Here is a 72,089-nt window from a genome sequence, read left to right as displayed (position 1 = left end):
TTCCCTGCTTCTTTTTGCATATGTTTATATTGTCGTTGTCGATCAATTGTCATGAGAATGTCGTAGGTTTTTCTTGATCAGGGCCATTTTTTAATCATCTTGTAATGCTCATGGCGGCTATGTACTTTAATAATTTTGTAGTACTAACGAGTAACCAAATTATCTAAATTAATTAGAAGTTTTGTTGTTCACTTGAACATTTAGATGATTAAAATACTATCTCCAAAGCTAAATTATTTTAATACTTCTTGTTTTGGTATAGATCAAAGAATTTCTAACCTCCGTATGTTTTAACGGAAAATATTTTTTTAGGTAAAATGATTCTCCATGGATAATAATTTTAAGGGAAAATACAATTATGGCAAAAGGTAACGAACGCAAACAATTAAACTCTATACCATGGGTAATTTGGTTTCCAATGAGCAGTGGTAAGAATACACTCACCCAAAAATAAATGGGTAATTGGCTTGAAATCTCAAAACTAGCTCTTCCAATGGTTAAATTGTATTTATGTTTTCTCTCAACCTCCCATTTTGTTGCGGAGTACCCACACAAGAGGTTTGAAATATAATCCCAGTAGCATAAAAAAATCACCCAAACAATTAAACTCTGTATCATTATCACTTTGCACTGCTCTAATGGTTTGAGAAAATTGTCGTTCGACCATAGCAACAAACATCAAGAAAGTACGAAAAACTTATGCTTTATCATTCAACAAATAAACCAAAACTGCTCTAGAAAAGTCATCAACAATTGTCAAAAATAACGAGCTCCGCACGACGCAACATATTGATACGGGCCCAACAAATCACAATGTAATTTCTCAAAAATTCTAGATGTTTTATTATCACTCAACGGAAAACTATTTCTAGGATGCTTAGCACGCATACATACTTCACATCCTCTATCTAAACAAGCTTTACTACTAACTGTGGGAAGAAATTTAACTACTTTCTCGGAAGGATGACCCATAAGATGATGCCACAACTCCAAATCTGAATTTCCAACAAGCGCAATCACATGATGCACCGAATCCGATTTGCTAAAGTAATATAATTTGTCCCTCCTAGCTCCCATTCCAATCAACTCCTTCTTTTGGTCATGTGTAACACATATAAGAGTTAAATTGGACAGTACAATTCAGATCATCATTGAGTTATGAAACAAAAACCAAGTTACAACTCAAATTAGGACAGTACTCCTGTGAGAGTAATCTGATCCAACAAACACATAACGCCAATAAGAGATGACGAAATTGTGTCTCCATTTGGTAACCCAACTCGGACACTCAAAGCTTTTTGTGTCAAAAGGCCAACCTTGTTCTCCAGTAACATAATGCTTAGCTCCTTTGTCAATAATCCAAGAGGTATCATCAAACTTAACACTTAATCAATTGTCGGAAATTGCAGCGTTACCCATCAATTTTGTTACCGCCTTCCACTGTTCACTTGAAAATAGCCGACCTGAAGCAAAAGTACTAGAGTTGTCCGAGCTTGAGCCACCACCTGTTACAACATTAGCCTTCACCGAACTACCACAACGATCACGTCCAGCAGAATATTGCGCCCCTGACTACTAGCAACACCTTCTGGCTAGCCGTAGCGATCATACCATCTGTTTTCCTTGTGACCTTTCTCTATAAAGTTTTTGCATATTTTTTCAGACTAGCACTTCACTGTTTCATGGCTCACCTTCATACACTTCTTAGACACCGGCAACAGCCGATTAGAACCACTACTACACCCCCTCCTTGTACCAGTCCAGACAGCGAAACCTAGGGTAGGAGAAGGGTATTCCTTCAGACTAGAAATACCTCTGACCTTCTCGTATTGTGAGACTTGCTGATACGCCCTATTCAAAGAGGGCAGAGGATCTTGGGAAAACAGGACAGACCAAAGATGAGCATAAAATTAAGAATATAACCCGAGAAAAAATTGCTAGAGGCGATCCTCATCACGTCGATCGGCGTGTTGACATCCATATTACACGAGCACTTTCCACATTTACAAGCAATTAAGGGTCTAAGTTTGTCAAGTTCATCCCACAAAACGTCTAATTTGCTACGATATACGACCATAGTCATATTTTTTGTTTGCTCACAATGATTAATGTCAGGCTTAATTTATTGAATTTAAGGTCCATTAACTAAGCAAAATCCTTCATGTAAATCATCCCATAATTTATTGGCATCATCATAATAAGAAAGCATAGAATATAATAAGATAGTGTTCATTAGCCAAGAAACGAGCATACAATGAATTGTAACCCAATCATCCTTCGTACATGGCGGTTCGAAGATTGTGATACTACCATCGAGAAAACCAAACTTCCTTAGATAAGACAACGCAATACGTACGGCATGAGGGACCAGTTATGAAAATTATCTATTTGAGATGTTCAGAGGTAATGTAATCCCTTGTCCGATCTTGAGGACCAAGGAAGAAAGGTGAGTTTGATTCGATTTTTGTGGGTGGCGGTGGGGGTGTTTCATCACCTTCGGCCATTGTTGATTACAGAGAAAAAAAATTAAGGCTTCGATACCATGTAAATTTAACATAACCTCACAGGTCACGGCTTGATTTCATTAATAACTCAAAAACAATATATATACAAGCTAACCCTAGTAGTACCTAACTTAGGAAACTAGGAATTAGGAAACAATATTAAAACATTACTACCAAATATTCCACAAAGTATAATATATCCTCAATATACACATAGAAATATAACTTGAAATAAATATTAATTTCAGTGTGATTTTGACACGCATCCTCAAATTAATAATATATTAGGAAATATTCCAAAAAGTTATCCAATACTCCGGAGCGTTTGTTAACAAGATCCTTATAAAAATAGTTAACTTTTGTTTATTTCCTTGTAAGAAAATTTATCGAAATTGGGGAGAATTAGGAGTGGAAGGCAAGAGTTGGATGACAAGAGAGGTAATGTATGTAAGGCGTAAGGAAGAAAATGTATCGTAATTTTTTTTTTTAAATAAAAACATTTACCACTTTTGGGATAACTATTTTCCACTTTTGAAATTTTTTTTTCCATTCTGTACTAACCAAGCAATGTAATTCAAACTTTAGTGTCCCACAATATAAGGATCTAACTCTCTAGAGAAAGAAAGTCGTGGTGTGAGAAAATTCTCCAAAGAAAAACTTTTCCCTGTTAGTTTACATGTTTACTACCAGGCAACCAAATACTTATGTTTACCCCCACCGGGTAGGTAAACTCTTCGAATAACTTCCTCCTCTAAAAGAGGAACTTGTGAATTGGGAATTCTAATTGAAAGAATTTGGGATATAAAAAAGTTTTCAGTTTCTCTTGTTCAAAGCCTTGTTTCTAGGTTTTGGCATCTTCGCTTCCCAGTGCGTGTATTCCTTTACGTTGACGATTTCTTATTCTGTTGTGGCTGTGAAGAAGATGCGGCAGAGCTTAACCTATGTGGCTTGGTTCATTTCAAAGGAAGTCTTACGATTTTACACTCGGTTCGAGACAATCTTATTCTCAATTTTGCAGAGATGTGGGTCACTATAGCAGGGTTCCCGTTTAGATACTCGACTCCGGCAGCGGCGTCTGCTGTGCTTGTTTACGTGGGCAACAACACCATGATGGATGAAGAAAATGGTCAGTTCCCTGTTCCGTACCCTAGAGTTGAAATTCTAGTTGATTTGTCTTTACTCTTAATTATTGGTTGTTATTTACCTACTTGCGAAAATTGAGTTACTTGGGTACGATTTAAGTATGAGGAAATTTTTAGATTTTGCAAAAAGTGTGGTTTTGTCGGACCCGTGTCCTTATTATCATGAATTTGTGTCGTTCCATTTGGAACGTCGCTTTCGAAAGCTATACGAAAGGGGCGCTCGTGTTTTATTTAGTCCTTCAAATTGCCCCCCTTTATTCTCATGTTACTCGTGGTATTACTCCTACTCCCTATATTTGGAATGCTCAATTATGCTTCGTTTTCCATGATGATGAAGACCCGTCAGAATTCTCCACGAGTCCGCACCCATCATACTATGGTGATGGGGGTCTGGATCCCGATTCTTTGTAGTACCATCAAGTTTCACCGTTGACATCCTCTTCGTCAACTCCTTTGGGTGTTGGTTCTTTACCTGGTCTTTTCCTTCTACCGCAACCTTGGCGTTTTTAATACCTTAATTTTTGCCTGCTCGCCAGTGCTGGAAAAAGGTAAGGGATCGGGTTCGTTCAATTTTCCCTAAGAAAAGGGGGGCTTTTGGTTTGGCTGAGGAAATGGGGCCGGGTTTAGAGGGTGAGGAGCAGGAGGCAGCATCAGCAGGGTGTTTTCCATGTCCACCTTTCAAGAACCGCAAGTGGTTAAGTGTTAGTTTCTCCGGTTTGGGATTTTAGTTCAGGTACTTTTGCTGAGAGTTCGGTGACCCCCCGGATTGGGTCACCCGATGCAAGATGAAGGTTACGACATGGAAAATGTAGGGGTTTGGATCAAGCGGACTCCCCTAAAGTTCCTTACATTGCTTCTTTAGTCCGCTCTAATTTTGTGGATAATGTGTTCTTCGCTGAAACTATGGTTTCTTTTCATTCTGTAGCAAATAAATTAGTTTCCTTGTCTTGTTCCGGTTATGTAGGTGTGGATTCAATGGGCCTTAGTGGAGGCCTTTTTGTGTTTTGATTTTCTCCTATTCTGGTCAAACCTCTTTAGGTTTCTCCACATGTAATATTGTGTAGAATAGTGGAGTATTAGGTAATAAAACATATCATGTTTGTGTATGGTGCGCCGCAAGTTGCGGATCGGTGAAGAGTTTGGAGAGACATTTATGATATTATTGCTTCGTATCCGAATGTCTTATTAATTGGAGATTTTAATCAGGTGGACTCTATATCGGATAAGGTGGGGGGTAACCCAAATATTTAGGGCCGTTATGATTTCATCTAATGGAAATTTGACATGGGTTTGATTGATATACCGTTTTCAGGACCTGCTTTCACTTGGACTAATGGGAGAACAATGACCGACCCTACTTTTGAAAGACTGGATATGGCATATGCTACATAACTTTGGTTACATGACGGACCTTCAACTTTGGTTCAACACCCACCTATTTTGTTTTATAACCATGTTGCAATTGTTCTTTGTGACTCTTTTCCTATTGGTAGAAGTAAAAGGCCTTACAAGATCAAGAATCGGTGTCTTAATGCTTCAAAGATGGCAGACATAGTCCAGTCTATTTTTCTGACATATATTCTAGGCTCTCATATGTTCCCTTTGTCTAAGAAACTATGTCTTCTGCGACATCGCTTACTGGCTTGGTGTGTTTCTCATAAGAAGTTATGGAGTATTGATTGGAAAGCGTAGGTGGTTGAGGTTTCTCAAGCGACGACTATTTTGGATTCTCGTTAAAGTCGGTGTCTTTTTAATTCCTTGAGGATGCAAAAAACTGTTGAGGCTCAGGCTGCTTTTCTCTTCTAGAAACAAAGAGCTAAGTCAAGTGGGAAGCGTTTGGAGATGAACATACCCGTTTACTATTTTCTGCTGTCCAAGCTAGAAAGCGACACAACATTATAGTTGGCCTTTAGGATAAAGTTGGAGCTTGGGTAACGGATATTAGGAATATTCGTACCTTAGCTTTGGATTTTTTCAAATCTCTTTATCAGGGGAGCTCAAGGGCTCCTTTCGAGATCCGATCCTTGATTTCTAAGTTTCCTTGGGAATCTCTTCACTTTCCTTCGTTATCTGATACTCAACGTCAGACGTTGCTGGCCCCTTTTCCCGATGAGGACATAAAACATGCTATGTTTAGTATTGGAGACGAGAAATCTCCAAGTCCAGATGGGTTTTTGTAGACACCCATTTGTGTATCCCAAAAACAAAACACGGTGATGAATACTTTTCACGTCGAATCATAATCGAATGAAGTGAAAGTGTGGAAAGTCTAGTGTTGCGGTTAGTTTTTATTAAAGTTCTCTCTTTCTGTTTTCGACGAAAACCTATTCTATTTTATGAAAATAGTCAATCCAGTTTAGTTTGGTCCATAACAAGGGTCCAATAATAGTGTAGTTGGATTGGGATTGAAAAGAGCTTTCCAACGATATATTATAAGCCCAATTCCAATGAATAATTAGGAAGTTATGACCAAATTACTAAATTGGGCCCGGTTTGGTCTTTGTATGCGGCCCAATGATCTAGAGGAGGGCCTATTATGAATCATCATTCTTAATACAATTAGGATTAATTATAGTCTTCTAGAATCTTCTAGAAGGTACTTTTGAATTCTAATGTGATTAGGATTGATAATTAAGTTTTATGAGTTTTATTTGGAATAAAAGAAGTGTTTTAAATGAAATTACGATTTTACCCCTCGTACGCTTGATTTTATTAAAAAAATAGAAAAACGTGTGGAAAATCGCCTGCAACGCCGAACGCCAGGCTGTCGCCTAGCGACAGACCCTGTCGCTCGACGACAAGGGCTGTTGCGGTGACATCGACGTGTTTTATTCCTTTGCAAACTCCGATTCTTTTTTATCAAATCCGGACTGTTTTCATTATATATAACGTCCTTAGACCTCCGTTTTTAATCACCAACTCTCATCAAGGAATTCTTGATACTCTCTCTCTCTCTTTTCTAAACCTTTTACAAACAAAATTCCGCATTCACAAGATCTAGACACACCTAGCATAATTCGATGTTGCCTTCGCCCCAGACGTGAAAGGTTTGATATTTCTGAGGGTTTAGTCCCTAATCTCTATTTCAATTATTTAATTTAATTGTTTTATTTTATATTTTCCTTGAAGTTACTAACGTGTGTATTTTGTTATTAGAAAGAGGTACGAGGCATCCAAGTAAGTGCTTTTAATTGTTTAATTGATATTATGATTTAGAAATCATATTTAGGTTGTTATTTTGATTCCTAGTATCATGTTAGGAGTTTTTCCTAGTATCATGTTAGGATGCTTTTCTTAGTATGATGTTAGAGTATAGAATAAGTTCCTTATATCAATTATGATTTCTATGATGCTTCCTACTTTCTTTCCTAATAGCATGTTAGGGCTAAAGCTTTGATTTTTATATACTTAGTGACATGCTAGGGTTTGTTATTAATCTTGTTAGTATCATGCCTAAGATCTTGCTATTATTATTACGCTTTCACATGATTATATTAATTATAATTTATGGTGATTATTAAGTTGCTTGATGTTTATTATTGTTATTGCTTGATCACGCCTTTTATGCATGTTTAAAGGGAGTTGGTACTTATAAGCACACTTAATAAGATAATTAATAATCTTGTTTAGGGTTAATTTGAATATAATTCAAGTGATCGCCAATAATATATTTATTTGTGCATTAATATTCAACCAACATAGATAAACAGGTTTAGGGTAAACCTAATGATTGTATGTTAGTCAGAAAGCGCACGTGAATACGAGAAGAATAAAGTAGAGGCCTATTATTAGGGCATATTCTTTCTCTTTTAGATTGAATTTGTACCTTCATCCCCGAACTTCCAGTCTTAAGGGGTGTAACCTTCACCATGTGAACGGTTTACAAGTTCCTAAAACTTGTTGGCGACTCTTTTGCTCTAGCTTCTTTCCCTTTGGACGCCACCATGCTTAAGTGTATGATCACAGTGGGGTTCAAGTTTGGGGTAATGCTTGAAATATTCCCTACAGTTTCCTTAGGCTTTTTTTAAAACTCATTGGGATAGGGTGGGTGATCGGGTCATAAAGGTTGTTCGATTTTTCTTTGCTCATGGGTATTTTCTTAAGGACTAGAACCGTAATTTTTTGGTTTTACTCCCGAAAATTGATCATCCTAAACTCATTTCTCAATTTCGCCTTATTGGTCTATGTAATGTTGTTTACAAATGTATTGCAAAGTGTTTTTCTCATCGGTAGAGAGGGGTGCTTTCGAGCTTAATTTCGGAGATCCAAAATGCTTTTGTTCCTAGTCGACTTATGTCTGATAATTGTTTGATGGTTCATGAGTTGATATTGTTCATGAATGCTTCCAAAGCCAGTAGACACTTTTATGCTGCTTTGAAATTGGATATGAACAAGGCTTACGACAGGGTGGCTTGGGAATTTTTAGCTCATGCTCTTTAGGTGTTTTTCGTATTGGATTCAATTGATTATGCACTGTGTCTCGAAAATCTCGTACCATGTCTTAGTTAATGGTGCTCCGACTGAGAGTTTCAGGCCTCGTTGTGGATTACGTTAGCGGGATCCTCTCTCGCCTTATCTATTTGTCCTTTGTATGGAAGTTCTTTCTGCTATGTTGCGTAAGGTAGAATCTGAGGGTCTTTTCAGGGAATTGAAGTTGCAAGAGGAGCTCTGGCCATCTCTCATTTATTTTTTTGCAAACAATTCCTTGCTGTTTTTTCAGGTGCAACCCTCTGCTTGTGATCAGGTGATGCATGTGCTTTCTGATTTATGCGATATTTCAGGTCAAATGCTTAATATGCAGAAAACGTTTGTTAAATTTAGTCCTAATACGCCGGAGGATTATCGTGATCATCTTTCTAACTATTTGAGATTGTGTTCTGAGTCCCAGCTTGGATCTTATTTGGGGGTCCCGGTTGATGTGTGGTGAAGTAAATTCTCATAATTTAATTTTCTTTTAGATAAAGTGGTTAAACAAATTAAGGGTTTTGCGTTTTTGTATCTCTCTTTTGCTGCAAAATTGGTTGTTAATAATTCTATGTAAGTAGCTTCGTTTAATCACATTTTATCAGTTTTTAGAGTTCTTGAGAATATTTGCTCCAAGATGGATAATTTGTTAGCTAGGTTTTGGTGGAAATCTTCTCAGTCAATTTGAGGAATGGCTATCAAATCTCATGGTCTGCTGCATCTCCCAGAGGGCTTAGGAGGTTTGGGAATTCGTAGTGTTGCTTTTTTCAACTCTTCTTTGCTAGCTAAGCAAAGTTGGCGCCTTATTCAGTCCCCTCAGTTGTTGTTTCTTGTCTGCTATTTGCAAAATATTCTTCTTTGAGGAATAGGGAGAATGCTTTGGTGTCTTGTCTGGTCTTGGGGTTGTAGGGGTCTGCTATCTGGTTTTTTAGTGATATCTAGAGGTTTAGTTTGGAAGGTCGATTTGGGTACTAGAGTTCGGATTAGGAGGATTCTTGGGTTCTATGTGGGCCAGTCCAATTTAAGGATCTTAAAGCTGAGGCGGCTAGGCCGTCTCTTGTTTCTTCTCTATTCAATCCGCATTCTTACGCGTGGGATGCTTTTGTTGTTCACAACCTTTTTGATTCTTATTCTGCAATGAGGATTATATCATTGGATCGTCCGCAAAGGCTAATGGATGATTTTGTTTGTTGGAAGTTCATTGGGGACGGTATTTTTTTAACAAAATCAGCTTATGCCCTTCAATGCCAGTCTGGCATTTCACAAGGTTCTGGTTGTCAGTTGTCTCCATCCTGGTGGCGGAATTTTTGGAGGTTGCCTATTCTGCCCTGTTGGAAATGTTTTGGTTGGAAGTTGTTGTAGGACACTCTTCCGTTGTGCGCCCTCATATCTTCCCGAGGTTGTCCTATTGATCCGTTTTGTGTTTTTTGCCATGCTGAGTTGGAGGTGGAGGCACACACTTTTAGGGACTATCCGTCTGTTCGGCTATTGTGGGAGTCGGGGGTTTTCTGGGTGTTTTCACAGTCTTCACCTTTTGGGGTTTGGTTGGCTGATAAGGTTATGGATGATAAGATGAGGTTTAGGCAAGCAGTCTGGTTGCCTGGTACAATTGTGAGTTTGACTAAGGAATGGTATTATCGGTGTGTTCAGGCTTATGAGCTGAAAAACTCTTAAGTTAGTTCTCGTTTGGCTGTTGGTTCGGGTTTGTCAGCTGTCCCGTGGCTTTTCTTGCAGGAATTACCTAATATTTTCCTAACAGCTTACTTGATTGTGGATGGGGCTTGGGAAAGTTCTACTTATAAAGCAGGTGCAGGTTAGGTTACTCGTCACCTTTGCTCGTCGGAGGTCCTGGGTGGTGGGAGTCGGGCTTTTATGGCGAGTTCTTCTTTACATTTTGAGTTACAACCCAATTTATGGGGGGTTCAGTTTGCAGTGCACAAGGGTTTCTTCAAGATACGGATTCATACGGATTGTGCTAATATCATTTCATTTATTTTACCTCGAGGGTCTTTAGACATTTCGGTTTGGTGGCTCATTCAAGACTTGCGAGACGCCGTTCGTTCCCAGTTGGTGCGTCAGATTCGGAAAATTCCTCAGGCTTGGGTTTCACCAGCTCACTGGTTGGCTGGGTGTGCTCGTCGTAGGCAATTGTTGTATTTTCAGTACTATATTAGTTTTTTTTTTTCATAGCTCTTTTGTAAAAAAAAAACAAAAAAAAAAAAAAAAAAAAAAAAAAAAAAAAAAAACTCTGGGTCAAACAAACGATGTCTTTGTGATAACAATTTCTTTGGTTTTTGACATACATTCTACTATACCTTACCTCTCCCAATTACCCTACTATAATACAGTACTTACATCTATCCACCACACATATTCTTTTACATTCATACCAACTTTTATTATACATTAACCTTACCTCTCTTAATTACCTTACAATAATACAATACTTGCATCTATCCACACGTATTCTCTTACATTCTTACAACCTTTTTTGGTACATTCACCCATTCTTATTACACTATACCTTACTTTTTTTTTTTAGGGACACTATATCTTACTCTAATCACCTTTTTCATGATAAATATATTGATAAAATTAAAAAGATATTCCCTTTGTCCAGTAATACAAAGAATTTTTTGGTTTTTACGTGAGAATTAAGAAAGTTGTAAATTTTTTAAAACTAACTATTAAAAGTACATATGTGCATGTGGGTTAGAGAGAGATAGAGAGAAAGAAAAAGTAGTTGAGAATAATTAAAGAGATAGAGAGAGAAAGTGTTGGAAATTGATGTTAAAAATAGAAAAATGTAAAGGAATAAAGATGACAACTCATCAAAAAAAGGGTAATTATGTCAAAAAATACAACCTTTAAATAGAATGAGGCATTGCATTTTGGTTTAGCCAAAAAAGAAATGAAGTTTTGTATTAAGAGACGGAGGAATAGTAGTTAATATTATTCACTCATCATCACATTAACACTTTGATCGACACGTAACTTAGATACTTTAATTGACTTTTACATAGGATAATGTAAGTGCTGTATGTAGTTGGTGTAAAAAAAATTATATGAAAATTAGCAAAGGTAATAGATTATAAAAAAATAAATAGACTTAGAGATCATAAACAACAAAAATTATAATGAGTAAATGTGGGAGACCTTGATAGTGAAATCTACTAGTTTGCAATTAAAGGAAATGTACACTAAGAATTATGGAATTGCTCAGCTGATGGTTAAAGCTTCTATTTCGGTTTCGGATTTCGAGACGACGATACCGATTCTTATCACTTTTCTATGACTCTCTAAACATAAATGAAAAAAAAAAAAGAAAAAAAAAATGTACATTTAAAAAAGGTCCAATTTATGCTTTAACACTTAAAAAAAATAGAGGGGATATTATATTATACTCCGTACGAATCTATTGGTGGGGTTAATTGAATCCAAACCATTCTTTCATAAACTAAAAATTCCGCATATTTTATTACCCTAATGTTCATCTAGCTTTTATTTTATGGGCCTCATTTACTATGATCATATGGGGTGCTCGTGTGCTTCGACACATGTATAAGAAAAATTAAATATCAGAGACATGATTATGGATAATTTCTTAAAATGTATTTTACTAGGCCATAAAAGATCCAGTGTGTGCCACCAGCCATGTCCTTTGACCAGGTTGAGCATATTTGTTGTTTTAAGCATGTAATTCCAATCTTCAGGTATTTATGTGGATTGGTTAATTTTGAAAAGTTGTAAATTATGAATTGTGACGGCAGAAATTTTAACTAAAGGACCGATTTTAAGAGACTTAATATTAACGCTATTTCTCTTCCTCTTGGGGCTTGCCCCTCGTTCTCACCAAAAAAAAAAAAAATATTAACGCTATTTCTTAATTGGCTTTTAGATTGTGTATCTGTGCATCGTGTACCTGTTTAAAAAAGACATCCGTCAAAACATAAACTTACGTCCTTTAATACCTCCAAAGAGCGAATTATACTAGATAGGCCCTATTTAAAGCACATAAAAGCTTAATAAAAAGAACACAAAACGGTAAGAAAACAAGGGATAAAAAAAACAATCTTTTATGGCTTAATAAAAAGAGCAGGAAACGATGAGAAAACAAGGGATAAAACAAACAATATGAATCCCAAAAAGACATCAAGTAAGGTTAAACCAAATGAATGAAGAACTTATCAATGCATATATCTGTTACTACTCATTGGAACAACAAAATTGACTCCGATCCAAAGTTGAGTTATAATTCCTGATTTTTCGTTTATTTCTAGAATTAAATTGTATTTTCTCTTCCTTTAATTTAAAAAATAAATGTTTTTTGGTACAATTGAAAATTTTGAATCTCATAGGAATAAAAAATTGACATTAAGATTAAGGTGCACAGTACAATTAGATGTCTTAAAACCTGACCTCATCAACCTAACTTAAAAAAAAATCTTAAATTAAAAATTGACTCACATTACCACAATAATTTACCATGATTATACTTTTAAATAGACCTGACCTAGCCTCATTGTACCCGGCCCGGTCATCAAATGGACATACTCTATACACTATAAGCATAAGGGTGTACTACCTAAATTGCATTTTTAGCTTTAAAGTTTGGAATCTTTCCTCGCTGTTACGAGTTGTATAAACCAAAATAACTTCTTGTATATGGTGTTAATTTTATGATGGAGTAAGCTTACTATATGTTGGAGGTTACTCATTATTTATTTCATACAAAGTATTATTTTATGTATTGATTTTATTATGGGACTTGTAAGTTGTAACATCCTTTTTTTCTTTTTTATTTATTTTTTTATTGTAACATTGCTTGTAATTTTTTTTTTATCTAATTATGCCATCTTTTAGCTGTCGATTATCCATACCATAAAAAAGGATGTTTCTTCGATCTCTTTGAATTACCCATCCATACAATGTCATGTACTTCTAATATTGAGCAAGAGCTCACAAGAGGATGAGGTGTGTAGGTATGATGCTAACTGTTAGGTAATGTGAAACTCCTTATATTAGAGTGTATTCCATTGATCAAATATATATAGCGTTACAAAGGTCAGCCCTAAGCACGTTAGGAAACCTCACAAGATAGTTACAAAATATTAACAAACTACATCATTCTATACAGAATAATATCTAGAATATTTATCATATTCTATCACACCCCTGCAGTCATAGCGGGAGGAGGACACGCTGAGACTGGAACTGAATTCCAAAAATAATTGTCGAGGTAGGCCTTTCGTGAAGATGTAAGCAAACTGATAACGTAATGGAATGTGCAAGACCCGTACATTCCCCAACGCCACCTTTTCACGAACTAAATCAAAGTCTATTTCTATGTGCTAGGTGCGTTGGTGTTGTACAGGATTAGGAGATAAATAAATTGCACCGACATTGTCACAATAAACAATAGTGGCCTTTCAGAGAGGACTCTGTAACTCTAGAAAAAGATTATAAAGCCAACATGCCTCGGCAGCGACATTTGCTATGTCACGATATTCTGCCTTTGCACTTGATTAAGAAAGAGTAGGCTGACGCTTGGAGGACCATGATATGAGATTGTCCCCTAGAAATCAACAATACCCCAAGGTCGACCGACGAGTGTCGGGATACTCGCCCTAATCTGCATCAGTATAACTCATCAATTGCGTAGATGATGAAAAAAATAAGTGTAACCCATGATCAATGGTACCCTGAATATATCGCAGAATTCGTTTTAATGCATCATAATGAACCTCTTTGTGATCATGCATGAATAAACAAACATGTTGACTGCATAAGCTATATCAGGGCGAGTAAAAGTGAGGTTATGTAATGCACCTGCAGATTGCGATAAAGTGTTAGATCATGAAACTTAAATCTAGAATCTGCACAGAGTTTGGATTGAGTATCCACTGAAGAGTCTATGCAGGTTTGCAACTGCTCATACCCACGCGCTCTAGAATTTCTAGAAAATATATTTGCCTCATATCTCTTTCCAATATCAAAATACACACGTTATTAACTTTAAGGAAAATATTAAATCAAACACTTTATTTAAATAATTGAAATAGGAATTTGGGACCAAACCCTCAGAAATTATCAACCTTTCACGTCTAGGGCGAAGAAAACTTTGAGCTTGGCTAGGTGTGTCTAAGTCTCGTGAATAAGGAATATTGTATTTTGTAAAAAGGTGTAGAAAGGCTTAGAAAAAGAGAGAAAGAATAAGCTTCTAGATTAAAGAGAAAAAAGAATAGAATTAGATGATTATTGGTGATTTGCATGAGTGACAAGTGTCTGTGACACCCTTTATTTGCATGAGTAACAAGTGTCTGTAACACCCTTCATTTGCATGAGTGACAAGTGTCTTTTAGCTCATTTTTTGAGGAAAACATTTTTCTTTATATAGCCACATTCTCAAGCATTTCTCATTCACATTTTCATTCTCAAAAGATTTATAGTGAGAGAAAGTAGTGAGAAAAATTAGTGAGACAAGGTAGTGAGAGAAAGTACTGAAGGAAGTCGTTTGTAACGCGATCTGGTAGAAGGAAGCTTGTTCACTCTTGTTCGGAGTTAGACGAGGCGGTATTCGTGGTTCAGCATTGGCAGGAGCTTCGTTTAGTTGAAATACGCTTTCTTTTAAGGTACACCCTTGTTCTTTTATGCTTTCTTTCTTTAATGACTTCATCGTCAAGTTCCTCTAGCATTAGACTGCCATGGTAGGTTGAGCAAGATGAGCGCCCGCCATGGAATGAAGTAGAAAAAGATTGTTGTACTACCTCCGGCATCCCTTATGCTGATGTGTTGCCGGATTTTCCTAGCGAGTCTCCATACTCGTCTTACGAGAAGGACTACGGTCTAGGTGAGGTGCATGTGGCTTTCTTAGAATGAGACGATTTATTTAATAGGCACCTTGTAAATGGTGTAGTAACAATAATGGAGGCTACGGAAGACCAAGGCAATGAAGAACGCAATTACCAGGGCGATGTACAACTACTTAGGGGAGGCCTGCGAGCTTATGGGTTGAGGGCAGTGTTTAAACACCGCCTAGAACAAATTTCACGGCCAATGGCTGAGAAATATGGTGTAACCGGCCAACATGTGGGGTACTCTCCCGACGACGAGGACACCCCCGCGACTCCACCTCTAGGGTGCACCGCCATGTATTGGGATTTACTGAAGCACGGGATGCGCTTTGCCCTTCACCCCTTTGTGAGGGCTCTGTTATGGGAGTACAACATAGCCATTTTCAATTTGACCCCAAACTCTTGGCTAAAAGTGTACTCCTTTTTGGTGGTGTGTTCCGTGATAGGTCGAACTCTGACTTTACGGCTTTGGAGAAACTTGTTCTAATTGATTCCCTCCAAGGATGATTTTGGTACTGGTTGGTGGGAATTTCACATCCGCAATGGTTTCAAAGTGGTGCAAGACCAAAGATCAAACGTCAAAAACTAGCGTAGTCAGTTTATGTTTGTTTACTTTTGTACTTGGGACATTCCATTGGTTCCGAATTTAGGGGAACCCAACTTGAGTTTGAATTACGACGTTCCTCTAATAACGAAGAAGGAGGCCGTAGTTTCCCTCTGTTTAGAAACTGAGGGTCTCGTAATCAAAGACGACCGTGTTCAGTTGCCCATAACCTGGCTACCTAACATAGGCCTTTCTAGAGGATGAGAAGAAGCTTGGTACAATAGGCCTAGGCTTTCTCTCACATAGTATGATGGAAGGGGGTCTTCAGCACGTATTATAATTATAGATGCCTTTGCATTGTTGTCCTAAATCTTTTCTAACTTTTGTGCAGCTCTTGGCATGGATACAGATGCATTGAAGAATCAGAAAATCCTAGCCCTACGGGCTGTCGCGGTGAGGAAGCTACTAAAAAACAGAACTAGGGAGATACCACCCCTATCTTTGGTAAGTTTTCTTAGTTGACTTTGAATGCATTTGGTGGTTTGAATCTCACTGATTTGTAATTTTTGTAGAGGACCCAAGGAAGAGTTACCTCAGTTGCGGTTGAGGTACTAAGGAAAAGCTCCACTACGACTCCTGAAGATCAACAATGTCAGCCTTTAATAATGCAAGAAGGCAATGACCATGTGGTACCATCCCCTCATCGTCCGCCAAGCCCCAAAAGGAAGTAGAGCGATGATGGTAGTAGTTCATCTAGTCGGGCCTCTTTTTGGAACTTCAACAATTCAGGTAAGGAGGCGTGTACCGAGTCAGCCTTAAGTCACCTTTATTCGAGTGTTGACGTGGACCATTTTAAAGACTTGGATCACCAAATTGAGTTTAAGATCATGCAGCAGTCATGGGCTGAGGTTTGTGATCCCCTTTTACTTAATGTTACTTTTTATTGTTGCGTTACGACTAACATTCCTTTACTACAGTATTCGGTAAGGGCGCATTTGCAAAGCATGGGCTTACTATGGTACGCCTAGCCTAGGAGAGGCAGGAGACCATTCAAGAAGTTACCTCGTTAAAGCAGCAAGTTGCCGACCTAGAGTCGCAGCTCCAAGAGATGACATGCCTTAATAAAGAGGCTCTAAGGAAGAAGGTCCAGCTCAGAAGAGAGCAAAATGAGGCTAGAGAAAAGTTAAAGACGACTTTAGCGGATAAGGAGTCCACAAAGGAAAAGTTGGCAAGTGTTGAGGGGCAGTTGAAGACGACTGACACTCTGGAAGAGATGGCGAAGGCTTGGTTCCTAACAACATACGGGTAGGCCCATATTGCAGACGCGTGTGTTGAAGACAATGAGTTAGGGTAAGAAACGAGTGTCCGTCGTCTTCAGGTTGCCTTTGAACTTGTTCACCCCACTCTCCAGTTTGGGCCTCTGTATGACAAGTACCAAGAACTCCTCCAAGGCCAGCTTGATGAGATGATGAATAATTTCTCGGTTTGCGATGAAGAGAAAGGTAGTCGAGCCCATGATCATCAACCGATTGGTGACCAGGCCAATACCTAGTGGGCAATCATCAATATCACGTGCTGAAAGAGGGTGGTTCTGAGGATGGTGCTTCCAGCTATCATTCACACCATGACTAGCTTCCTTATTTTATTACTTTTCCTTGTGTTGTTGTATCTCTTTATCTTCATGTAGACTTGTATTTGAAGCAACATCAATGAGAAAACAAATTATTATGGCTGACTTATGTAGACTTGTATTTATTATTATGTTTGACGCCCTTTAGGGCAGCCGAGCCCCTTCGGTGGGCGATATATGTTTGGTTCTCCCTAGAGCTAATGAACCCCTAGGACGGCAATGATACATTTGGTACCCCTTGGGGATAATGAGCCCCTAGGATGGGTGATGATTTATTTGGCACCCTGAGGGCTAATGAGCCCCTTGGATGGGCGATGATATGTGTGTGACGCCCCTTGGGATAGGAGATCATGTGTTTGACGCCCCTTAGGGCTTATGAGCCCTTTGGATATGCGATCATGGAAAACTTTTACGCATGCCGACACATTGAGTACTTGTAGCTTAGTTATTTAGAATGATGAAATGGAAATTTGAAATGGAAAATGTGAAATTTGCTATTAATGGAAATTGATTACTACCATGGCAACAAATGCACTTATTTTCTAAGAAAATGTTTTACAATGATGAAATGTTCACATAGTTTCTATATAAATCCCATACCCCCATTACATCATGTAAGAGTTAGAAATAAACTAAATTGAATAAAGAAAAATATGGATTAAACCTAAAACCTTCTAAGGTTCTCCACGTTCCATGGCCTTTCTAAGGCTTTGCTTTTGGGATATCCTAAGCGAAAGGTCCCTTTTGTAACTTGCTCTGTGACCTTGTAGGGTCCCTCCCAGTTGGGCGATAACTTTGCTAGCTCGGGCTTGCGACTTGTGTCCTTTATATTGCGTAGCACCTAATCTCCTACTCCTATTTGCTTCTCCTTGACCCTCCTGTTGAAGTTACAGGTCATTTTCTGCTTTTGTGTGATTGATCTGAGTAGGGCGTTGCCCCTTGTTTTAGGCAATAGATCTAAATCCACGCTTTTGCTCGCTTCATTTACTTCATAATCGTAGAATGTGACCCTAGGTGATGGAATCCCTACTTCGACTGGTAGCACAGCCTCGCTGCCATAAATAAGGGTGAACGGGGTATGGCTCGTTGCATCTTTCGGAGTTTTTCGAGCTAAACACAGAACACCTGGTAGGTCATCAACCCACGACCCCTTGGCCCCCTCCAACATAGTTTGTAGGCCATGGAGTAAGATTTGTTCGCGGCCTCAGCGAAGCCATTTGCTTGAGGATGAGATACATCACTAAAGTTTGTGTGTATTCCAAACCTCTCGCAATACTCAACATTCGGTTGACTATAGAATTGCATCCCTTTGTCTGATACAAGACTCCAAGGCACCCAGAAACTTGTGATGATGTTGCGCCATATGAAATTCTGAATTTGCTTATCAGTGATTGATGCTAGGGGTTCGGCCTTGATCTACTTAGTGAAGTAGTCTAAAGCGACCATGAGGAATCTTCTTTGCCCCGAAGCTGCTGGGAATGGTCTAAGCAAATTCATGCCCTACTTATTAAATGGTAGGGTGGCGATGATTGCTTGCAACAGGCTCGAGGGGAGCCTTTGCACATTGGCAAACTTCTGACACTTGTCGCACTTTTGCACTAACTTGGTTTCACCTTTCCTTAGGGTAGGCCAGTAAAACCCTGCCCTTAGTGCTTTGCTTTTTATGAATCGAGCCCCCTGATGACTCCTACAAGCTCCTTGATAAATCTCTCGCAGCACATAATCTCCATCTTCTTGGGTGACGCACTTAAGTAGGGGATGAGTGTACGACTTCTTGTATAGGTTTTGTCGTATCAAACATACCATTCTGCTCGTTTCTTGATTGTTTTGGCCTCCTTAGGATCGTTTGGAAGTTTGTTGTCTCACAGTGACTGCACTATTGGATCCATCTAAGTATTGAACCGATCCAAGTAGTTAACTACTGGTGCATTGATGCTTGGCTACTTCAGAACTTCGCATATTATAGAGCGAGGGTCGACCCATGGGCGGAACATGCCATCTGTGCAAGGGCGTCATCCTGTTGATTATCTGCCCTTGAAAGATGCTTGATCTGAAATTCGAACAAGGATGAAGCAGTTTCTTTGACCTTGTTGAGATACATGCGCATGCTATCTTCCTTAGCTTCAAATTCCCCTTGGACCTGGCTGACGATCAATTAGGAGTGAGAAAAGGCATGAACTACCATGGCTTCAGCCACCTGGCACAACTCTAGCCCCAAGATGAGGGCTTCATATTTTGCCTCATTGTTTGAGGCGTTGAAGTCAAACTAAACCGCGTACTCAAACTTTTCGCTGCCTGGTGACATGATCAAAATTTTGACCCCGTTCCCTCCCTTGGAGGAGGAGCCATCTTCATACAATTGCCATGGTTTGGATCTATCATCATCAGGTCAATGAGTGAATCAGCGTGAAGTCTTCTAGAGCTTGTGCATTAATTGCCCTTCTACGCTCATATTCAAGACCAAAATTAATAAGTTGGTATGCCCAATTGCACTACTAAAAATCGATCTAATTGCGACCGTTTTTTAACGACCGTCCTAAAAACAGTCGCGAAATATAAAATCTGCGACTGATTATTACACAGTCACAATTTTGCGACTGTTTTTAAAGCGGTCGCAAATTTGCGACCATTTTAGGCTATAAAACGGTCGTAAAGGTGTTTAAACATTTTTTAAATGAAATAAGTATAAAAATAATTCAAAATTATATTAATTGCGACTGTTTTTAAAACAATCGCAATTTGCGATCGCAAAAGTGTTATTATTGTTAATAAAAAAAAGGTTTACAGGATGTGCACCCTAACCCTAATTTCAGTGAAGAGCCGCTCTTTCTCACTCTTTTATTTATCTCTCTTCTTTCCTTTCTCTCTCCTCTATTTTATTTCTCTGTATTCTCACGCTTTTCCTCTCTTTTTCTACTCTCTTTCTCTCTCTTCTCACGCTTCTCATTTTTCTCCTCTATTCTCCTTCTCTTTCTTCAGTGTTGGAAAGTCTGGGATCTTTTCCCTTCTCTTTCCTTTTCTCCTTTCTCTTGCTTGGTTCGATGCGTAGGCTGTGTAACAAGTTAATGGTTTTTAAGGTCGAATCCGATTAAGAAAAGAGTTTTCATGGTCGAATTTGGCCTTATTAAACCAAATTCGAGATGATTTCGAAGTCAATTCGGGATTTGAGATACTGTAGACATCCATTTGTATCTCCCCAAAACCAAAACCAATGATGAATACCTTTCACATCGAATCATAATCGAATCAAGTGAAAGTGTGGAAAGTTTAATGTTGCGAAAAGTTTTAATTTCTTTTCTCTTCTCTCTGTTTTTGAAAACCTATTTTGAGAAAACAGCCAATCCAGTTTTTTTGGTCCATGATATGGGTCCAATAGTAGTGTAGTTGGATGGGGCTTGAAAAGACCTTTCCAACGATACATTATAAGCCCAATTCCGATGAATATTGAGGAAATTATGGCCAAATTACTGAAGTGGGCCCGGTTTGAGCCTTATATGCGGCCCAATGATCTAGAGGAGGGCCTAATATTTTATCATTCCTAATGCAATTACGAATGGTTTTAGTCTTCTAGATTCTTCTAGAAGGTTCTTTTCATTCCTAATTCAATTAGCATTGATAAATTGACTTTTGTTGACTTTTCAGAGTTTTAATTAAAAATCAAAGAGCATTTTTGAGGAAAAATACGATTTTATCCTCCTGTACGACAATTTCTATCTGATTTTATGAAAACGCGTCAAATTCCTAGTCAGCGCCAAACGCCAGCTGCAGCGCCTGACGCTAGCCTTGGCGTCTTGCGCCAAGGTCAGCGTTTGGCGCCAAAACCTGTTTTACGCGTCAGAACTCTGTTTTTGATATTTTATCTTTTTGGCTGATTTCTTTATAAATAACGTCGTAAAAATTTCGTTTTCATTCACCTAGAATCATCTACAATCATCTACAATCTACCAATTCTCACCAACTCTCATCAAGATTTTCTTTATTACTCTCTCTCTCTCTTTTCTAAACTAGATTTCTCACAAATATAAAAATTCCGCATTCATTAGATTTAGAAACACCTAGCCATATTCGAAGTTGCCTTCGCCTTAGACGTGAAAGGTTTAATTTCTGAGGGTTTGGTCCCAAATCTCTATTTCAATTATTATTTAATTTAATTGTTTGTTTATTATTTTCCTTGATGTTACTAACGCGTGTATTTTGTTATTAGAAAGAGGTACGAGGCATCAAAGTAAGTGCTTTAATGGTTTTATTGATGTTATGATGTAGAAATCATGTTTAGGTTGTTATTATGATATACCTAGTATCATGTCTAGGGTAACTTTAATATTAAATATGATTGTTTTGATGTCTTTTATGTTCTTCCTAATATTTATGATTGTTAGTATCATGCTAGGGTTAAAGCTTTGATCTTTATTGTTTAGTGACATGCTAGGGTTTGTTATTAATCTTGTTAGTATCATGCCTAGGATCTTGATATTATTATGCTTTAACATTATTATGATTATTTTTATGATTTATGATTATGATTGTTATAATTATTGTTATGATAATTATTTTTAATTATGATTGTTATGATTATAATATTACGATTATTTTTATAATTGTTATTATGATTATTATGTTGCTTGATTATATTTATTGTTATTGCTTGATCACATCTTTTATGCATGCTTAAAGGGAATTTCGTATTTGTAATCACGCTTAATAAGATAATTAATAATCTTGTTTAGGGTTAATATGGTTATAATTCAAGTGATCTCCAATAATAGTTTTATTTGTGCATTATATTCAATCAACATAGATAAACAGGTTTAGGGTTAATCCTATTGATTGCATGTTAGTCAGAAAGCGCACATGAATACAATCAGAATAAAGTATAGGCCTATTATTAGGGCAGGTTCAATCTCTTTTAGGTTGGATTTGTACCTTCATCCTCGAACCCTATTTGGTTTAAGACTTTATTGGAGTTGACGATCTCCTGGATCGTTAAGGGGTGTAACTTTCACCTCGTGAACGGTTCACAAGTTCCTAAAAAACTTGTTGGCGAATCTTTTTCTCTATCTTCTTTCCCTTTGGACGCCACCGTACTTTAGTGTATGATCACAGTGGGGTTCAAGCTAGGGGATTAACGCTTGAAATATTCCCTACAGATACGTTTTCATGTTTATAAGTTATTTTGTTCGAATTTGATTTGATTTTTTATTCAACTTTTGTTTGGGATGTTGTTCAAATTACCTTGTTCGAAACATGATTTTTTGATGTTTGGTTTTTGTTCAATTTGGGTTTGATTTTCGTTTTAATTTTTGTTGATTTTTTTTTCAGGGTTTTTTTTTTTATTTTTTGTTCATTTTCTGGATTTGTTTGTTTTTTGTTTTAATTTTTTGTTGTTTCTTTTTTATTTTTTCTTGATTATTTTTATGTGTTCGTTTTAATTTTTTGTTGATTTATTTTTCCTGGGTTTTTTTTATTTTTGTTTTCATTTAATTTGGGTTTGATTTTCGTTTTAATTTGAGGTGCGTTTGTTGATTTTTTGTTAATTCTTTTTCTGGTTTGATTTTTTATTATTTTTTTCCTGTCTTTTTTATTTTGATTTATGTTAATTTTTTTCCTTTGAATTATTTTTTATTTTTGATTTTTTGTTATATTTTTTTCTAGGTTTATGTTTTGTTAATTTTTGTTTTGGTTTTTTTTCTTTTTTGTTAATTTTTTTTTCTTTTCTTTTTTTTTTATTTGTGCTTTTTAATTGGTTTAATACTTGGTTGAGATACTGTTTGGTTTTTGTTGTTTGATTTTATGCGTTTTTGTTTTCGATTTTTGTGCAATGTGGGTTTTGTTTGATTTTTGTTGGTTTTGTTTTTTATGTTAGATTTTGTGGGTTTTTTAGGGTGGTGGTGGGCAGAGGTTTTAAGGGTGGAAGGTTGATTGAGGTGGAACTTTATCTTGGGTAGTACGGTGCATTTAGTGTATTATTTTTTGTAATTTTAGCGACCGCCCTAGGTAGTTGCAAATTTAAAAGTTGCGACCGATCAGAAAATCGGTCGCAATGAATAAAAATTGTGACCGTTTTGCAACCGGTTATTGAGAATAATGAAAACGGTCGCTAAAAAATCTGCGACCGTTAACTTGTCGTAATTTTTTTTTGCGACCACGTAACTAACGACCACCATGTTGCGACCGTCGACGGTCGCAAAAAACGTTCATTTTAGTAGTGTTTGTCATTCTGCTCGAGTGGTTTCTCCCTTAGATTGGTTTTTTGATAGGATGGCTAGTCAAAACTTTAATGGGGTGAGATTGAAAGTATGGTTTCAACTTCCGGCTTGCCATGACTAAGGCGAACACCAACTTCTTAATTTGGGAATGCTTTGATTCTGCCCCTTTATAGGCATGGCTGACGAAATATACCGCGTCTTGCATCCTATCCCTCTCAGCGACCACCACGGTGCTAGAAGAGTATTTTGATATAGTCAAATATAAGAATGTCTCCCCTGGCAAAGGAGAAACCAACTTGGGAAGAGTAGCCAAGTTTTGTTTTAACTGTTGGAAGGCAATCTCAATTGGTGCATCCCATTGGAATACTTTTCTATTGAGGGTGTTGAAAAAGATAAGCTCTTGTCCGCCGACTTTGAAAGAAATCTGCCTAATGTGGCTATGCACCCGGTTAGCCTCTGCCCCTTCTTTACACTTCTCGGGGACTGCATGTTTAGGATGGCTCTAATTTTGTTGGGGTTAGCTTCAATGCCCTTTTCATCTACAAAGAAAGCCAAGGCATTTGCTTCCCTTGACTCCAAACTCACACTTCTTGGTATTCAGCTTCATCCCATATTTTCTCAATGTCGCAAGCGTTTTGACCAAGTCTGTGACATGGTCATTCTCTTGGAGACTATTTACCATCATGTCATCAACGTAAGCTTCGACGATTCTCCCTAACTTCCCTTTGAAGAGTTTGTTGACGAATCTCTAGTATGCGGCTCCTGCATTTTTGAGGTCGAAGGCATGGCTTTGTAACAGTATACTCCTTGGTTAGTTATGAACGCGGTGTGTGGTTGGTCCTCTTCTGCCATGGGGATTTGATGATATCCCGCGTTTGCATCCATGAAGCTGAATAGAGCATGTCTAGCCGTTGATCCATAAGCTTATCAATCTTAAGGAAAGGATGTTAATATTTGGGGCACACCTTGTTTAAGTCAATGAAGTCGACGAACATCCTCTATGCCCCAGAGGGTTTCTTGACCAACATAACATTTGCAAGCTAGTCCGTATACTGACATTCTTTAATGAACCCTACTTTAAGTAGCTTCTTTACCTTCGTTGCAGCCGCTGCGGTATGCTTGGGGCCTTGATGCCTCAACTTTTGCTTAATAGGCTTGTAGCTTGGCTTGATGTTCAAGAAATAATTCATAATGTCCAGGTCTATGTCGGGCATCTCGTCTATTGTGTAGGCAAAGACGTCCCAATGTGCCTTAAGCACATTGATTATTTAAGTGCGTAATGCCGTGTTGATGTTTATTCCGACCCGCACCGTTTCTTCAGTGGTGTCAATGGCTTCTCCCTTATCTTCTTCTATGGGATGGGGTTTGTCTACCCCCCTCGATTCTTCAATGAATAGGATAAAATGGTCGATTGTTTTCTCTTCTTCGATAGTTCAGCGGGCGCTTCTGATGCTCGCTTCAAGCTACTGACGTAGAATTCTCTAGAGGATCCTTGGTCTCCATATACTTTCCCAACTTTTCCATCTTCATGTTCGAATTTCATGAGCAGCTGATAGACTGATATGGCTGCCTTTACCTTGTTTAATAGCGGGCGCCGTAGTATGACATTGTAGGGAAAGGGTGTGTCCACCACCAAAATATGGGCGACAACCGATCTTCCCTTCCCTTTGGGACCAAGTCAAAATGGTAAACGGGTTGTCCCTTTGGGAAAGACGGACTGTCCCCCGAAGCCAATTAAGGGTTTGTCCACGGGTGCTAAATCTTCTTCGTTGTACTTCAAACACTTCAAGCAATCAAGGGTGATGAGATCTGCTGATTACCCGCTATCAACGAGCACTTGACTTACCCCAAAGTTGGCAATTTTCATATTAATGATCAAGGGGTCGTCGTGAGGGACTAGTAGTGGGCGTTCTGACTTTCCTTCAAGCGTCATGATAGGCGAAAAGGGCGTTGAAGTTGGTTTGACCTTGAGCACTTGATGTTGTAAGGTAAGTAGGCTATCTTTTCCTTTGTTTATCGATCCTCCAAGCGCTAAGCCACCGACAATGACAGCGACATGTCCTTCGGTATCGTCGTTGTGAGCCTCTCTTGCCTTTTCTTTGTCCTTGTTTCAGCGGTCAGACCCCGTGAGGTATTTATTAAGTTTTCCTTTGTTAGCAAGTTGATCTTTTCCTCAGGGGTACGAACTACAAGGTGCCTTGGAAAAATGTTTTTCTCCTTGATATCCAAGTAGATCTCGCGACGATTACGATTGTATCGAGGTTCGTTACCATGATCTGTGATTGGGTTGAATCGTTCGAATGGTTGGCTCTTTGAAGGTTCATCCTCATGTTTCCTTTTTTTTCTCTAGTTGATTATTCTCACGGCTTGTGCCACAAACTTCCGAGGCTTGTATTTTCTTGTGTGCCCGCTCCATAGCTTGAGTGAGGGTTGAAACCCCATACTCGATCATCTTATTCAAATCTGTGGAACTCAGCCCGGCCAAAAAGACTGTTAGTGTTGTCTCATCTGGTAAGTTTTGGATTTTTAAAGATTCTTGATTGATTTTTTGTATGTAGTTTTGCAAGATCTCCATTTTCCCTTGCGTCACAACCATCAGATTAAAACTTGTTTTTTTTTTCTGCCTTGCTACATGCTTGAATCGGCTAATAAACACACGTTCCAAGTTAGTTTTGGTAGCTGTGGATACTACCCTTAGGCACACACTTCTAATACCACAGCAAGGCTTGTCCTTTTAGCGTGGTAGGGAAATACTTGCACCAGGTGGCCTCGCAACTCATTTGTACACTCATTTGCGCAGCAGATGCGGCTAAGTGCTTATCTGGATCGGTAGTTCCAGCGAAAGGCTTTATGGTTGGCATCTTAACCTTTTCTGCTTTTGGGGTATTCATCAACTTCTGACTCAATGGAGTTAGTGGCATAGAAAAATGTGATGGCAATCGTTGTGGCTGCTCATCTTGGTCTCGATTTCTTCCTTCATCCCGAGTTTTGTGGCTTATATGGCGTGATACAGGATCTTGCTCAGACCCGTCCTGCCTTAGTGGATCTTCCGAGTCCCGTACATCTTTCCTACAGAAAGTGATCAACGATAAGGCGACCTAGGGCTTCGGCTTTGCCTACGACTTTGCGCCCCATTTTGTTCGTTTTCACGGGCCTAACATTTCTCTATTACCCTACGCTTGTTAATGAACTCTCGGGTATCCATCTCTCGTCGGTGTAGGCGTATCTCGTCAATGAGTTGCCTAGCATCCAAGTCTCTAACATAATTAGCTGGTTCACCGTCCCTCCGGCGTCGACTTTGCTGTAGAGTGTTGACTAGCCTCTATGCGGACAGGTTATCTGACGGGCCAATTTTTGGGTGATCGACGACGATTTCCAGACCTACTATGGAAAGATCTAGCCGCGACAATAGGCTGTGCCCTACGGCTATGTCCTCCACTTCGTCGGGGAACATCGTGGGGCTGTTCCCTTTAATTGTTCCACGACGCTTGTCATCCCTAGTCTTGTCGCGGCCGATGAGAGGGACCTGCCTTGTTTTTCATATCTTCAGTCAATTGTTTGAGGGTGCCTTGGAGAGTTGTGTTAAACTGTTCTGTCAGCTTTTCCAGATCTTGTCTGGTCACAAACTACTGACCTTCCTGATCAATGGGTTGTTCAACCTCCATGTTGTCACCTTGATCTTCATGATTGGACAGTTGGTTATTCCGCGGCTGGTGAGGTGGGAGCGATTGCCCTTGGGTTTGATTTTTTTCACCAGCGTTATGAGAAGGATCGGTTCGGCGGGTGGTAACCATGACTTTTTGTTTAACGAGTCCCCATAAACGGCGCCAATTGTTTCTCCAAAAAATTATGGGATTTGAGTTGTGTGGGAGCCTACTCGCCTGGTCAAACCGAGTCCTACAAAACAACGAAAGTCAATTGCCTCGGGGGGTGTTCCCGAGAAATCCCCTCCGACGGTCAAGTCAGTCAACAGTGAAAGTTTGTAGAGAGAGAGAGAGAGTCGAAAAAATTAATGACGAAGATTAATATTTACAGGAGAGGATTAACTAACTTGATTAGCGTTAGGATTAGGGATCCTGGCCAATCTGGTCCGTACTAGGCCCTGTTGGGTTATGTTAGGGTTTCTCGAGAAGTGTGATGTGTATGATTGTGAAATGATGTCGTTTTGGGTTTTATAAGGGCATTTTGGTAATTTCTGTATTTAATGAACGTGGGCCCACAGGAAATCCAAACATTAGCCCACAACAAATTCGTAAAGCGCACTTCACGGTTTGGGAGTTTATCGGAAAAGATCGATTGATTGAAATCAACCGGCTTGGAAACGTAGATTATGCCCAAATTATACAAGGTAATTTTTTAATTTTTTTTAGCCTGACCTTAGTGCTGCCTGGGCGATCAGGTGCCTGGGCATGGTCACTTCATACCATAAACAGGCCTAATCTCATTTTCAATGTTGTAGTTCTTCCACAATATATCACTTACTTAATACTCCAAATATATATATCTAAAGGGTTTTTGTGATTTCTCCTCCTATTTTATTCATTACTATATTTTGTATGTAGCTTTGTTATAACTCTTAATTTCCAACGAAATGATCCTATGACCACGTCCAAACCTGATTATGTAAATCACTAGCTACAACATGATTTAGGATACATTTCAAATAAGAGCTCGAATTGCATCATCATGTTGATGTAATCATTAATGTTGAGCATTATATGCTACTATCAGTTAAGGTCATCATCCTTTAAAACTTGCATTTTTTATGGGTTGTCCCAATTCTAGAGACTAGGAAAAGACAAACCCTACACTAATTTGTCATAAGACTCCTAACCATGTGATCAACAACAGTATATAATTACAATGGTTGAAATTTAAACTAGGAATTGGAAATGTTGCCACCTTTAGTCATGACAACAGTGATTATTGTCAAGTGAATAGGCTTGTCTCCGGTAACTTGAGGGCCTTGTGCTAATCATAAAATTAGTTCTTAATTCTATAAAATTTTAATGTTAATTATAATTGTGAAGGGTAAAATGCATAGTATCAAATTATCATTGTTTTGTACAAAAGACAAGATATACACCGTTATATACAAAAAAAATTCTATTAAGAATTTATTTATAGTAGACAATATATACCCAATGGAGCAATCAAATATATAGCATTATAAATCAAACGTACATTTGTGAAGAATTTGTGTGCTTTCAATAATCCTTACCTTATAGATTAACAATTTAATGAAATCAAAATTTTGTAGACAGTGATTTTATTTTTATTTTATTTATTTATTTTTTTATTATTATATTTTTTTATTTATATTTTTTTTAGGGTAAAGAATATAGAAGAAATTTGCAACTGTGTCCTGAGTACTATCCCTCAAGGTTTTAACCATTTAAGCCAAATTAATTGATCATTTAGAGAGAGTGAGATAATATGGATATTGAATATCATTACTTTAGGTGGTTACTTGAGAAATTAAGTAATTGGTTCAAATGAAAGTGTTTCCACTCTTATTCAAAATAAGGTACTCCATATAACCAAAGAGTTAATTCAATTTATTCATTGGAGGAATTGAATTTTGATATATTGTCGCTGAGTTGTCATAAATCAAAATTATACTACATTTGTGCGGAATTAATATTATCATAACAAGTTTTTTGTTCTATCACGCTTGGATATTCTTTTTATAGAGTCCCTATTTTTAATAGGAAATGAACATTTCATTTTATACATTAATAATTGAAGATTCAAGGGAACATAAAAGATTTTCTACTCTTAATATATAAGTTCAAAAAAATTTAGTTGGATAATTTTCTATTTGCAACACTAAATTTCATTTGAATTAATTATGAAATTTAAAGAGTAAAAAATCACTAATTTACTGTGACGTTATTTTAATATTTTCTTATTTATTTATAAATGAAAGAAATTTTTTTTAATTAAAGTTGTTGTATTCTAATTTTTAGAGGTTTTTAGGCTTCAGATTCTTTTGTTAAAAATGAATTATATCTTATTACAATTTTAGGAGAAAAAAAAAATTGGCGGATAAATTTAATTGTGGATGCGACACGTGTACTTATGGAATACTTCTGATGATTACATAAGTATATAGTATTGATATTGTTATAATTTAAACTGGTAATAAAGCAATACTTGATCAGATGATGAAACCGATTCAATTTATTACAACCCACAAAAGCCAAGTTAAAGACCCTTAACAATTAGTTAGACACTTAGACATGATGTGCCAAGGGTTGGAAAGATGCTTTTGGACAAATTTATAAACGCACATGATCCAAACCATGTGGCTTAGTCATCCATGTATATGCATTAGGATCTTGTCATTTAACATTAATCATCCATTTATCTAAAATATATATATCCCTTTTGACAGAAATGTTCGAGGACACATTCTTGTTTATAAACTAAACAAAGGAATGATTCATATGACACAAGAATGTGTATAATTCGCTGAAAACAACACAAACTATAATTTTTTTATAGAGCAAAGAAAAGCTTTGCACCACCATTTGTCGGAATATTGTCGTTTACAAGATTGCGGCCATCATGTATGCTCATGAGTCATGAGAGTGTATGAGATGCTTAAAATGGTAAGGCATCATATAATTTTTATATAATAATATAATATAGTTTTTAATGGCCAAATATATAATGTGCTAGACTAGAATAGATTCTACCAGCAAATTTGTAGGGTTATAGGGTAGGTATTCAAGGGGCTCCACATTCTACTAGTTTACCGTTGACATGATTAAAGTGAGGAAAGCCAAAGTATTGTAATTAGGAGATGATTAAATAATTAAATCACATTATTAAGTCTTTTAGGTTAACAATAATTTCAAGTGAACACATGGAAAGTTATACTTCATAATATGTGTTGTATAGTATTAATATAGTGGATGCTAATTATTTTGATTAGTTGGTTAAGCTGGGGTTGATACGCAATGTCGATCAGATTGAATTTTATCTATAATATTGTCCATTATAACTCTCCAAAGCCACACGACAAGTAGATTACATTATTGAAATAAAAGTACTAAATAGTTATTTGATACGCAATATCGATCGGATCGATTTTTATCTACAATATTGTCCATTATAATTCTCCAAATCTACGTTACAAGATTTATTATTGCAAACAAAATAGAACAGAAACAATTTGTTTTTATTAACAACGAGTAATACCTATTAAAATTTAGATATATTTAAGTTGGGCAAGGTTTTATGATTCACCGAAAATCTTGTCATTAAAATCCTTATAATATGACGGGCTTTTTTGCCCGTAAAGAACTAACTGTCGTAATTGGGTCTATGTCAGATAGTGTTGGACACTTGACTAGACTTATCATCGTAAAATTTGTATGATAATGAGTTGACCATGGTACATCATATATTTCATTATTGTCCACCCCTTCCTAATACACAAAAAAAGATATAAATTAGGGCGAGTACAGTGTTCGAAAATCTTAACAAAAAGAAACACATGTGCCCAACAATTTCCAACCTTTACTCAACCTGTGAATATATTAGAATCCGACACTTTTTGATGTATTAGTTTTTCTTTAGATACTTTCTTAGAGTTTATTTTATGTTCTCTAAACCCGATGTCTCTCTATAGTGTTACTATCAGTTCAGTGTTCACTAGGGATTCTCCTTATAATTAAATTAAAGCTCTTTAGAGGGTGATGAATGATTAATGAAATTTTAAGCCTTCTACCAAGTGTTGCCCTCCTGTAGACACCCAATTGTGTCTCCCCAAAACCAAACCCATTGATGAATACCTTTCACGTCATTTGATTATCGAACAAAGTAAAAGTGTGAAAAGTCTAGTGATGCGGTTGTTTTTATTAAAATATCTATCTTTCTATTTTTTAAAATATTTCTTTTTATACTCAATTTTATGACAGTAGCCAATCCAATTTAGTTTGGTCCATGATAAGGGTCCAATAATAGTTTGATTGAATCGGGCTCGAAAAGACCTTTCCAATGATCTATTATAAGCCCAATCCGATGAATAATAAGGAAGTTATGGCCAAAATAATAAATTAGGCCCGAAATGAATTTTATATGCGGCCCAATGATCTAGAGGATTATTATTAATTATTATTATTCCTAAAGCTATTAGGATTGACTTTAATCTTCTAGAATATCTAGAAGGTTATTTTAAATTCTAATGGAATTAGGATTGATAATTATATTTTAAAGAGTTTTATTTGGAATAAAATAAGTGTTTTATGATAAACTTGGTTTTAATTGATAAACACGGAATTTGTTGCTTAATCATATTAAGAAGAGGAATCCGCGTACAAAGCGTGTTTTATTTCTGACTAAACGCAAGGTGACAAGCTTGTCGCCTGGCGCTAGTGCCTGCCGTATAGCGCTGGCTCTTGTCGTTCGCGACAAGAGGTTTTTATTCCGAATGGAACTCGATTTCTTTTCGGCCGATTTTCGGACTATTTTTTCTATAAATAGGGTCCTAGACCTCCGTTTTCAGAGAACCTAGAATCTCTATTCTCTCTCTCTGAAAGCTAGAAACTTATTCTCACTCTATTCTTTTTCTAAACCCTCTCTCTTACAAAATTCCGCATACATTAGTTCCAGAGACACTCAGCCAAGTTTGAAGTTGCATTCGCGTTAGACGTGAAAGGTTAATAATTTCTGAGGGTTAAGTCCTAAATCTCTATTTCAGTTATTTAATTTAATTGTTTGATTTAATATTTTCCTTGAAGTTACTAACGCGTGTATTTTGTTATTAGAAAGAGATACGAGGCATCCAAGGAAGTAATTTAATTATTTTGATATAGAAATCATGTTTTGATTATTTTAATTCCTAGTATCATGTTTAGGGTAATAACTAAATTTTCTAATATCATGTATGTTCTATGATGCTTCATATTCTTTTCTTCTATCATGTTAGTATCATGTTAGGGCTGAAGCTTTGATCTTTAATGTTTAGTGACATGCTAGGGTTTGTTATTAATCTTGTTAGTATCATGCCTAGGATCTTGCTAATATTATTACGTTTTATCGAGAATATTATTATTATTATTATTATTATTATTATTATTATTATTATTATTATTATTATATCTCAAAAACAAAAGTCATACAACTTACAATAAATTAGTGGGAAGCCGAGATACAATCTGGGCCCCCACTCCTCTAGCTATAGCAAATCCTACCCTAGTGAAGATATGAGCTGCAGCACGAGCCCCATTGTCTTGCGTTGTCGAGAACCTCTGAATCCGCTTCAGTAACGCAACAACCTCCTTCTCTAATTCCCCAAGCGAAGAAAAGGAGAAGGGAATGAAACCATATCCAATCGCCTGACATATTATTATTATTATTATTATTATTATTATTACTATTATTATTATTACTATTATTATTATTATTATCATGATGATGATGATTTTTTATTATTATGTTGCTTGATATATTATTATTGTTATTGCTCACGCCTTTTATGAATGTTTAAAAGGAATTTGTACTTGTAATCGCACTTAATAAAATATTAATAATCTTGTTTAGGCTAATATGATTATAATTCAAGTGATCGCCAATAATAGATTGTTTTGTGCATTAATATACAACCAACATAGATTTAACAGGTTTAGTGTTATTATATTGATTTCATGTTAGTCAGAAAGCGCACATGAATATGAGAAGAATAAAGTAGACACCTATTTTTAAGGCAAGTTCAATCTCTTTTAGATTGGATTTGTACCTTTATCCTCGAATATCCAGTCATGGTTCCAGACCACTATGGAGTTATCGATCTCATGGATCGTGAAGGGGTGTAACCTTCACCCTGTGAACGATTAAAAGTTTATAAAACTTGTTGGCGACTCTTTTACTCTAGCTTCCTTCCCTTTGGACGCCACCATGCTTAAATGTATGACCACAGTGGGGCTCAAGTGTGGGATGCTTGAAATATTCCCTACACCTACTTCTATACTTGTTTGTTGTTAGACCTTTATAGATATTGTGTCTTACTTGCATAATAGCTCCCCTCTAAACCAATTTGATGCTCTAAGGACTCGTGGATCGAACCTGCTTGTGTCCGCCTTGAACTATCGACCGTCACAAGCCCCGACTACCTACACTCCGTTGCCCAAATACATGTGAGTGCTCCTATGATTTATTTGCCTGCTTGTGTTACTTTGTGCTCACAAGCCCTTCTTTCGCTCAAGGCTAACATTATTGCCGCCAAAAGGCACGACCGCGTAGCACATTTGGGGGCCCAAACTCCCGGACCGTGAAACAATGACATGCAACTATGGGAGTATGGTAGAGATACAACCTTTTGGAACCATGGCCTTATGATTTTATTTTCACAAAATGAGAAACACAAGAGTGTTGGAGCTTTGGTGCTACAGTTATGGCACTTCATGCAGAGTACGTTATATGCGCTTTGAAAGCTACCTACAATCTTAACTAGTTTAATCTCAACTAGTTTTAAAAGTATAACAAAGATGCAAACTATAATCTCTCTCTAATTCCATCCCTATCTTCCACCGCCTCCACCGTCCCCCCCTTTTTCTCAGCCCCTGCTCACCGGCGACTAGGGCGCTCCCCCTAGCCTACCTATTTTCTTTTTTTGCTTTTAGTTTTTGTTTTTTGGTTAGTTGGTGTAAAGTTCAGAGGTTCCTCTTCGGTCTTGGTTTTGTTTAATTTTGGACCATCATCTAGTGTTTGCGACTTGATTCAACGAATCATAAACCAAAGGCTAGTCCTAACGTTGTCGTCGAAAGGAATTTCGTTAATTAATTCCCGACAGTAAAGGTGAACTTAAGGTTAGGGTTTCCTGGTGTATCCAAGGTTAGGTTTGGTAAGGGGTTATTTACGTGGTCGTTGATGATTTTTCTTGGTGGAGGGTTGGGTTGCTTGGTTGTGGCTTGATTTTTTGCCATTGAGGTTGTCGTTCCTCTGTAGGTAGTTTGCTTGCTTTTTTTAATGGTTGTTTTTGTTTTTCCTTTAGTTTAATTATGTTGTGTTGGTTTAAGTTGTATGCTTTTTTATTTAGGTTGTTGTTTTAAAATTATTCTCTTTCTTTGCTTGGTCATGAGTTAGAGTTTCAGATACTAATTTTAGTATTGGAAGTTATTGAAGTGTTGTCGTGGTTTTTGGAGCCTTGTTGGGTTTTGTAGGTTGTAAGATTAAGCAATTCCTTTTTTGTTGTATGGGTATGGTGGTCCTACTAGTATCCTTGTCGGGGTATAGATGTGTTCCTCTGATAGTTAAAACAGTTTTCTAGGGGGGAATGTTATTTGCGCAGGTGGATGGTGTTCCTTGTATGTGAAATTTGCAGGAGGAGTGTGGTTTTGGAGGAAGAGTGTGGTTTATGGGTCTCGTTGCTAGGTTGTGGGATGATAAGGGCATTCAAACAATTTCCATCATCCCATTGTTAGTTGTGGTGATGACAAGGTCAGTTATCGTTGTTAATCAATATGTAGAAAGAGGCTACCCATCTTTAATGTTTGGGCTAAAGGAAATGATTCTATAGGTTTTATTCCCAAACTCCTATCTAGGATGTAGTTATACTTTTCGACCCCTAAGAGTGGAATGGTGTTATAGGTCTGTTCTTCAACAACAAGAGGCATATTTCGGGTTCTTCCGTCTACTAAAAATTTCCATCACGAGTTCCATCGCTTTCAATTCCAACTTGGGTTCTCTTCAAGGTTTGTGGTCTGCGCTCTTGGTCCATCTCGAATGTTTCAGTTCATTCGGCTTCTTTTGGTCCGTAGTTTGGATGAAGTTTGGTTTTTTGGGTTGTCCGCGCTCCGCAACTACTGCTTTGTTGTAAGACCTTTTTCATATTTTGTTATCTTCGATCTTCTATAGTGGTATTTAGTGTGTGTAGGTTTATGTGTTCTTGTTTTAGTTTGTTTAGGTTGTAATTTTGATTTTATTTAATAGTATCTTTTGTCCAAAAAAAAAAAACAAAAAAACCCTATAACTTATTTTAATCCAATTCAAGAGTTGATTTTTCGATCTAGTTTGCTCATTCACGATTACAATAAATGCTAAATCCTTCCATTACATGATTTTCTGTTCACTATTTATGATCATCAACTGTTTTCTTCTACTTATATTATACTTCATCCGTTGCAAGTTAGATGACTCAATTTGACTTTGTACATACATTATAACTTCCTTAGATTTTGTATTATTATTTTGTATTGTGTTGATAAAAATATATTCAAGTGGGGTTAAGTTAGATTCATTTCAACATCTATTTATCAAACAACATTTTTTTTTTTTTTACATTTTTTACTAAAATAAAATTAAGGGTATTTGCATTAGAAATTATGCATTGACAAATGTGCTAAATGAAATGTGCCATCTAATATGAAACAGAGGAATCATGCACTTTTCAAGTTCCAATGAAATGTGTCATTGCATTTGTTTAGTTATAGCTAATTAAACATCTTCAATTGTCTATTAGCTAGTAAAAATTATAAAAATTAGATACTACCTCTATTACATATTTTGTGCAACAATTAGACAATTTCCTCTCTAATTTATGTCAAATCGTTGTAAATAATATGTAATGGAGGTAGTATTTATAAAATAAACATTGAAACTAAACAAAAAAGATCTTCACTGATGTATTATGTGATAGTAATAAAGATAAAGGGAACTGCAAACTTTACTTGTATGAGAAATAATGGTATGAGAAGATTTTAAGTAAGTATCAAAAGCAATTCTTTGCACGATTAGTTCAAAATAAGTCAAGCTTTTGATTAGTTAAGAGTGAGAAGGCATAGGATAATTATGACACGAGTCATAGTATCTATCATTAGTTCATAAAAATAAGCCAAACTTTTGATTAATTAAGAATTTGGCATAGGATAATTATGACACGAGTTATAATATCTATCATTGATTCTTTTAACACCAAAACCTACATAAATACCCTCTCATCCATCTCGAAACTCCATCCTATAAATTCCATAAAGGCAAAACGACCCTCCCACAACCCACCTACCCACCTCGAACATCCACCTTAAACACCAAAATTTCACTATATATATATTCCAAAACTCAACCCTAACCACCAAAGCCCACCCCACCACCCCAAAACAATCCTATACCGGCCCACTTGATTAAAAAAAGCCCGCCATCTAATAAAGAGAGAGAAGGAGGGGGGGGGGGGGAGGAAGTTGATGGTTGCAGTGGCTGACAGAGGGGCTAGCTTGCGATGGGGAGGGGTAATTTTATTTCTATATATATTATTATTTCTAATAATTAATTTTTATGTTAATATTATAATAGATTCAATCATATTATGACACATATAACAATTAATCTATACATTTGGTTATACCCAATACAAATAGGCCATAACTCATTTTTGAATAAATTTTGTAGAAGGTCTACTCATTCTAAATTAATCAAAATATTTAATTACTTAGTCCTAATATGGACAAACATTTGCTTATTTTGTACATTTTTCAAGGAATAATAGACATTAAACTTATTATAGATTATGCAATTATTTCATCAAATCCAATTACCTAAGAGTAGGATGTCTGCTATTTGTCATGGGCAATGCTATCAAAGGAGAATGGCCAGGGCTTGAAACAAGAAAGTGCGACCTAGACACTTAAAGGAAGGGGATTTCGAGCCGACTATTCGATAGAGAGGTTGAATAGGACCCATATGGTGGGTAAGCGCGGGGGAGGAGAACCTATTAGGAAGGAAGAAAGAAGCTCGACAAAGTTAGCGTTTTCTCGGGATTTTTCGTTGCAATAGTAAATCCTTTCCATAACGAAGATGGTTACTACCCCTAAAACCGATTAATCTAGTAACTACTACCTTTTTCCATAATAAGTCTACTTAAGATTTTGAACTAATGATATAATTATTTGATGAAATCGTAATTAGTAGCTTTAAAACCTTAATTAATCATATAAACCCTAGTACCACTTCCACACCACCTCCAACAACTCCCCTTTAATACCTCCGACAACTCTCCCACCCCGAAATTTATCCCCCTCTTGGTCATCCACCACGAAACCTACCATTTTGCGTTCTTCCACTACAAACACACCACAATTATAGCCCCTCCTTTTGTCCCTACCCTTTAAAATCATCCCCTCCCTTTTCCCAAATCCCGATTACCACCTCTCCCCTTCGCCCAAGCCTTGGAAATAGCTCAGCCATCAACTTAATGGGCTTCATTTCGTTGTGGGGGAACGGAAGGGGCTGGGGATGGGTTTCATGGCAGGGTGGGAATCGTGGTGGGAAGCGGGAGGGAGGTGGTAATAATGGCGAGAGAATGAGTGGGGATTAGATTGGATTTCGTGGTATGGGAACGGGAGGGATGGTTTTCGTGGTAGGAGATCGAAAGGGGAACAAGATTCACGGCGGGGGAGCTGTCGGAGGTGGTGTGGTGGTGGTGCAAGGGTTTATCTAATTAATAATGGTTTAAAATTAGAGCTATTAATTATAATTTAAATAGATAATGATGTCATTAAATGATTACGTAGGCTGATTAGGGAAGAAGGTAGTAGTTACTAGAATTAATTGATTTTAGGGGTAGTAATTAACAACTTTTTTTAGGGTATTAATTCTCAAAAGCCCTCTTTTTAAGGTACTTAACTGGTAATGAATATTGGCAAAGAGACGCAAAGAACACGTACTCCATGTCTGCGTATATTGGTTTTTTCACCTTACGCCTCTGAGTTTTTTGTTTATTCACTATATACCAGTGAAAATTTTCAAATTCACCATGTACCCTTGAGTTGTTGCACAAATTCAACATATACCCCTAATACCAAAAAGATAAGTGAATGTTTGTTAATTATGCATCGAAACGACCTTATCTCTCCCCTCATCCTCGAAATAACTACTCTCCTTTCTCTAACCCCCAAAACCACTCCAAATCTCCATAACCATATCCGTATGATTGATTTTGATTATGAGAAAAGGAAATTTGGGGTGGTTTTGGGGGTGGAACACAGGAATGTGGGTGGTTCGGGGGATAGGGGGAGTGTATTTAGGGTGATTTTGGGTCCTAATGACTGACAAAGTTAACAATCATTAGTCATCAAGGGTAAATGATGTATTTTTGTGAAAACTCGGGGGTAAATGATGAATTTAAAAAAATTCAAGGTATACGATGAACAAACAAAAAATTCAGGGTATATGGTAAAAATTCGGTATTGTTTATATAATGCATGGGATAAACTTTCCTTACAAAATACTTAGATTACTTACAATACTACATTTATTTACTCCTCAGTTTCATATTATTTGCGACGATTAGATATTTTTTTCTCTCTAATTTATGTTAAATCGTTACAAATAATATAAACGGAGGTATTATTTATTTTATATATTTATTAGTTTCTTAAAAAGAAGGATTACTTACGGTACATATTTGTTTCGATAATAACCATTTATAACTACCTACTAAATAGGCAACAACGGTCAATGGATCAAGCACAATAATAAATGACATTATTGTACTATGGTTTTGCTGAAGGAATAAAATGGTGTTGAGGATCAGGACCATCCGGAGCACCTCGTTCTGTTACTACTTCATCGACCGCCATTTCGTGTAAGTTGTGCTTGACCTCCTGATGATGAGCAACAACCCCTAACTTACATAATAATGTTTTACTGTCAATCGTCTTGTCACCATACATAGGTAAAAGACGCGAATCTAAAACAGCAAGTGAGCTGAGGATAATAAGGAACAACACTAGAAACGGTTTTCGTACTACAACCATGCTTAGCTTGAATATGTAAATGTAATGAATAGAACAGTTGATAAGTATGAAGTATTGTAATTATACTCATCTAAACTCATGTATATATATATATAGGTAGTGGCAGCCAAAGTTGGTGGCTAGATAACATTAAGGAACATTAATGCAAAACGAGTAATACTCTCTTTAGCAGAATCATTACCATAAGTATGACATACATCAGACGTCAGTAGTATTTAACAAAAGTCGTCCACCTTGTATGCATCTGCAAATTAAGACAACTATAGACGACTAGAGTCTTAATCACAGGGTGTTGACAATATTCGTCAATGGGATTCTCCTATTTTACCCCCGGGCCCCCTTCCATAGAGTTTTGCCTTTTAATCTAGACTAAATCAACATATAACAAGTTTCAACTTTCAATTAGATAGGACACTTTCGATCTATTAAATTCACCACAATTTTTTTGAGGGGTGTATGTAATTAAACCTTTCTCAATTCACCAAACTTAGTTAACTGTGTTTAGCTAATTGTAGGAGGGGGTACCCCCTACAGCATCAACCACCGTAGCTATGGTGAGTTGCTTTTGTAAGTTGGCCTTGGCCATTAACTTTATTTACTAATCTAGTTCTGTTTCCTACAAAAAAAAAAAAAAAAAAAAAAAAAAAAAAAAAAAAAAAAAAAAAAACTTTCTCAATTCACTTATTGAAATTTAAACTACTAGACTCGACAATACTAATTACTAAATCATAATCGTTAGTTTATATCATAAAATAATTTTTTCAAACTCAAGCTCAAGCATTGATTCATATATAAAGAATCCAATTTAAACTTGTATTAAAAATCAAGATGAATAACTTTATTAGTACTAGGACCTTATAAAATTAATGGGCACTAGAAACAAGTATGACCAAAACTAAATCACTAATTACATGAATATGACTAATCCAAACAAATAAGCTCTTCGTTTATTTTATCTAAACAACCAATTTCCATGACTTATTTCCTTAATTAGTGTATAAATAATTAGTGGATACATTTTGATTGTATTAAAAATGAAGTTGCAAATGAAATTATCCAAAAGAACACATGGCCGACATCCCATAATGTAATGTAATGCAAGTGATGGTGGATGTATACATCAAAAGTAAGAACCCTTTGAATAACAAAATCCAAAACGGCTGATAATTATCCTTTATTAATTTGGTTAATCACCCCTTCTCACTTTTTTAGTCATCGTCAGCGCCAACGCATCCATTTATTTGGATTGGCTTTTTATGTTGTTGAATTGGATCATCTCTTGCCCGGCCCCCCTACGGATCGCCGCACACTTCAATAAAATTTAGTTGCTTTACATGTGTTAAAACGTCCCAAAATTAAAAATAATAGATAGAATAATCTTTAGTAATTGACTTTATTAGTAATCTTTATTCTAGAATGATCTGCGCATACACTTATTATTCAACAACCTTATTCTTCTTATAAATTATAATGTTAATCATACACTGCACAAATACAACAGAATTAGAGGTGGCAATTAAAAGATGCTAACCATAAATAATTATGTTTGAAAAATTCCCCAATTTGATTTCAGTAATCTTAATTACACATGATTTTCCCCTTCATTTTGAATTGTCAATTCGGTGAGGTCTTAATTATAGAATTTGAAACCCTACCTTACAAAATAAGACAATTGAACTAAAATGCGGAAGAAGAAGATATAGAAAGAGGGAAGTGTAGACACCTACTTTTGGCCTCTTGCTCCGAAAGGAAGTGCGATGATGTTACAAAAACCCGTTTTTCATGCTAGATCAAAGTTGAAGCGTTTATGGACTATGAAAAGAATTATGAAGTAATTTGAAACCCATATTTGAGACCAATTTATCTTAGAACCTTGTTTGATTAATAATTAGGCCTAAACCATGTTCATACATGTTTTAACTTGATTAATAACGGACCCAAATGCGTCAAATGCAAGATTGGATCCAATGGAACCTACATTGTTGAAAAACCAAGCCAAACAGATAAACCAACCATCAAATTCCCATGCAAAGCCTATAAAAATGGATAGCCCTTTCAAAGAGCTTTCCAAAGGTATATTATATGCCCAAAATCCCGAGCCAAAACAAAGAAGTTATGATTAAAACACTAAACCGGGCCCTAAAACCGATACCCTTGCACTCCAACGGCCATAAATTTTGATCCATAACATATTTTAACCTAATTCAAACGGCATTGGAAAGTAGACATTCAGAGGTTTCCATTGATATCTCACATGCCTTAATCTAAATCCGCAATCAAAAGTTATGGAATTTTTAAAAACGTGCTTTCGTATAAGGCAAACCGCAAACCAGCGCAACTCAATCAGTTGCGCGCGCCTGGCACGCGCGACTCATTGATATGTGCGCGGCACCCAGCGCGACTCAAAGAGTTACGCGCGCCACCTGACGGCGTGACTCTAAAACCCTAAACCTAGATCCCTATGATTATAAATAGGGGTCTTCGTTCAGCTCTTAACGGACCAAAAAATCAGAATTAAAACCCTAGTATTCTCAAAACCCTAATCTCTCAACTTCTCTTACTATCATACTACTTTTTATTTTCTCTTCACAAATACTTTCCAAGCCTAATTGAATCCATTGAAACCCTTGGAGGTACGAAGAAGAAAGAAAGTCCATAAACACATTAAACGGAGATTTAACACAAAAGAAGAACGTTTAGTTTCCTGAGCACTTAGATAAATCACTTTTCCTTTATTGTTTAAGTAACTTTAATTGAATAAATAGTGTTGTTTGATCACATAGTAATTTGTTTTAAATAAGATTAGAATTGAAAAATTAATTGATTGATTGATCACCTAAGCCAAGGCAAATCTTGTTTACTTTTGCTCCTTTCACGAATTTGAATTAAATAAAGAATAACGATTTTGCAATGTAATTCCTACATGATTAATGCGTGTAAATAAAATCAACTAACTTAGTTTTAGGTATTGCGTTGCATATATTGTTTGGTGATGAAATTGTGAAAAAGGAAGAGCTAGCAGAGGCCGCACTAGGGCTAGAATAGCGATTCCTCCCTAAAAGGAACGTTATTTTAGTACCCTCGCTCCCGAAATCATTTCTAGTTTATGTAGACCAATTTGGGCATGGGTAAACTTACGATTTGTGCTAATTATCCCATGAACTCCATATGGTAGAAAGGCATGAACGAGGTTTATTAGTTTTCCTAAAACTCATTGGCGACTCCCTACTTGTTTCTTATAAAAAAGCGTGATGACAAGATCTATTCTAATTCAAGGTCCCCCAAACAGTCAGAAATTCAAATCCTAATACACCCTAACAAGTGTAAAATCCTAGGCTTTTAAATGGCCATGGGCATCAAGGAAGGGCCCCCTACGATGGGATCACCCTCCTTACAGTGGCGACTCCACTGGGGACTTAGAGGTTACAAGATTAGTTCGTAGTTATGGTTCAAGGTTTCCAACACTAGGTTGCCTATGGATTGTAACGAGAACTAACTTGGGTAATCTCTAGTTAGAGAACGAGACTCGAACGCATAATATCTTTCTTTTACACAAAAGTAAAAATCAAACAAGCAACATTGCATCATGCATAATCATAACACAGTTAAACCATTGGGGATTGACTCATTGACTAGGGGTTGCCAACACTAGGCTCCTATCCCAAAATCAATAACAATCATCCCACCCATATCGCCAACAAAATGTTGGGAGGGTTATGCCATGGGTCAACATGTTGAGTGATTGATTCGTGTATCGTCCCTTAAGATATGGTACCTTGGGACACCCAACCCTTTACCTTAGAATGACATTGTATATGCTTTGACGGTTCCTTTTATGTGCTTTTGTGACTACATGAATATGTGCTTTGTGTCTAATCTAACTAATTCCAACTTGTTACCTAGAGATATAATAATAAAAAAATTCGCAAAAAATTATGGTTAAAAAAAAATGTCGAATCTACCAGGTGGCACGTGCAACTGTCAAAGTTGCGCATGCCCTCCTAGCGCAAGTTTAGAAGTTGCGCGCGGCACCTCCGCGCAACATTGTGTCTTGCGCGCGCCCACTGTTCAACTTTGACTTTGACTCTTTACGAGCATTATCATACGGAGAAAACGATACTACCGCTTTAAGGTTAATCGTTAAGTAGGTGCTAAAATATCTCTTTGGCTAACAATGTTGTCTAACTTTTACTATGACCGTCTTTTTTCGGTTTTTTTTCAAAAAATCCAAAATCATGTTTTTTATATCGTTCTTTTTGAATTTTCACAAAAAAACAAAAAATAAATGTTTTTTTATCGTTCTTTTTGCGTTTTGGCAAAAAAAAAAAAAACGCATGTGGCAGATGCTACTCTTGAATTTGCACTTTCCACACTAGTGGAAAAATTGTCATTTGTAACACCCTATTTGTAACAGACATGATAAAATCCGTTACAAAAAGAGTAATTGTAACGGGCAAAATTTTTGATCGTTACGGAAAAAACTTATTTGTAACGGGCAAAAAAATGTCCGTTACGAATAATTAATAATCGTAACGGGCAAATTAACGCCCGTTACGAATAGTTATTAATTGTAACAGACACATATAAATCCCGTTACAACTAAATAACTCTCTAGGGTTAAAGATCGGTTCCTACATACTTCCCCAGCCGTATTTCTTCCTCACTCCTCTTCTCTTTCTCTCTCCTCAAATCACTCTCTCTTTCTGCATTTCTCTTCTTCCTCACTCATCTTCTCTTTCTCTCTCCTCAAATCACTGTCAACACTGCTCATTTCTCTTCCCGCATTTCTTTTCTTCCTCACTCGTCTTCTCTCTCTTCCTGTTCTTCAAGCTCAACAACAATGGCGGCGACTCCATTGTCAGTCGAGAAGACCACCTCTGGTAGACTCGAAATCGAGCTTGCTGAAGTCGAAATCCTGGACTTATGTCTTGTCGTATTGAATTTGGTCCTTCTCAACCTTTTAAAGGTGCTAAGATGACTGGATCTCTTCATATGACTATTCAAACTGTTGTTCTTATTGAGACTCATACTACTCTTGTTGCTGAAGTTCGTTGGTGTTCTTGCTACATCTTCTCTACCCAGGTATAATTTTATTTATCTCGTCATTTTTCGATTTAATCCCCTTTTTTTTATCTGTGATTTGCCCTTGATTTTGGAAATTTCCAGATCTTAAATGGGGTTTTATTGTTTTTGTGGATTGGATCTTGTTGGGTTTGATTCATGTTGTGATGATTTTAATGAAATGAGTAAATGATTGATTTGTAGAATTTTTGATTTGAAATGGACTGTTTTTTCTAGGGTTCAAGATCTCAGATCTTGTGAATTTTTATTTTAAGAATTGTGGTTTAATTGATTAATGATAAAATTAGTGGTATATACTTAAATTATTTAATCAATTTTAGTGGGATTTGGTATATAATTAGAGTTTAAAATGAATAAGTGTTTAATTTGTGCAATAAATAATTCGAAATGTGTTGTTCATTTCTGGATTCTTAAGATCTCAGAACTTATAGAATTATGGGGGAATTAATTAATATTAAAATTGAAATGGATGATTAAATGGTGGTATTACTGGTATATACTTAATTTGACTCCATGAATAGTTGCGATTTTTAGATAAAGTATGTAGTTGGCCGCTTAGATTTGAGAAGAAATTCAATGACTTGTTAAGATTGTATTAATGCATAACCTGCCTATTTGTTATCATAGAGAAGATGAACATTCAAGTTGTTTATATCAAAGAATTACAATTGATACTGATATATGAGTAAAAGCATCATCTGTATACGTTGTCTAATTATAGAAAGTTAGCGTCTGCATTAACTGCCTGCTATTCAAAGGTACTGGTGAGATGATGTTTATGGTGGTTTAACTTGGTAGAATTAGAGGAATGTTATGATTTTGGGAACGAATGTAGTTCGAGTTGTGTAGTTTGGCAGTTGTTCGTCTTTGTTTTCTGGTTTGTTCTACAAAATTTGTAGGATAACTTGACATATGACTAAGATTTGTTTTGATTCTTGTTTATCTGTTTCGTTCTCAAGTGTCCTTGAAATGAGGAAATTGATACCATTGACATTCCTTATGATCTTACTTTCTGGTGATTTCTCATCAAAGATGTCGTGTGGTTTAAGTTGCCACTTAAAGAGATACCTGCTACTGTCATTTTCATGTTTATTGCAAGATTTATGAACATAGATACTAAGTAGACTCTTAGAAAGGTCCCATATTCTAAACGCCCTACCAAATTGTTTCTTATCAAGTTTATTATATGATTTGTTGTTGGATTTGTTGTCTACCGTTTAAATTCTCTTATGGGATTTATCCGTATATATTTCACTGGTTACTCGTTTATAGACACTTATTTTAATGGCAACTTTTGGAGTGGTTGTATTTCTTTTTTGATTGGATTGGAGCTCATTCAGTCATTCCACTCCCCAACAGATGCCCTGTGCTTTTATTAATAATTCTACAACTATTGATTATAAGTTATGACAGCTTGTTTTAATTATGAACATCTACCCTAATGTTTTATAGTTTTTGTTTTACAGATGTGTGCAACAAAAATTAGGGGGACCTACTGTTGCTGAATATGAGAAACTTCAGCTGAGATGTCAGACCTGCAGGAGAAATACAAAGAGCTTCTGGCCACCCATCAAGAGACTATTAAGCAGGTATTTTCCTTTCCTTTTATTGTATTCATTGTATGATTTCCATAGGCAGTATATATGTAAGCCTTACAAGCACTGGAACTGTCATAGTTTACTCTGGTTTCCTTTCGATCTTTTCCGGCTCTCAGCCTGATAAATGTGTAGTGTGTGTGTGTGTCGTTGTATAATTTCCATAGGCAGTATATATGTAAGGCTTACAAGCACTGCCCTCAGCTTGATGTGTGTGTGTATTTTTAACTATGTAGATTAATATTTAATAGTTCTTTTTTTGCAGGTTCTTCTTGATTAGGAGAGATACATGACAAGTAGTGATGGCTCTAGCATTCCCGGTTCACTTGCTGTGCCTATGGGAGCTGAAAATCAGGTTTGTAAAATTGTAAAGCTAAAATTGTATATAATATTTTTTTAACTTTAATAAATAATATAGGCATCTTGTGTTTGATTCTTCACTAGTGTAGTTTGCATTTTTTTGCTTCAGATCTATCAATTTTTTTTTATTTTTTTATTTTTTTTTTTTTTCTGATTTTGGATCATTCTTTGCTAGTTTGGGTATGGTGATAAGTAAACCGAGAGTACGGCAAGATATGCTACTCAGATCTTCTCCGGGGGCTTCAACAGTTCAACAATCAACATGGTTGGTAGTGCTTCCTCCAGTTCCTCCTCCACTGCCCCCCTTTGCTGAAATCACGCCAAAATTAAACAACAATAGGAACAACCCGAGAAAGAACAACAATCTGCTGTTGTTGCTGAAAGTTTCGAATTATGAGCAAAAGAGAGAGCAACGTATTAAATTTGAATCTCATCTTAGTTATAGCAATTAGCAAGTGCATTACTTGTTTTTAATTTCTTTAATTGATAAAATCATTTGAATGTTGTATAGCTTTTGCTAATTGAATAACTGTATATTTGTATAAATTATTATTTAAAATTATTTATTTTTTGTAATTGATAATTTATAATAGTAATTAAAATTTGGCAGCATACTAGCAGGTATCACCTGCTAGATTTTTTTTTTTTTTAATTTGGGTTCAATTGTATTCGTAACGGGCAATCTGACTGCCCGTTACGAATAACATATCCTATCCGTAACGGCAGCATATGTAACGCCCGTTGCCCGTTACGGGTAGGCTGTTTTGCCCATTACGGATAGCTATTTTTCCACTAGTGCTACCTTAGCGCAGGACGGAAAATTGCGCGCGATACTGTTTTTTATTATGATGATTCGTTTACGTACTTTATAATCGAGCTAATGACATTACTTTATATGAAGTTCGTCATTAGAAGTTCGCATCTCTTAATAGGACGTCATCAATATGTTTATTATTAAACGTGCCTATTTTCATGTTCATCTTTTTTTAGTTGTTATTGGTCAACCTTGATTTAAGAGTATAATTTATTTACCTCTTCTATGGTTTAAAAATAAAATTTCGAGAACTTTACTTGGGATGATTGCCTCACAAAAAAAAAGAGAGAAATATGACAAAAAAAATGTCGTACTTAAAAAAAAAAATAATAATAATAAAAAAAAGAGTATGATACAAAAAAAAATATTATTCTAAAAAAAAAGTGAGAAGATAATGAAGATAAAACCGAGAAAATGTTTTAATTATTTCTTGGATTTTACATTCGGAGGCTATCATTCTTTTTAAGAAAATAGTAAAATATTATCCATTAAAGATGAGCAATATGAGAATCATAATCGAAAAAAATGAAATAGATCTCTATTGCAATCTAAGTGATCAACAAATACCATAGTATGTTTGATCATTTTAAGGAGTATGTTCGGGTTGATTAATATTCCTAAAATCTGATGAGCATTTTCAATCCAACTTTCTTGTCTTTCTCTTCTACCTTTTTCGAAAACAATTCATTAAAGTAAAATCCTTAGATGATTACCCTGTTGAAATCAACACAAATCATGACACTCCATTAATGATTGTTCGTGAATTTTTTGACATTTTTCATCAACAAACTTGCTTAAAGTGAATTCGTATTACAAGGATTAAAAAAAGGAAATACAACAATCACTTTGACTTTGATTCATTGTTTGAATGCTTGGCAGAAAAGGTTTAAGTGAACGCGCTCAATTTCTCGTGATACACATTACTATATCATCTTCCACATTGGCATACTAGTTCAATCATGGGTGACAAAGCAGCATTGGAGAAACTTAGAGAGGAACTCAAAAACCTAAAGGCCCTATGAGAAGAATAAGCCCAAATGAAGGCTCATAAAAAGCAGAAAAGGCTAAAATAAAAGCAGAAAAATAAAACGAAAACATTTTGCAAGAAAAAGCAAGAGCCGAAAGAGTAGATGCCTTGGAGAAACTTGTCCTTTGAGCTAACTCAAGGAATAATTACTTCAATTATGTGCTTGCACCATAACCTAGAGACAACACTCTCCCAAGAAAGTTCTTGACTACGGATTTGCCAACCTTTAAGGTCACAAACAATCCTAGGACTCACTTAATGAGCTTTATTGGAAATATGGCATTGAAAGGGGTTGAGCCAAGCCTATATGCATGTACTTTTCCTCTTTCATTGGACCCAACTGCTAGATCATGGTTTTATAACCTTGATGCAAAACAAAATTCCATCACTTGGAGTACGTGACGTTGTAAAAGCGTTTTTAACCCAATATGAAGATAACATCGAGCTCACAACTACCTTGCGCAATCTCGAATTGCTTAATAAAGGGAAAGAAGAAGGCTTCATTGACTTCTTTTCCAGGTGGCGATCAAAGGTTGCTCTTATTCCACAAAGACCTCCGGATCATGAACTTGTCCCAAAGTTCATAGACAATATGTCTCCACCATACAAGTGCCATTTACAATACCTTGGTTTAGACACATTTCAAAAAGTCTATACTATGGGAATATTAATTGAAAGGGACTTGATAAATGAAACCATGAATCATATAGATGGACTTGATTTTTAGAGAGGATTTCTCCTACGTTGGAATCGGACAAAGCTTGAAGACGCAATCTCAAGAAGTTGTCAACAATTCAAGATGTAGCACCCTAGGTCTTGTTTTGTTTCTTTCCTTTGTTTTTTTTATTTTTATTTATTTTTTATTTTTTTATGATAGACTAAGAGATTCATGCTATCGAATTTACTTATTTTGTATTCTAATTAATTAATGAATAAAAAATAAATTTTCAAGTATGTGTATCCTGTTCTCTTTTCAATCTCTATATTGTTATTGACTTGAATTAAATAAAATGTGTACATACAAACAGGCAATATCAAAAGGCATACATACTCAACACTTTAAGAATCTTGATGAGCTTAGGCTTACAAGATGTATTGAATGAAAAGAGGCCCATCTTAGACCCACAAAGAAAGGATATGATGATTTCACCAACACAGGAGGCAACTTGTTAGTTTAGACGATCAGTACAAGAGGGGGGTGAATTGTATGTGAGCTCCTAGTGACTACTTTTGCGGAATAATAAAACAAAGCTTATAGGAACTTGCAAAGACACAAATTTTACGAGGAAACTTTCCACGACCCAACTGGAAGTAAAACCTCGACCCTATCTTAGGGATTTCAACCACAAACAACTTCACTATAATAGGGAAACACCAAGTTACAACCTACTAAAATCAGACCTTTACTCACAAGTTCCAGAACGAACTTGCTACACAATAGGACCCTATCCAACCCAATCTAAGTACCTCACTTAGATTCACTCGTACTCCCAAAGTACAAAAAACTCTCAGCTTCACAATATAAGCTTACACAAACTGTATGTAAATATTAAACACACAATCACCCAAATAACCCAACCAATACAAGTAATGAAACCTAGTATATGATAGGCAAGCTATGCTCAAAATCCAAAACTAATATGACAAGGTTAGAAGCTTGGCAAACTTACATTGTTAAAGCTCTGTGATTTCTCCATGCATAAACTCACAAAAACCTAAAACAATTCGATCTCTACTATTTATACAAGTACAACTTGTATAGCAAGTAGGTTTTCTAAAAGATAAAGAAGTTAACTTGCCTTATCTTAAAAACATGGTTTAAGTAAATCTTCTTTGGAGAAAATCTTTTTCGGAAAAATAAGATAAAAAGAGAAATATTAAAAAGAATAGAATCTTTTTAAAAACCGATTTTAAGAAATAAATTTTAAATAAAATCTTTTCATAAAATCTATCTTTTTATCTTTTCCAAGTTTATCTTTATTTACCAAGCAACTTGTCACGCTTTTAATAAATTTCGTGGATAACCTACTTAACATATTTAACAATAAATCCAGAAGATACAATTTTAACTAAATAATATTGTTGTGCCATATTCTGCATAAGTAGGTTACTTGGGCTTAACGCAGACTAAGTTCCTAAAGGAACTTACTGTCTTCACTCGCAGTCCAAGCTAACACCTCAACATGTTGTCTTCAAGTTCCTGTTAGGGAACTTAGTTCTTGTTAGAGAACTATTCTTCTTCTTGGTTTAACTTTCTCTTTAAAGGCTTCTTTATGTCTTCTTAGCTCAAGTTACTTCTTCCATCACCAAGATCAATTTCACCTAAACTGATCAAACACTTAAAAACCTTATTAGTTGAGTTTGCTTTAGTTTAAGTTCATCATCATCAAAACCTTTAAGCTTCAACAATTTCCCCCTTTTTGATGATGACAAACTTAAGCAAACTCTTGAGAAAAGTTAAAACAAATAGAAGGACGTATTTTTGTATTTTTGATTTATAGACAAAAAGTAAGCGTACAACTGAAATTAAAAATACGAAAGCAAGAAAAGCATAAATAAACAAAACATAACATAAATTAAACTAAGAGATTAAACTAATATACTTGGCATCATATCAGAAGAAATTTTTGATACTTTCTTAACTGGAACCCAAAACAACTTCAGCTTCCAAGTTTGCTTCTTCTTTTCCCCCTTATGGCATTATCAAAAAGTCCTGTTTTTTCAAGTTTAATCAAGCATCTAGCCACAGCCCCATAAGCAATTCATTGAATGTGGGAACTGAAGGCAGCGCTGCTAACTTCCCTTAAGCAAGTTCCACTTCCCTGCATAAGTGTTCAAAACATACACATACACACAAGTATAAGCAAAGTTCCAACAATACATACAACCAAAAGACTTAACATCCTGCTTAACAATTTTTAAAATATTACAACCAAAAGTAATTGTTCCAAAAACTAAAACAGAAATTGAAATGGTTCATGGCTTCAAAGTGAAATAGGGCTAGGTTAATAATAAGGCTGGTAAATAAGATTGTTGAGTTAATTCTTCAGGAACTCCATAATTTGTCTGCTGTCTTCCTTCTATTTAGCAGCAAAGGTGTCAAATCTATCCTCAACACTCTTAATCTGCTACTGAAACTCCAGCCTTTGATCCTTCAGGAGCTTGTCTTGCTGCTGCATAGTCTTCTCTAACTTCTGAATCTTCCCAGAAGATTCTTTCACTTCCTTTTCAGCCAACACCAACCTAATAGTTAACTTTGCAACCTGTCCATCCAGATCCTTGTCATCAGTATCCAGCTCAACCGGCTTCTTCATACTGGTTTGAGGGGCAGAGCTTGTTGATTGTCTCCTACTTTTCCTCACAGGCTGCCCAACCTCTTTCTTTTCTTTTCTCTTTTCTATTCCTTTCTTTTCCTCACCCTTTTCCAGTTCCTGAATCATCCCATTCACCACCTCCAAGCTAATTCCCAGCAGAGTTTCTTCATTAATCACATTTTCTGGTTTCTCCTCTAAACCTCCATATTTACCCTTTAGAACCACTCCAAAACTCTCAAAGACTGTGGACAGGATAGCTCCATATCCTACCTTAGTTTTACTTGGAACACAATGTGCCAAGTGCTGAAACATGAGTGAGGGAAAATTTATCTTTATTTTCTTAGACAGACAAAAGATCAAAGCCATGTCCATTAGACATGCTTCCCCTGTATTTGATGTTCGAGGCAGAATGGTTTTCTTAACTAAATTGCATAACAACTTGCTCAATGGGCATAAATCATTGTGACTCATGATGTTCTTCCCCCTTTTTCCTCCAAAGCTTCAACTATTTCACCACTCAAATACTTTTCGAATTTTACACTAGCCTTCCCTTTAATGTAGGTCTCATATCCAATAATAGGAGTTTTCAAAATTTTACCTAGGGTTTCATCATTGAACTCAATTTTTACCCCATCATTTTCACTAGATATAACTCCCAATTTTACTTCAAAATTTTGACAAAACTTAGTCATAGCAATAGGGTACATGTAGTTATCAGATGCTTTAGACAACAAGTATTCCCATCCTTGGAACTTATTTAAATCAAGAAATTCTAGGAACCTAGCCTTTCTACACCAAGTTAAGTTAATGCGATGACCTACAACATACCTTCCTGCTTGCGATTCAAGCTCTACTTGATCAACGATCTCTTCATCTTCCTCCTTCTCAGAATTCTCTCTCTCTGAGTCCTCCAATTTTGCAGTAAAATCCTCAACTTCCTTAATACGTTCTTCAACTGTCTTTCTCTTTTCTTTCATCTCTTTCCACTCTTTCAACTTTTGAAGAATTGATTCAGAGGTGAATTCCTCTGTTTCAGCAGGTTTAGGGTTTTGTGATGGAGAGGATAAATCGGGTTTGGCTTGAGGTTCTTTGTAAGACACTAAGGGGAGAGAGGAAAATTCTTCTTGTTCCAGGTTTTGGGAGTTTTGAGAGCTTTCGGAGGAGCTAATTGAAGTGATGATAACCATGGTTATGTCTTGAAGGTGTAGAAGGTTGTAGAAAATTTTCACAGTGGGTAATTTGATTTGACAGTGATGATGTAAGGTGGGTGAAGATTCCTTTTATAATAAATGAACCGGTGTGAAGGAAATAAAGAGTTTTTCACTTTTCAGTCATTAATTGAACATATTCAATTAGTTTTCTAAATTCAATTAAGCAGGATATATTTTTGCCAAATTCTTTTTCTTTCCAAATTCATTTAATTTCCAAAAACAACTTTCTGAAAATAAAACACGCAATTGGAACACGCTTTCTACACATGTGCAATGTATATAATTACTAACTTATAAAGTTAAGTGTTTTAATGAACTTACCTTCAGTAATTAACAATGGTGACACTTCAGCTATGTTTAGCACACCAAGATTGTGCTAAATGCTCTTTTTTTCTCTATTTACATTATTTTTTACTTTGCCATATCTTGGAACTTCAGAAGCAATTATTCAGCTTAATCATCCCAAGTTCCAATCTCAATTTCTCAAATCTTTCTTTGCTTAAGGGCTTGGTTAGAATATCTGCGATTTGATTTTCAATATGGAAAAATTCTAACTTAATATTCCCTTGCTCCACATTATCTTTTAGAATGTGATGCCTAATGTGGATGTGTGTTTACCTTTGAGTGTTGAACTAGATCCTTAGAAATACATATAGCACTAGTATTATCACAGTAAATAGGCACACATTCAAAAATAATACCAAAATCTCTAACCTGTTGCTTTATCCAAAGTACTTGTGAACAACATGCTGCTGCTGCCACGTACTCAGGTTTAGTTGTTAACAATGCAACCGTGTTTTGCTTCTTGGAACCCCAAGAAACTAAACAAGGTCCTAAAAACTGTACCATACCTGAGGTGCTTTTTCTATTAACCAAATCACCTACATAATCAGCATCAGTAAAGCAATTTAAATCAAAGGAGTCACTTCTAGGATAGAAGAGACTCGAGTCATCAATTCCTTTTAAGTATCTAAGGATTCTCTTTACTGCTTTCAAGTGAGACTCCTTTAAGTTTGCTTGGAACCTAGCACACAAACCTACACTAAAGGATATGTCAGGTCTACTAGCTGTTAGATAGAGTAGAGAGCCTATCATACCTCGATACATAGATTGATCAATACAAGTTCCAGTTGGATCTTCATCCAATCTAGTTGCTATACCCATTAGAGTGTTATTGGTCTTTGCATTATCTAGCTTGTATTTCTTAATCAGTTCCTTGATATATTTTTGTTGATGGATCATGATTCCTTCTTCAGTTTGCTTGATTTGCAATCTGAGAAAGAAATTTAATTCTTCCATCATACTCATTTCAAATTCTCCACTCATAAGGTCAGCAAAATACTTGCATAGAGATTCATTAGTTGCACCAAATAAAATATCATCAACATAAATTTGTACAACTAAGATATCAGTTCCATTTGACTTTAAAAGCAAAGTTTTATAAATTTTACCACGTTTAAAACCATTTTTCAAAAGTAACTTTGATAATCTTTCATACCATGCTCTAGGAGCTTGCTTCAACCCATAAAGAGCTTTGTCAAGCTTATAGACATTGTTTGGCAACTCTGGATTTTCAAATCCAGGAGGTTGTTCCACATGGACTTCTTCATTTAGAAATCCATTTAGAAATGCACATTTAACGTCCATCTGGAACAACGTGAATCCCATATAAGAAGCAAAAGCAATGAGTAAACGAATAGCCTCTAACCTGGCTACTGGTGCAAATGTCTCTTCATAGTCTATTCCTTTTTGTTGATTGAAACCTTGAACAACAAGTCTTGCCTTTTTCCTGACAATAATACCATGCTCATCCAGCTTATTCCTAAACACCTATTTTAGACCAATAGTCCTCTTATCCTTGGGTCTAGGTTCCAGATGCCAAACTTCATTTCTTTAAAACTCATTTAACTCAGCTTGCATAGAATTAATCCAGTCTGCGTCAATTAAAGCTTCAACATAGTTCTTAGGTTCCATAGAAGAAAGGAATACATATAATGCACAGAAGTTCCTGAGTTGAGATCTAGTCTGAGTTCCTTTTGTAATATCACTCATGATTGCATCTACGGGATGTGATTTCTGATGTTTCCATTGCTTTGGAGTAAAATCCCTGACTAGATACAATCTTTCCTAATTGTTGTTGACTGGTTCTTCTGTAGGAACTCTGTCTTGAATCTCAGTTGTTACTTCAACAGGAGGTTCCTCATTTTGATTTTCATTCTGATCTTGATTCTATTCTTGAGGTGGAGTTCCTGCTGCATTCTCCACTTTAGGTTCTGCATTTACTTCTGGATTCGTCTCTCCTACATTTTCCACTTGCTGCTTCTGCAATGATGTTAATTCCTCATCTTCATCTAGCTTGCGTACAAGTCCAATTTCAAAATCATCATCACAATCCTGTACATCAATCAATTGTTCAGTTTCATCAAATATAATATGTACAGATTCCTCAACACATGTTGTTCTCTTATTATAAACTCTATAAGCTTTACTATTTGAAGCATATCCTAAGAAAACAGCTTCATCACTTCTTTCATCAAATTTTCCCAAGTTCCTTTTACCATTATTATGAACAAAGCATTTACAACCAAAAGATTTAAAGTAAGAAATTTTAGATTTTCTCCCTTTGATTAGTTCATAGGGAGTCTTGTTGGTGAAGGCTCTAACATATACTCTGTTTAGAATATAACAAGCTGTGTTGACTGCTTCTACCCAGAAGTTCCTAGGCAGTCCACTTGAGATCAACATTGTTCTAGCCATGTCTTCAAGGCTTCTGTTCTTGCGTTCCACCACTCCATTCTGTTGAGGAGTTCTTGGGCAGAGAAGTTGTGATCCATGTCGTGCTCAGTGCACAATCCTCAAATTTGGAATTTTCAAATTCTATTCCATGATCTGATCTAAGATGTATCAATTTATTACCTGTTCTTCTCTGTTCTTTCTTCACAAATGCAACAAACTCATCAAAAGTTTCATCCTTGCTTACAAGAAAGAAAACCCAAGTAAACCTTAAAATATCATCAACAATAACCATTACATATCTCTTACCACTTCTACTTTTGATTCTCATTGGACCACAAAGATACATATGAATAAGTTCCAAAGGCCTTTTGGTGCTTACCATCTTCTTGGATTTAAAAGAAATTTAATTCTGTTTTCCTCTAACACAGGCATCACACACTTTGTCATATAGGAACTTAATGCAAGGAAGTCCTTCCACTAATTCCTTAGATCTAAGTTTATCAAGTAAAGTAAAGCTTGCATGACCAAATTTCTTGTGCCACAAAAAGAGGATCATCCATAATAACACTGAGACATGTTAGACTACTGTTAGGAACCTCATTAAGATCCACAACATATGTGTTCCCTTTTCGAGTTCCTTCTAAGATTATGTTCCTAGTGTCATTGTGTATGATTCTGTACTTATTAGAAGTAAAGCTAACAGAGTTACCTTTGTCACAAAATTGTGAGATACTTAACAAGTTGTGTTTGAGACCCTCGAATAAAAATTCATTATCAATAGCATGGGAACTCAACCGTCCTACCTTTCCAATAGCAATTATATCTCCTTTCATATTATCACCAAAGGTCATAGTTCAACCATAATAGGCATCCAGTGAGAAATCTAGATTTATCTAGTCATGTGCTTAGAACAACCACTGTCGAGGTACCATGTGTTATTCCCCCTTACTGGAACCTACATGAAGAGTCAAACGTTAGTATCAAGAACCTAGGTTTCCTTGGGTTCTTGTGTAACATGAGTGGGATTATTTTTCGTAACCCAAATCTATTCAACATGTTTTTCATTTTTCTATGTTCTCTTTTCTTTCTTAGGACACTTAACCTGATTGTGTCCTGTATTACCACAGAAATAACAAACAATACTACTAGGTAGGTCAACATACTTCTTTTCCTTTTGAAACTTCTTTTTGAAACCTAGACCTTCCGTTCTCTTGGTTTGATCTTTAGTGATCCAACGAGGTACTCTATACTCTATAGGTTGTTTACCTTTCTTAGCTCTCTCAAGTTCCCCCTCAAGTCGTGCCTTATCCGTTCTTAGATCTTCCAAATCAAATTTTAGTTTTTCAAAATTCGGATATTGAGCAAGTGGAGGAACTTCAGAGTTAGGAGCATCATGACAGAGTTTCATCAAACACAGTTCCACATTTAACATTATGTTATCATGTTTCAACCTATCTATAGTCTCTTTCAAAATTTTATTATCATCAAACAGACTAAAGAACCTATATTGAATGGCAAACTTCATGTCATCAACCCACTCACTGTTTTCTTTGTAAGTTATTAAAGCTTCATCACTTTGCTGTTTGGCTCTATATAATTCCTTTAACTCATTTTGAATATCCAACACAGCATATATTAGGTTTTCTTTAGAGAAATGTTTTAAATCTTTTTGGGAAAACCATACCTTAGATTCCAGTGCTTTCAGTTTTTCCTTTTCATCTGTTTTATCCATTAGACATAGATGGGCAGTTTATTATGATGGTTGATCCTCTTCTTCTTCTTCTTCTTCTTCTTCTTCTTCTTCTTCTTCTTCTTCTTCTTCTTCTTCTTCTTCTTCTTCTTCTTCTTCTTCTTCTTCTTCTTCTTCTTCTTCTTCTTCTTCTTCTTCTTCTTCTTCTGTATCTCCCTAGGCAGCTAGCATAGCCTTTTTCACATTGTCCTTCGTGAAGTAAGGCTTATAGACTCTTGACTCCTTGGAATGCTCTTTTCCTTTACTCTTTCCTTTGTCACCTTCCTTAAGAGGACAATCCTTAATGATGTGATCCATAGACCCACATTTGAAACAGGTTGTGTCTTTGGAACTTGTGTTCTTCTTGTTCCTATCAAACTTCCTGTTGTTCATCATCTTTTTAAACCTTCTTACTAGCACTCTTCCTCATCAACTTCTGAGTCCTCTAAATCTTGAACCTTCAGAGCAAGACTCTTGTTCTTGGAACTTTCAGTATTGGAACTCAGATGAAGTTCATGAGTCATCAATGATCCAGCTAGTTGTTCCATGTTGAACTTGGTAATGTCCTTAGCATCCTACATGGAAGTAACCTTGGATCTCCAGCGTTCATCTCGTGGTAGGCTTCTTAAGATCTTTCTTGCCTGTTCATTAATAGGAATGTGTTTGCCAAGGGAATTCAATTCATTAATAATATCATTAAACCTAGTAAACATTTCCTCTATAGATTCCTTAGATTCTATTTCAAACCTTTCATATCTAGACATTAATAAATCAATTTCAGAAATTTTTACCTTATTAGTACCTTCATGAGTTACCTCTAGTAGATCCCAAATCTGTTTAGCAGACTTGCATCCCATGATACGATTATGTTCATGAGGTCCAAGTCCACAACGTAAATACTTTATGGCTAAAGCATTTAACTCAAGTTTCTGATAGTATTCCTTATCATAATCAGAAATAAGTTTAGGAGCTACCTCGTTCTTTTCATTAGTTGCAGTTATTTCAAAATCACCAGATTAAATAACACGCCAAACCTGGTAATTTTCAGCCTTGATAAAGATCTCCATCCTGTTCTTCCAGTAGGTGTAAAACTTACCATTGAACATAGGTGGACATTGGGTGGAATAACCTTCTTCAAGTTTCTCCTTGTAATTCATTTCTCTAGGAACTTACTTAGCAAAGATATCTGTTTACACACGAGAACCAAGCTCTGATACCAATTGTTAGTTGAGATGAATAGTACAAGAGGGGGGTGAATTGTATGTGATTTCATAGTTACTACTTTTGCGGAATAATAAAACAAAGCTTATAGGAACTTGCAAAGACACACAGATTTTACGAGGAAACCTTTCAGGGCCTAACTGGAAATAAAACCTCGACCCTATCTTAGGGATTTCAACCACAAACAAATTCACTATGATAGGGCAAACACCAAGTTACAACCTACTATAATCAGACCTTTACTCACAAGTTCCTGAACAAACTTGCTACACAATAGGACCCTATCCTACCCAATCTAAGTACCACACTTAGATTCACGCGTACTCCCAAAGTACAAAAACTCTCAGCTTCACAATATAAACTTACACAAACTGTATGTAAATATTAAACACACTAACACCCAAATAACCCAACCAATACAAGTAATGAAACCTAGTATTATGCATGAAATCCAAAACTAATATGACAAGGTTAGAAGCTTGACAAACTTACACTATTAAAGCTCTGTGATTTCTCCACGCATAAACTCACAAAAACCTAAAACACTTCGATCTCCACTATTTATACAAGTACAACTTGTATAGCAAGTAGGTTTTCTAAAAGATAAAGAAGGTAACTTGCCTTATCTTAAAAACACGGTTTAAGTAAATCTTCTTTGGAGAAAATCTTTTCCGGAAAAATAAGATAAAAAGAGAAATATGAAAAAGAATAAAATCTTTTTAAAAAACGATTTTAAGAAACAAATTTTAAATAAAATCTTTTCATAAAATCTATCTTTTTATCTTTTCTAATTTTATCTTTATTTACCAAGCATCTTGTCACGCTTCTAATAAATTTCATGCATAACCTACTTAACATATTTAACAATAAATCTAGAAGATAAAATCTTAACTAAATAATATTGCTGCGTGTAGACACCCATTTGTGTCTCCCCAAAACCAAACCCAGTGATGAGTACCTTTCACGTCGAATCATAACCGAATGAAGTGAAACTGTGGAAAGTTTAGTGTTACAGATAGTTTTAATTTCTTTTCTCTTCTCTCTGTTTTTGAAAACCTATTTTAAGAAAATAGCCAATCCAGTTTGATTGAACCATGATATGGGTCCAGTAATAGTGTAGATGGATAGAGCTTGAAAAGTGCTTTCCAACGATATATTATAAGCCCAATTCCGATGAATATTGAGGAAGTTATGGCCAAATTACTAAACTGGGCCTGGTTTTCAGCCTTATATGCGGCCTAATGATCTAGAGGAGGGCCTAATATGGATTTATCATTCCTAATGCAATTAGGAATGGTTTTAGTTTTCTAGATTCCTCTAGAAAGTTCTTTTCATTCCTAATTTAATTAGCATTGATAAATTGACTTTTGTTGACTTTTTAGAGTTTTAATCAGAATCAAAGAACGTTTTTTTTGAAGAAAATACGATTTTATCCTCCTGTACGGCAATTTCTATCTGATTTTAAGATAACGCGTGGATTTCTGAGTCAGCGCCAAACGCCAGCTGTAGCGCCTGACGCTACGCTTGGCACCTGGCACTAGCCTTAGCGTCTGGCGCTAAGGTCAGCGTTTGGCGCTAATTTGGCCTTTTGCGTCAGTACTTTATTTTTGATGTTTTATCTTTTTGGATGATTTTCTCTATAAATAGTCTCCTAAAAACTCCGTTTTGATTCACCAACTCTCATCAAGATTTTCTTGATTACTCTCGCTCTCTCTTTTCTAAACTAGCCTTCTCTCAAATATAAAAATTCTGCATTCATTAGATTTAGATACACCTAGGCATATTCGAAGTTGCCTTCGTTCTAGACGTGAAAGGTTTAATTTCTGAGGGTTTGGTCCCAAATCTCTCTTTCAATTATTTAATTTAATTGTTTTATTATTTTCCTTGAAGTTACTAACGTGTGTATTTTGTTATTAGAAAGAGGTACGAGGCATCCAAGTAAGTACTTTAATGGTTTTTATTGATGTTATGATATAGAGTTCATGCTTAGGTTGTTATTATGATATTCTTAGTATCATGTTAGGATGTTTTCCTTAATTTGATGTTTAGGGTGACAACAATAAATTCCTAGTATCATGTCTAGGGTAACTTTAATATTAAATATGCTTGTTATGATGCCTTTTATGTTCTTCCTAATATTTATGATTGTTAGTATCATGTTAGGGCTAAAGCTTTGATTTTTATTGCTTAGTGACATGCTAGGGTTTGTTATTAATCTTGTTAGTATCATGCCTAGGATCTTGCTATTTTTGTGCTTTAACATGATTATTGATTATAATTATTATTATGATTACTTTTATAATTGTTATGATTTTTATAATTATAATTTATTGTTATTATGATGTTGCTTGATTATATTTTATGGTTATTGCTTGATCACACCTTTTATGCATGTTTAAAGGGAATTTGTACTTGTAATCACGCTTAATAAGATAATTAATAATCTTGTTTAGGGTTAATATGATTATAATTCAAGTGATCGCCAATAATAGTTTTATTTGTGCATTAATAATCAACCAACATAGATTAAACAGGTTTACGGTAAACCTATTGATTGTATGTTAGTCAGAAAGCGCACATGAATACGATCAGAATAAAGTAGAGGCCTATTATTAGGGCAGGTTCAATCTCTTTTAGGTTGGATTTGTACCTTCGTCCCCGAACCCTATTTGGTTCTAGACCTTATTGGATTTTATGATCTCTTGGATCGCTAAGGGGTGTAACCTTCACCTCGTGAACGGTTTACAAGTTCCTAAAAAAACTTGTTGGCGACTCTTTTGCTCTATCTTCTTTCCCTTTGGACGCCACCGTACTTTAGTGTATGATCACAGTGGGGTTCAAGCTAGGGGATAATGCTTGAAATATTCCCTACGTTGCGCCATATTCTGTATAAGTAGGTTACTTGGGCTTCACGCAGACAAAAAGTTCCTAAAGGAACTTACTATCTTCACTCGCAGTCCAAGCTGACACCTCAGCATGCTGTCGTTCCTATTAGGGAACTTAGTTCTTGTTAGAGAACTCTTCTTCTTCTTGGTTTAACTTTCTCTTTAAAGGCTTCTTTATGTCTTCTTAGCTCAAGTTACTTCTTCCATCACCAAGATCAATTTCACCTAAACTAATCAAACACTTAAAAACCTTTATTATTTGAGTTTGCTTTAGTTTAAATTCATCATCATCAAAACCTTTAAGCTTCAACACCACTTGAAAATCCACAAATATAATCCCATGTTCTTAACCTTAGAGAAAATCCATGTTTTTGGCAGCCCTTTTGAGAATCGTCAATTGAGACTTAGTTATTCAACTACATTATTCCATACCTTGGGATGGGAATGGTTCAAAGATACAAATAGGAAATTGGGGGAATGAAGCATAAGAGGGGGACACAAAGTTAGTCTAAACCCAAAAGAAAAGATAAAAAAATTGTTCCAAACCCAAAACAAAACTTGCAAAAAGAAGAAAGAAAAAAAAAAGAGAGAGAGAGAGCAAGGAAAAAGCACCTAATGTAGGAGTTATCACACAAAGTATAAAGGTTTTAATTTGAGAAGCACAAAAAGTAAGGGATTTTGGGAGTATACTTTAGCTTGTCCATTCTTCATAACCCCAAGCTTAGCCACGTTACAACCTTGGAAAGGCCCTCCTTGAGGTGGACCCTAACTATGTACCAAAATCATCATGCCATGAAAAAATGGCCAACCTTAGGCCTTTGCACATATGGACCTACTATTGAGTAGTCATGCCCATATATAAAATGCATGAAGTGTTGAGTTATGGTTAGAAAATCATACAAAAAAAAAAAATCAAATGATATTGGATGATTTGATAGTCATTGGCTTGATTACATCATTTTAGTAAAGCAATCGAATCAAACTAAATTAAATATTTTTCATATCTTTTGCCAAAGAAAAATGAGATGATTATCACTTAAAAAAAAACAATCATCTTATTTTCTTTTAATAATAGGGCTATTTATTACCAAGGTAATTCAAGTTCTATATACATTTCCTAGAAAGAAAAAGAGTTAACACAATAAATTGATTTGATTTATCGATAGCCTTGACGTCAACTTTAGATGTCTTTTACAACCCATGAGCATTTGTCTTCTCACTTATCATGAGCAAATAATTTTTCTGCCTGCGTGGGATATCGCCATCTTCTCTAAGCGAGGAACATTGATTGAACATGATCGCTACATAAAAAAGAATGATCGTTATCGCTATCACACGTATACCTCACTGCCAAGTCATCAAGATGATTCAAATATTAAGTCAATAATCCTTACTTTTCGAAAACATGTATAATTTTCTTTCTTTATTTTTCTATGGGAAAGTTGGATTCCCCTTCCTTTTTAACAAATCCGTCTTGTTTGTTCATTTCTTTTTTAGGGGGTAAGTCGGGATGATCCCTCCCATTTAGCAACTAAATTACTTGAAAATAGTATAGTTTTTTCGCCCTTTGCCTCAAATTGGGGGCTTAAAAAAGCCAGGACATCCCCACTTTTCTCTATTTACAGATTTAAACACGCTATTTATGCTGCAAAATCAATGTCATGCAAAGCTTATTACAAACCATCTTAATAACTTTAAACGACAAAGGGAAGAATACCACTTCCTATTATTTGACCAAGATAATTAATTATGTTACTTGATCAAAAAATTTATGATAAACATATGCAATATTTCGCAAATCGAAAATACAAATCTTGGGGCCTTAAATAAACATGAGAAACATCCCTTAGCATATGTATACATGAATTCCAAAAGTCACCTAAAGTCTACGCTTAGGGGCTTCAAATTAAAAATACAAGTCTCACCTTAACTTTCATTTTGAAATGAGACCATATTTTGGAAAGTGATTTGAATGATTTTATAAATTATTCTAACACTCCATCAAACCTAAGTTTGGTAAATATACATTTTCAAACTACGAATCTTTTAATTAGAGGAAATCCACTTTTAATTAGCAAAATATGACAGTGATGACAAACACTAAAAAGAAAAAAACATAAACAAATTCAGATATATGAAAGTTTTCTCACATTGTCATATCTTTGTTGAAATAAGTTGCAAATTAAAACTTACCTTCATCAATCTTGGACAAAAAAGTTACGCTCAATTACGAGGTAGACTTTTCTTTCCATTTATGTCCAGTTTTGAAAATAATATGATTATGTATTTTTCCTACTAGAAAAAAATTGCTTTTCAAAACATACTTTCATTTAAATTATTGGACCCTTTTCAAATTTTGAATTCTAGTTCGAAACAACATGTTTCTAATAAAAAATAGTATTCAAAATTTCCTTTCTGAATTTTTGTTTCATTTCCTCAAATAAATAAATTTTCAGTTTCTCAATAACCGTTTTGATAATACGTGTATGCACATTTTTTAAAAAGAATGAACTAAGATTCGACTTCTTGGCTCGAACTTGTTCTCATTGGCTCAGGGATGGTAAACAAACCACCTGCAAGACCAAAAACAATGATTGATAAGAGCAAAGAAAATATTTGATGCTCTAAATCAACTTTGAGAATAAAATCACCACAATGATCTTTACAAACGTTTAGACATTAGGTATGATATACTAAACCTTACACACAATTGTTTTGGTTTATAAACAAGCAAAGAACAAACTTGCTTTCTCGAACATGACTTTAACTAAAATGTAAAAGCCATGTCATTGTCCTAAATATCTCAAAACAAAAATAGGACATATACATAGATTAATCTCAATATCAGGATTATATGAATGGCCTAAACAATAGCAAGTCATTATAACTACCCCAAATTGGGGGCTCCAAGACTTGAGAAATATCAAGGATGCGCATAACCCGACACATGGGGGCTCCAATATCCACAAAGAAACAAAATGAGATATTCATGCCATTCGAGCTACTTTTGAGAACTGCCTAAACAGTTGTAGATCTCGAGCCTTATAATTTTCAAATGCATCACAATGATTTAATAATCATTTTGTTCCTTTGAAAACTAAGTTTGCAACTTAACTTGGCCATGAAAAAGTTACATATTCGAGCCATTTTCAAGTTCAACTTCAAGAACTAATCTTAGTGCATAATTTTTGTTTCAATACTTCAATTTACTCTAGAGATTAGAGAGTATGACTAGTATAGAGCAACAAAATCATGATACTTGCTCATACGAAAGTTTAGTACTCAATCATTCATCATGAAAATTGTATCACGACACATTATTAACATAAGATAAACAATTTCATGAGTTAGAATGTAAACAAAAGACTCCTAAATTCGAAATTAAGGAGTCTTCGAATTCATTCTAAATTATTCTCCCTTGTTGTACACATTGGAATTTCGCAAGGGGATAACATCTACTTTCTCGAGCTTCAAAAAAAGTGACCAAATTTGAACTCAAAAGAAAGAATTCGAAAGTAGCAAGAATAGATGAAAAATTTGAACAACATTTCATTTTTTTCCCATACTTGTTCTAATGAATGACCAATATTACTAGACTTAGCAAATTTCCTTTGAATGGTCAAAAACGATTTAAACACACTAGTTTAATCGTTTCCAAGATCCTAGTTGTTATCATAATAAGACGAAACATAGGATTTATAGACCCATTTTAAGCAACATGAAAGGGTCTAATTATTGACAACAAGCAAATCACCAAAGTCACTCAACACTGGGGGCTACAGCATTAGAAAATGTAAAATGGGGGCTTACGCACCCAAAATATAACCAAGCTACACCAGTTCGATGATCTCTTCAAGAATTTCCTAAACTAACTAGTTTTGTGCAAATCTTGAAATCACAGTTTTATAAGTGAATAATAATAACCATCGGTTATTTTTATCATTGATAAAGCCAATTTTGCAACTTAAGCATGAAAACAAAAATGAGTCGCAAGAACAAATTCATGCTATTATAAAAGTTCAAAAATTCATTTATAATTTTAATGCATAATTGTTGTTCTTAAAACTTCAATTTACATTAAAATTAACAAGTACAATCCATGTGAGCAAAAATAGAGAGAAATAAAGATCAAACACAAAGTCAAAATTAGAATGAACAAAAAAAAACACATGTATGCTTGACATGCTCATACAGGATCAATACTTTATCACTTCACATGAAATTTGTTGCAATATATTGCTTGAAAATGTCACAACAACAAACAAATAAATTCATGACAACAAATCGAATTAAAACCCCCCAAATTTGAAATTTGGGGTTTAACGGTTTAAAAATCGTCCTAATTAAGCCAAAATCAAATGAAATTTAGCAAAAGACTTACATTGGATTATGGAAAATAAGAATAAGGGACGAGATCTACTTCCTTTATCTTCAAAAAACAAGAAAATCTGAGCTTCCTAGAGAGAGAGAGGAGCGAAAATGGCGAAGGAATAAGAAAGAGAGTGCAAAATGAATATCGCGCTCAGCGATTTCTTTTTTGCAAATTTAAATGTCACGCGCAACTGAATTTTTTGCGCGTTACAGACCAACGCATCTCATAATGATGCTCACGCTTGGCCAACGCGACTTGCTGAGTTGCCCGCGGATACTGGTCACTTAAATGACCGGTATCCTGATTTTGATCCGTTTAATCATTTCCCAAAGGTTTTTGCTCGTTATTAGACGTAATGGCATGCAAATTATCAAAATCTTTTAATTTTCTTTGAATTTTGTGGTTTTTTTTTCTTCTTTGTTAGTTTTTTACATCATCTTGCATGCACACCGTGCTTTGTGCCTTCCCTAAGCATACGGTTTGAACGTTTTTCGTAAGAGTGTCTTAAGACGTTCCTTGGTGGTGCTTTACGTAAAAGCACCCATAGATAGGGTTGTCATTATACTATACTGGTGTTATAAATGTCTAGCTTTTCTTCCTTTTCACGTCCAAAGAAAAAGAAAGGTGTTGTCATGCAGCGTAAAAATGCAAAAGGCGTATCGTACGGCGCAAAATTGTACGGCGTAGGTGTTGCATAAAATTTCACTTCAGCCCAAGCTTTGCGAGATCTACCTCTCAGAACTAAAAGGTAGAGGATTACTTTAGGCATTAGCTCACGAGTCGATAGGCGCTCCAAACAATCAGGAACAGACACTTCCTGATTGGAAGCAAATACGGTAGTTAGTGAGCTTACTAGCTTACCGGACAGTTAGGGTGTCCGTCCACCCCCTTTATAAAGAAGCGACGAGACGATGTCGCACCTATGTAGTCACGTGCCCCCAGTCCTGAGACACGTGTACTCATCTTGTGGACAAAACTATTGAGAGAGTTGTTAACTTTCTTCCCTCTCACTAGATTTGGATATGTGCCTCCAGTCCTGAGACATGTATTTCTATCTTGTGAACATCCGACTCGAATACCGGACCGTCTAGGCTCGATTGCCGAAAACACCTTTTTCATCTTTTTACTTTGTTAAAGTTACGCTAAAGTTTGAATGACATATTGAGGGACTTTATACCAACGATGATACGATTGAGAGGAAACCATCCCCTTTTATTCTTTTTTTAAAACCGATCCCTTCTCATGACTTGACATCACCCAAAACACCTTTACTTGTAAAAGTGTTCTACAAAAGAAAAGGATCAATCTAGATTCTTTAGCGCGTTAAGACTAGGAAAAAACTTTTTTTAGCCTTAATAGTTACTTGTTTCAAACACTTAGCGAACCAAGGATCGTTTCGACATCCTTAACCTTTCTAAAAGATTCCCTATTCTTAGGGAACTTCACAGAATGAGTCTCGGATTTATTTCCTTGACTACTTTGATCGTCGTCTATTCTAGACTCGATCAAAGTGGGGGATAACTGTAGACACCTAATTTTGGCCTCTTGTCCCGAAAGGAAGTGCGATGATGTTACAAAAATCCGTTCTTCATGCTAGATCAAAGTTGAAGTGTTTATGGACTATGAAAAGAATTATGAAGTAAGTTTAAACCCATATTTCAGACCAATTTATCTTATATCCTTGTCCGATTACTAAATAGGCCTAAACCATGTTCATAAATGTTTAAACTTGATTAATAACGGACCCAAATGCGTCAAATGCAATGGTTGGATCTAATGGAACCTATTATATTGAAAAACCGAGCCAAAAAGATAAACCAACCATCAAATTCCAAAATAAATCATATAAATATGGATATATCTTTTAAAGATCTTTCCAACGATATATTATAAGCCCAATTCCGAGCCAAAACGAAGAAGTTATGATCAAAACACTAAACCGGACCCTAAAGACACCCTTGAAATCCAACGGCCATAACTTTTGGTCCATAATTTATTTAAAGCTAATTATAACGGAATTAGAAAGTACACATGCATATATTTCCAATGATATCTCACACGCCTTAATCTGACATCGCAATCAAAAGTTATGGAAGTTTTAAAAATCGCTTTCGTATAAGGCAAACCGCAAACCAGCGTAACTCAATCAGTTGCGCGCCTGGCGCGTGCGACTCATAGAGATGCGCGCGGCACCCAACGCGAATCAGAGAGTTGCGCATGCCACTTGACGGCGCGGCAATAAAACCCTAAACCTAGATCCCTACGCCTATAAATAGGGGTCTTCGTTCAGCTCTGAACGGACCAAAAATTCAGAATTAAAACCATAGTATTCTCAAAACCCTAATCTCTCAACTTCTCTTACTATCATACTAATTTTTCTTCTCTCTTCCTAAATAATTTCCAATCCTAATTGAATCCATTGAGGTCCTTGGAGGTACGAAGAAGAAAGAAAGTACATAAACACATTAAACGGAGATTTAACACAAAAGAAGAACAATTAGTTTCCTGAGCAATTAGATAAATCACTTTTCCTTTATTGTTTAATTAACTTTAATTGAATAAATAGTGTTGTTTGATCAAATAGTATCTTGCATTAAATAAGATTAGAATTGAATAATTAATTGATTATTGATCACCTAAGCCAAGGCGAATCTTGTTTACTTTTGCTCCTTTCACGAATTTGAATTAAATAAAGAATAACGACTTTGCAATGTAATTCCTACGTGATTAATGCGTGTAAATAAAATCAACTAACTTAGTTTTAGGTATCGTGTTGCATATATTTTTTGGTGATGAAATTTTGAAAAAGGAAGAGCTAGGAGAGGTTGCACTAGGGCTAGAATAGCGATTCCTCCCTAAAAGGAACGTTATTTTAGTACCCTCGCTCCCGAACTTTTTTCTAGTTTATGTATGTAGACCAGTTTGGGCATGGGTAAACTTACGATTCGTGCTAATTATCCCATGAACTCCACATGGGAGAAAGGCATGAACGAGGTTTATGAGTTTTCCTAAAACTCATTGGCGACTCCCTACTTGTTTTTTATAAAAAAAGCGTGATGACAAGATCAATTCTAATTCAAGGTCCCCCAAACAGCCAAGAATTCAAATCCTAATACACCCTCCTTACTAGAAGAACAGGGGAAAATTGAGTAAAGAAAGAGGGAAAGAGAGAGAAACTGAAAGAAAGGTCGTTTGTGGGGCCCAAGTGACGTCATGTAGAAAAATGGTGGTAGTTTTTAATGTTTTGGAAAAAACTAGGTGTTATAATACATTAAAAAATAAAACTTAAGGTAGTAATGTAAAAAATGACTATAATACATAGTGATATTTTTCAAATTTTCTTAATAATTAAAAATAATAGAGTTAAGAGAGGGACAAAATTATCTTGTACTCTATCCATTTAAAAAAAAAAACAAAAAAAAAAAAAAACTACATTGCAACATATATATATTGCGAATCATGGCTAAAAGTAAGGAACATGGTCACATTATTCTAGACTCTAGAGTTGTAAGTTTCTAACCAAACCATTAAACTCGACTATTTTGAACCGATCTGAAAAGCAACCGAACCGTTAAATATCGATTTTTTTAATATCGAAATCCAACTCGACCCATTTTTTCCCAACCTGAAACTAAACTAAACTGAATTTGTGAAAGTCGTTAATGACCCGACCCGTTATCAAGATAAACCGTTACAACATGAAATCGAAAAAAATCCAAACCAATTACGTCCGAATCCGATAGAAACTCGATTCATTTTAAACCCAAACAGTTTTAACCAGGCAATAATCCAATAAACTCGGATCGTTCCAACTAGGTTACCCATTGTGATCGAATCCGTTATAGTCGGTGACCCATTGAGATCGAACCATTTTCAATCTGTAACCCATTGAGATCAAACTATTTACAACCTATAACAAGTTGAGCCGAACTGTTTACAGTCCGTAACTCATTATGACTGAGCCGTTTACAACCCATAAACCGATAGCTTTATGATCCTGTTTATTTCAACTCACTACTTGATAATTTCAACTTATTAATCCAAATCGATTATGACCGGAACCGATAATGATTCGACCCAATTTGACCCGTTCTGCTTTGAACCAAAACTCGTTTACAAACTAACCCACTTCAACCAACCTTATTATAATCTGAATCGATTAGGACCCAAACTATTTTTCAACCAAAACTCACTTTAAACTATCAAAACCCGTTTTTCTATCCGATCTAGTTCAACCTAAGCTGATTATAACCCAAAGTGATTACAACCTGGCCCGATTAAGACTCGACCCAAATGGAAACTACAATAAAAAAAACCCCAAAAAAATTTCAAAATCGACCCAAACCGACCCACTAATTATTTCAAACTGTTATAATAAACCAACCTGTAATAACCCAAAACAGATAAACCTAACCCAAAACCAATCCATTTACCCAAATTACTCCCTTACATCATTCACATAATCTCTATTAATCATGCATGCCTAACGTTGGTATGCTGGTTACCAAAAATTTAGTTACATGAGTTTTGGATATTCATGCATAATTACAAAGGATAATTAACTTCCTCAAAACAAGAAAGAAGGTTGGTGAAAGACCTATAAGATGGTTAAAGAAGCTCTAAAGGAATATTTTGGAAATGAGAAGAAGCATGAAGGTGGCTTGAGTAACTCTTGAATGTGAAGGAATTTTTCAAACTATAAGGAGATAGTATACTTAGCAATATTGAGCAATGGATATGAAAATGTTGTAACTAAGAGGAGTTTATGACAAGATTTATGAATTTGATTGAGACATGTTAATGTAATTTGAGTATGAATTGTTTGTGAGATAATTGAAATTGAGATTAATTGTGAATCACAAAACCTATACAAACATATAAGGAGAAAGGTGAAGGGATTCTAGAGAAAAGATTATAGGTTGTTTGGAGGAGAAAGATAAGCAAAGGATATAAAAGTTACGTGAAGTTTGGAGGTAATATAAGGACATATTTCTGTGTGGAAAAAGGATTAATATTGTATTGCTTAAAGGGATTCGAAAATACAATTTCAAAGTCATTGAGGGAAGGTTAGACCACCTTGGGGAGCGCATGTAGTTGTTAAAGAGGAAAGAAAAAAATGTATGTAAAGTGCCTATGGGGGATTAATCAAGGTGACAATAAAGATTAGCTATCTTTTTATTTGGATTGACGATTTGTTCGATCAAACTTAGGGAGCAATAATAATATCAAGGTACGACTTGAGAATAGGAACTACCAAGTAACAAATTGGCGTTTATGACAAGATATGGACAGTTTACATTTTTATTTTTTCCTTTTTGGGGTAACGAAGCACCTATGTATTATATGGAACTAAAGGGATAAAGTATTTTTATTGAAGATATTTAAGTTAATTCTATGAATGGGAAGAAAAGGACGATGTGAACACTGGTGATAAAGTTATTAATATAGAGAGAGAAGCAAATGCACGCACGATTTTCCTAAGAGTGAGGCGTATGTGATTGAAGAAATTAAAGGACTATTTTGGGAGACCTTGTGGCAAAGTGTAGAGGAAGTTATTTGTGCAGCAAGGATAGACCAGTAGTAGAAAATTGCAATTCCCAACCGGGTCAAAACCCCCCTATGCCACCGGTTTTGAACCACTTGGCATTTGGGGGGTGGCAATACTCCGTAGAAAAGCTACCGGTTCAAAACCAGTGGCAAAACACAAGTATTCCGGTGGAAATATACATGTAATTTTTTTTTTATTTTTTTTGTTTTTTTTCACTTGAAATATAATCGAACAATTAAATGTAAGAAACACAGCATCATAATCAACCAAAATATAATCATTTGAAATATAATCAATCGAAATACAATTATCATTAAATTGTTATTGTAATTACAACATAAAAATCGGTTGTTTACAACATAAGAATAAAAAAAAATTACAACATAAAAAAAAATTACAACATCAAAATAAAATCAAAACTTACAATATCTAAATCAATATTGCAAAATCAACATCTTGACTCTTCTATGTGGAGTCATAAACTAATACCTGCATCAATTAAAACACCAAATTAAAATAAATAAAAACTCATATTATAAGTTGTGAAAAAATTAAAAATAAAACAGAACACTCATGCATGTACCCCGAAATTAAACCTTGAAAAATCGATTAATTAAACCCAGATTTTAAACCCAAAATTAAACCTAGGAAAATCGACTAAAATCCAAAATTAAACCCAGAAAAATTAAATTGATTAAAATCCAAATTTAAACCTAGAAAAATCGATCAAAATCCAAAATTAAACCCAGAAAAATTAAACCAAGAAAAATTGATTAAAATTGAATTAAAATCCAAAATCGATTAATTAAACCAAGAAAAATCAATTAATTAAACCCAGAAAAATCCAAAAATCGATTAAAATCGATTAATTAAACCTAGAAAATTCGATTAAGATCGATACAACCCAAAATCAATTAATTAAACCCAAAATTAAACAGATAACTTACAATGTCTTCGTGGTATTCATGGTGTTATTGTTGCGGTTGTGGTCTTGGTGGTCTTGAAGGAGAAGGATACGAGAAGGAGATCAAAGGAGAAGAGAGAAGAGTATATCAAAGGAGAAGAACAAGAAAGAGAAGGAGATGAGATC

General features: G+C 35.7%; 1 long non-coding RNA gene across 1 annotated transcript; it reads left to right on the top strand.

Moving 5' to 3' along the window:
- Window positions 1–43,662: 43,662 nt before the first annotated feature.
- On the top strand, window positions 43,663–46,704 carry LOC110710920. Its single transcript, XR_002509226.1, has 4 exons — window positions 43,663–44,187; window positions 45,654–45,776; window positions 46,048–46,137; window positions 46,318–46,704. It is a non-coding gene; the product is annotated as an uncharacterized LOC110710920 (long non-coding RNA).
- The last annotated feature ends 25,385 nt before the right edge of the window (window positions 46,705–72,089 follow it).

This window comes from Chenopodium quinoa, unplaced genomic scaffold (assembly GCF_001683475.1).
Source record: "Chenopodium quinoa cultivar QQ74 unplaced genomic scaffold, ASM168347v1, whole genome shotgun sequence".
NCBI lineage: Eukaryota > Viridiplantae > Streptophyta > Magnoliopsida > Caryophyllales > Amaranthaceae > Chenopodium > Chenopodium quinoa.
Note: the sequence above shows the minus strand (reverse complement) of the source record. Positions and strands in the feature narration are given on the sequence as shown.